General features: G+C 32.4%; 2 protein-coding genes across 3 annotated transcripts; both read right to left on the bottom strand.

The window, feature by feature from the left end:
- Positions 1-2,636: 2,636 nt before the first annotated feature.
- LOC143046425 (uncharacterized) lies at positions 2,637-8,212 on the bottom strand. The gene is made up of 5 exons (XM_076219591.1): positions 7,095-8,212; positions 5,898-5,981; positions 4,297-4,344; positions 3,785-3,837; positions 2,637-3,166 (listed from the first exon to the last, which is right to left on the bottom strand). Exons 1-5 carry the CDS (start codon positions 8,101-8,103, stop codon positions 2,672-2,674), a joined length of 1,689 nt encoding a protein of 562 aa, XP_076075706.1. The 5' UTR covers positions 8,104-8,212; the 3' UTR covers positions 2,637-2,671.
- Positions 8,213-25,066: 16,854 nt separating this feature from the next.
- On the bottom strand, positions 25,067-55,438 carry LOC143046412 (uncharacterized). Of its 2 annotated transcripts, none has more exons than XM_076219581.1 (6): positions 54,163-55,438; positions 36,754-36,846; positions 33,218-33,298; positions 31,345-31,428; positions 29,678-29,739; positions 25,067-27,123 (listed from the first exon to the last, which is right to left on the bottom strand). In XM_076219581.1, the coding sequence occupies exons 1-6, from the start codon at positions 55,250-55,252 to the stop codon at positions 26,374-26,376; spliced, it is 2,160 nt and encodes a 719-aa protein (XP_076075696.1). In that variant the 5' UTR covers positions 55,253-55,438; the 3' UTR covers positions 25,067-26,373. The 2 variants fall into 2 exon arrangements, with proteins under 2 accessions (XP_076075696.1, XP_076075687.1); XM_076219572.1 differs by having other exon boundaries at positions 36,754-36,849; positions 54,163-55,432.
- Positions 55,439-72,089: the final 16,651 nt, after the last annotated feature.

Genomic DNA, 72,089 nt, shown 5'->3' with positions numbered 1-72,089 from the left:
TTTATGATGTGAAATATCAGGATAATTTTAAACATTTTTAACATTTTACTATGTTTTTCAATTTGTATTTGTTGTAAAAATAGATATATATATTTGTATATATAGTGTCTCATATATATTTGTATATATAGTGTCTCATAAGCCTATCTTGGCTGGGTATTTGTCTTGTTTATTATTGTGCAATGTATTTTATATAATTTGTATAAAAATCTGTAGACAAGTATGTGCCACTTTAATAAAATAAATTATTATTATTATTATTATAAATCTTTCTCACTCCGCTCTCTCTGATTAATGATTATGTTTATAAATATTAGATACAACATAAAAGCCATAATATAATTTATAAATCATACAATTTCAGTTAGTGAGTAAAGAGAGATAACTCTGATTGTTGAAATAAACATTTTAATTATTATATATTAATTGATTGTCCCCCTCCTATAATTTCAAGTCTCTTACTATTCATTGTATTTTATGTTGTATTTTATTATTTCATCGTTTCAGATAAAAATCATAGTTACCATCGTATGAAATTTCAAACCCGCAAGGGCCCATAATTGAATAAAGAATTTCTATTTCTAATTCAAACAAAGTCCATCTAAAATATGGCGGATATGCAACATACGTGAAAATTTAAAGATCTATCAGAGTAATGTGCTTGTTATCTTGTTGTATGGTGCAGTATAATGGAGATTAACACTGAAAGACACACACACACATACTCTCTGTATTTCACAACAAATGTATTAGGAAAATTTGTAAGATATATTGATCGATTGACCAGCAAAGATTTCAAATACAGAACTGTCATGCAATAGACCATCATAAAACAACGGAGATTCATGGGGCTAAGAAACACCATCAGAAAAGAACAAAATGACATTATAAAAAAAAAACCCAGCTCTGAAAGGGTTAAAGTAATGCCGGAACCTTTTATAGCTAACTTACGGTATGGGTGTTCATTGCTGGAGGTCGTCCAGTAACCGATATAGTTTTTAACATCTTCGTCATGTGGTCTCCGAAAGACAGTTGTCTCTTCGGCATTTATATGACATCTTATCTTTTTTTCTGATTAGAAACCTTCAGAGAATATTTAAGACAACATTCAAAAATACTTATATTGATATCTGCCCGAGAAAGTAATATCTTTTAAATATCTGAAAAATTGCAAAAGATAGGTATTTATTTAAAACCAAGATTTTGGAATCCATGCAAGGATCACAAAAAGAAGCCTTATCTGCCTGTCGCAAATCAGGAGCCTGTTATTCAGTGGCTGTCGTTAGTTGTTGTGTAACATATTTTTTTTTCGTTCATTATTTTGAACATAAATTATGTCGCTAGTTTCTCGTTTGAATTGTTAGAGATACATTTGTCATTTCTGGGCTACTTAAAGATGACTGTTGTATGGGCTTTGTTTATTGATGAATGCCATACTGTGACACCTAGTTGTTTATTCCTGTGTCATTTGGTTCCGTGTGTGTGTTTATTTTAAATAAAAATGCCTAAAGAAAGGTTGACTGTATAGACAGTTTTGACCGTAAAGGGACGATAACTTGGAAGGCGGTTATATAAATGTACTCAGTATTGTTTGACATCCAAAATTTCACTCCCGAGTGTACCTTTCGATTCGATGTTAAAAAAAAAAAAAAACCCGACTGAAATACAGGTGCTTTTTTCGTTGATATTCGACGAACTAACAATATAAACACCATCCTTGCCATCAAAATATAAAAGCGTATTTCAAAAATGCAATGAAAAGGAACGCCATTGTTTAACAAATACACGAGGGTGCCCTCCAACGAGCATCCCTTTTCGCAAAATATCTTTGGGGAATTCGAACAGGTCGTTGTACAACCCCCAAAAATATTAAGAAGAACAAATATGTATCTTTTCTGCATGCAGTGCTTTCTGCAAATGTGTTTGATGAGGAATCGGTTCAACGATGATTAGTGTAAAATCCAACAGCAAATATAACATTCTTCAGAATAACTGCTTGTTCTTAAGAATATACCATGTTTTTTTTCGAGACAGATAGGCCGAATAATTCTAATCTGATATATTACATTGCAACAAATCGATCAGTAGCGACAATAGTCTTTGTTTTTGATTCAAGATGATGCATGCATGTTCAGTGAAAAAGCAGCAGCAATTATTTTTTTCGTTAAGACGAAATATTATTAATACGTGTACTCGCTTAATCTATGTCGAAAAAGTGTACTTTTAAATGCGGTCCTATAAGCAGATACGGTTAATGATTTTCAACAGTCTAGAGGGACTCAGTTTACATTAAAAATAATTATGTTTAATTCATTTGATGATTATTATATTTATATTTAATAACCAATCAGACAACGTTTATTTGGGGCATTCGACCTATTTTAACTCAGATTTTGGAATTTTTTAATCGAAATTATAGAAAAATGGAATGTTGTTAGTACATATAAAATAGAAAATGATGAATACTATTAGCTAAAGCAAGTTTGGATGGGGTTCTGTGTATTTACATTGTTTGTACAACTCTCCTTACTGATGCCATATTTTGGAATTTCCGTGACCTAAATGGTTCGCGAAAATTAATATTTTTATATATAGTATAGTAAATAGTAATAACAATGTATTTTTTTCTTTTGATGTTGATAAGCTATTAATTAGTAGAAACATTTTTTTCTCATTTAAATATCGGTCTCCATCCGTTTTTAACACTTTGCACTTTAATTAAATCTACAGGCCGTAAATTGAACGGTTCACTCTGCAGTTGTTCTTCAGTTAAACTTCCAAAAATATTACCATCAAAGGCTTCTTTTTCACATAAATCTGCTAATATGTCTAATTTACAAAATCGAAAACAAGCAACAAGCTCTTCAACTGACATATCTTTTAAACCTTCACCATTAAGAAGTCCTGCATTGAGCTTAGGTGAAACTGCAGACGTCGGTTTAACAACTAAAACAGGTTTGAACGTACTATCACATATTTCAGTGTATTCCCCTCCTTCAACATCGCCTATAAATTCTAAGTTTTTCTCATATTTTTGTTTAACTCCACTCCTGCAACTTGTTTGGTCCTTTCCAATATCTTTTCCGCTACTTGTATTATACGATGATTGAGCGAAGATATTTTTCAAGCTAGTTGGAAATTTCCTCCCAATTGAACCAACTAGTTTCTGGAAGATTTAAAAAGAAAACAAAGATGGAGTTTAAATTAGCTCTAGGTATTACAAGTCACACTATTGTAATGCAGAGGAATGTTTGGTGCAGTGATTTTGACAAGATTAGTGCATTGTATCAATTCCTGCTACAGATACTATAAATGACAAACAGTTGCAAATCTACTAACATGTCACTTATTCGGTGAAGTTCTGAAAATTAACGATACCGGTTAAGTCACTTTCAAGAGGCTATCATGTTTAATTATTTTTGTAAATGGAGATGATAAATTAAAAGCTAATGACATGGCACAGAGACCACATTCATAGAAATAAATATGAATATAAGAAGAATTGGATTGTCAATGTGATGACTGCAAAAGAAATTAAAAAAAAAAAAAAAATAGTGTGACGCTGAAAAATCTACGGAAAAACAATGAGAATAACCCAGTTTAACTCTTTTATATATATACAAAGATTTATATTATTTCATGCGATTGATTGCAACCGAACTTAAGTCATTTTCAGATAACATAATGCCATGTCCAGTTTCTTTACTGGGTACGCACTATTTGAAGAAGAAAAAAAAAATAACCTTATTATGAGTAATAAAAAAAAACAACATACACACACTACCTTGACTTTTGATTTTTGAATCATTTCTCTTTTGTAAAATATCTCCTTCGTACCTGGAAAATTGAAATTTGATTAATCTGAAGCTATAGTTTAGAACCAAAATTCAAGAATTTTACTTAAATAAGTTCAGCTGATCTGAGCTCAATATTGGCATTTACATTCAATTCCCTAAAATTGCATAACGAAAATTAGAGCTTTACTGCTTCGAGAAATACATACATTTTTCAGAAACAATGTATAAATAATAAATTTCATGGTCAAGATGTTTCATTCAGATTGGTCGTAAAGTGGTAATTGATTTTCCGGAATGCAAAACATCCAAAATCATACGAGCATTATTCAACGATAAAAGATTTCTTTCCTTCCTGTTTTGACCATTTGGTTTATTTAACACCAATCATATACCATAATATTTTCTAATGATTTGTCTTTGGTTTGCAATGTTAAATGAAGAAAGATAATTATAATAGAATAGCTCCTAAAGATAATTAAAAAGTTAAAATGAATTTTACCTGATTCATCCATTACTTCGTAATCATCGGTGTCATCACCCTTTTTGTCTGAAAAAATATTTTTGTCAATGAAAATTTAATCCTTATATCAGAATGTTTCTGTTTATACGACAGACAATTAAAATATCATATTATTCGTAAATTCTTTGTCTTCAATTGTTTTTTGTTTTGTTTATGCGACTGTCTGAACGTATGTGCTACAACCACACCAGCCTTTATCTATTTATTTCTGTTTTGAAGGCGATATATATAAAAAAAAAAAAAACCATAAAAATGATCATATATAAGAATATAATCTCCAATTTGAAGTCAATAGACCATTTTAGATATGTGACTTTTTTTTCAGGCTCATAAGCAACACGACGGGTGCCACATGTGGAGCAGGATCTGCTTACCCTTCCGGAGCACCTGAGATCACCCCTAGTTTTTGGTGGGGTTCGTGTTGTTTATTCTTTAGTTTTCTATGTTGTGTCATGTGTACTATTGTTTGTCTGTTTGTCCTTTTCATTTTTAGCCATGGCGTTGTCAGTTTATTTTCGATTTATGAGTTTGACTGTCCCTAAGGTTTCTTTCGTCCCTCTTTTGAGGCCAGTCAATTGAATCTTTTAAATTGTCAGTTTTATAGATTCCTTCTCGGTCGTCAATAGACTTTGGACTTTCTTGAAGTCGCCCCCACAGCATATATTTTCTTTTAACTGCAACATGATACAATACTTACATATTGCTAATACCAACAAAAAATTATTCTTTTTACGAGATTAAGTAGGAAAACTGCAATAAACACTGAACACACAGACAAAGTTCTATCACAATTCCTAAGCTTTATGCAAAATATGGTCAAGACAAATTAAAAAAAGTTTGAATATATTTTTTTGTTGGTATTAACAATATGACAATAGATGAAAGTAAAATAATGCTTGCATTTCTAAGACATATTCTGACTGTATCTATATTAACACATACAGTAACAAAATAAGCAAAGTGGAGGGGACCATGCCCTAGCAACTGAATGAAAAAGTAAAGTAGATAGGAATAATGTTGAAATTTTAAGTCAGGTTTGTTTTCCAGTAGGTAATACTAGTAGCATTTATGAAATACAGGCGTAAAAAAAGTCTATTTTTTCTTAGAACCGAGACATGTTAGAATTATTACACGACTTGTTTAAGTCCACAAAATATGGATCCCCGTTGCTTCTCCTTACTCAGTTACCCCCTTAAATCTCAATTTTGCACTCAAATAATACGTGTCAATGTGGTATGATTGCGAATGAGACAACTCTCTATCATAGACCAAATCACATAAAAGTTAACAAATGTTGGTCACCGTACGGCCTTCAGCAATTCAAACGAGAAAAATAACTTAAGGAATATGTAAAGCATATTATTTTGCGTCTGGTATAACGAAGAGTGCACGAATTATCCACTAATACTAAAAACATAGACTGCACCCACAGCCAATGAGGATTACACATATGTATAGTCCTGAGTACAATGTTATCGTCGTAACATGGCTGCGTTTAAGATTCTCGATTGGTGATTGTAACCTTTTTTTAGTCTACAAGTACAATTTGTACAACTGTGATCATATATGTACAATATTACCTGACATCTTTATGTAGTCATCATCTTTATCTCGCATTCTGGGAATTGTTATTTCTTTTTGCAAATTTGGTGGACGAGCTTCCACTGGAAAAATAAAAGTTCAGTTATTGGTAGACAGAAAATGTAGGAAATTTACTTTATATTAGGTTGATGGACTTAAAACATTTAAAACAATAATTCGTCCCCAGTACACGGATGCCCCACTAGCACTATCATTTTCTATGTTCAATGAACAGTGAAATGGGGAAAAACTCTAATTTGGCATTAAGATTAGAAAGATCATATCATAGGGAACATGTGTACTAAGTTTCAAGTTGATTGGACTTCATCTTCATAAAAAACTACCTTGACCAAAAACTTTAATCTGAAGCGAGACAGACGAGCGGACGGACGAACGAACGGACGAACGGACGCACAGACCAGAAAACATAATACCCCTCTACTATCGTAGGTGGGGCATATATACAATGCTTTAGGACTAAGAATGCGTGATTGGGTATCATTTCGAATGTGTAGGAAATTTTTGAAGGATCTAAACACTGGCTGAACTACATCTGAATACAGATTTTTTTTAAACTATAGTATACATGATGCCCTTAGAAATTCGATTTGCAAATGTATAGAATGTATGTAAAAGGCGACCAAAATAATTCGAAAACAGAGGGACAGTTACTTGAGTAAGATCAACCTTAATATGGTGAAAATGATCAATTGGTCAATATCTATTTCCCTTGAAATTGCACAAACCATTTTGGCAATATTACCTTTGAACCTTTGACAAGATTACAAACAAGTCAACACGGCACAAACATAGACAAATAATTGCCCTTCATTGGCATTTCTTTCTAAATTTAGGGTTTTGGGTAAAAAATATTGTTCAAAGGGAGAAAATAAAAGCAGCAAGAATGATTAGAAAAATAATTTCTACAAGTAAGCCAACATGATCGAAATCAGCAATTGACTCTTATGCCTTCCAAATGTCAAGTTTTGCCAATTATTGTGTTTTAAATATATTATTCAAAAATATAATTGATCCAATAGTTATAGCAAACAATCCCATCTTCGAGGAAGATGCAGGCTCCTTGAAGCATATTTTTTTATATTTCATTTAGAGTTGAGGCTTTAAACGTATGAAATGCCACAACCAATTTATATTTCTTCCCTAAAATATTCAACTTATAAAATGTTAACTTATACCTGAACTTTGTCTTCTAGGAGGAAGTTTTGGAGCTGGTACAGAATACGGCACTTCTCTGATCTTCAGATTTATCATGGGTCTTGGCTTTTTGACCATATCAACATACAGCATGCTATCAACAGCTGACATATCTTGGCTTTGTGAAACATTTGTTGATTGTAAAATTTCATAATCTTTATCACCTTGATTGATGGCAAGATACACTTCAAGTTCTCTCACTATTTCTCCGTTTGTAGGCAACATGATAACATTTCTCTGTACAAACTTTCCCTCATCCTTCTGTGATGTCTGAGGCTTACTATGGCCTACGACAACTTCTTCGGTAATGAATCCCAAAAGTGTCAAACTACCAGTAAATGTGCAGATATTGGGTAGTGCTTCATCAAGATTTGTTGTAAAAAATTTCTGTACCTCTTCATCGACAAATGTTACAGTTTGAGGTAAAGGAAATCGATCAATCACCTCTTTTATGGTATACTGATTATTGTCTGGTTTGGAAGTAAGGTTGTAATGCCCTGATGTTGAAATGACTAAAAGTTCACCAGTTTTTACATCCGTGCAAACTAAACCTATTCCATCAAGAAATCTATCAAGTTCAAGACTGTCTCCCTTTTCAACTGTTCGTGCTGAAAAACGTTCTGTAGTTCGTGATGTAAAAGCCTCGGTTACAGTTACATACCGAGGAAAAACTTTTATTAACTCTTCAACAGAATGGAAAGTTTCTTCTTTCGTTCTTTCGCCTGTAATTGTAACTTTCCCTTTGTATTCAAGCGGAATAAATATCTCTTCTATTTTTTTTTTTTTTGCAGATAAAACATCAGCTCTCACCTTTTGAATGTACTTAAGACAATCCAGTCTTATTAGATCACCTGGAGAAAATGATTCACTATCATTGTTATAAAACCCTGTTGCCACTTTAACGAGAATAGGCAGTTTCTCGTCTCTGAGTATTTCTTTGAGAGGTGCAGACTTTCCCGACCAATCAATTGTTTCTTCTGTAGATTCCATTGCAATATTTACATAAAGACCGATATTGCTTCCTGGTGCAAATAATGCGCACTTTCTAGCAATGTGTAACTTTAAGATATTTAAAATATCGACATTGACCGTTATTCAACCATAATGTTTTATAAAAAAATATTACCTTGTTGCGATTGACCGACTACCTATTTTTAGGAATTCCTTGAATAGAGGTATTATTCTACATATACAAATTAAGTATATCTACAAATAATTAAGTGCATACCTTGCACAAGAGGCTTTTTATGGCTTGGAAAAACCGAAAACGTTTAAAATAATCAGTAGGGAGACTGTGTACAATTTCACAAAAATAATATTCCTCAGCTATATTTGCTACTGAAAATGATACTTCCTTCTTCTCTCAATGGTGTGTTATTATTTTCAGTATTGTATTGAGCAATGGATTATTAAGTTTTGATTATTTCTTCCTAAGATCAAGCTTCCTATTTGGTTATATCAGCTCTTGTTGAATGTTTAATTTTTCCAAACAATTTTGTCTGGAGCATCCCTAAAGAGAAATTTAGTGTCAAAATTCTAATCTGGTCAGTTAATTGGTACCGTTCAAGTAATTCTATTGCTGCTCATTTCATTGGTTAGATTACGCAAATTTGTTAATTCATATCAGAAATTGTATTTTAAAAAATATTCATATTTTAATAAGTTATACATGTAAAGGTTATAAATTCCACACAACCTTCTAAAAGAATTGTAATAGAAAATGTTATAAGACCCTCATAAAGTGCTTGTTACATTGGACTCGGATCGACAGTTTAGGTTTTTTGTTCTACAGTATGTCACGTCGGATATCAAATGTAAATTTTAACTTAAAGCAGAAGGAACATTTAGAATAAGAAGGCCACAACAAAAAGGTATCTAAACATTGTTTGCATAAGACCAACAGTCAAAAAGCACTAATACAGGAAGGACATCACTCAGTCTCATTACTTGCAATTTAAGGCTCTTTTAGTTATCAAAGAAACAAAGCCTAATGTATCACTTCAAACTTCGTGCATTACAATTGTTCGACTGAATCAAGTGATATCGAGGTGTCTTAGTGGTCTAAGTAGTTCATCTATTGTGATCCTTACCTTGTCAACTCTGAGGTTGTGAATTGTGATGTGTGTTTTTAATCAAATATTGATTGACAAAGATTACCAGTTCTCCTGCTTGTGGAATGTTCTGTTCGGGTACTAGTCATTCACAAATGAAACCTATCCATTACCATATACCCAAGTTCGTATAAATAAACTCATCATAAATACCAGGATTGCAGTTTTGTTTACACCAGCCGCGCGTTTCGTCTACAACAGACTTATCAGTGACGCTCGAATAAAATAAGTTAAAACGGCCAAATAAAGTACGAAGTTGAAGAGCATTATGACCCCAAATTAACTAAAGTTTTGCCAAATATAGCTAAGATAATTTATTCCTGATGTAGAAAAGTCTTATTATTACATAAATTCAAAGTTTTGTAAACAGTTAATCAATGATTATGACCATATCAATGATAATTCATATCAACAGAGAAGTGCTGACTACTGCGCTGGTGATACCCTCGCAGTGGCATTGACTCAGTGGTTGTAAATAAACTCATCATAGATACCAGGATTGAAATTTTGTATTTGCGTCAGACGCGCGTTTCGTCTACAAAAAATCATTGACGCTCGAATAAAAAAAAGTAGTTAAAAAGGCAAAAAAAAAAAAGTCCGAAGTTAAAGAGCATTAGGACCCAAAATTACTTAAAGTTTTGCCAAATATAGCTAAGATAATTATATATAGGTGGAGTTAAGTGACAGTTAACATCAATTAACAAATCGTTATTAATATATGAATGCCTTCGACTTGTCGTCTTTTAATAGCACTATTCTATATCTAAAAAATGAACATGAAGGACCGTGACATCGTATTGATACGGTTATGTTAACGCCAAACGATGCGGAAGAGGGTATGTTGTTAATCAGATAACGACTGTTAGTCCTCAAGGGTATTATTAGCATAGTAGTAAGAATTTCGGTACTGACATGATTACAAAATGTTGTTCTTCCTCATTAATCTGTTGGAGCATTTTGCGCAATGAGAAGCCACCCATATTTAAAGTCAACATAGTCTGAACATGCACGATTGTAACATAATAATTGGGAAACGAGAACGCCAAACGTAGAAAAAGAAGGTATGTATGTTGTTAATAAAATATGGACTGACAGTTCTCTATGGTTTCATCAGCATAGTAGTTAGAACTTCGGCATTGACAAAAATCACGTAGCTCGTGTTTATGTATAGATATATATATTATTTTTTAAAGTACAACTTGGTTCATATACGTGAAATACAATAAATTACAATTTTGATCATATGCAGTCAATGCACATGTATATTTATACCAAACATACAGCCTTTAGAGGCTTATGATGCACTGTCAATCATGTACGAAAAATTATATGAATAAATTTCAAAATCATATTAATCCTTATTATATCTGATGCTTTATTCTTATTAGATACAACGTAGTTTCAATATATCAGTTGTGTTTAATATTAAATGAGAAAATAAAGGTAAAGTATCTAAATAATTAAGATAAGAGTTGTCTCACTTTGTACGTATCTATATTATACTAGAACACACCCGCGAAATCGCGTGCATTTAAGCTTGCAAACTGTTGTAGGATGAATTTTTGTAAAAGATATTATGACTGGAGAATTTCATATAAGGTATCAAAAGCCCACTTCCTTTTTTTCCAAAGTCCGTTATGTGTTTCCTTTCTGTTAAAATCAATTATTTTTCGTGTTTCTGGCCTAATACCACAATTATTCTTCATTTTGTTCATATTATGCATTTTTTGGTAAAAGTCAAATTAAATTAAAAATTTGCACCGCTTCAAACATGAAATAAATGAAACTGCTAATAGACCATTATTATTCTAATGAAATGTGCTTCTAGGACAATCCATCAGTGATTTTCCTTTTGAGAGCTCTATTAACATGCCAATGGTAGGATTTGAATCTCGTACAAATGACTAAGGCTCATTTGAGGGGTGGTCTGAGGGGCCCTGATCTCGAAATCCCGAGGTGCGTTTTTTAACGAAATTCATATCCCAACATCCCGATATTAAAAAAAAATATTCCCGCATCCCGTAAAGATCCAACCGACTCGAAACTTAGTAAATATGTTCCCTATGATATGATCTTTCTAATTTTAATGCCAAATTAGAGATTTTACCCAATTTCACGGTCCACTAAACATAGTAAATGATAGTGCCGATGTGGCAGCCGTATACTATAGATACATTCTTGTTTCCACATGTTTTACTTATTTCAATATATATGCAACTGGTATGACCCCTTAGATAGTTCTAATTTTAATGCCAAATTAGAGATTTTACCCCATTTCACGGTCCACTAAACATAGTAAATGATAGTGCCGATGTGGCAGCCGTATACTATAGATACATTCTTGTTTCCACATGTTTTACTTATTTCAATATATATATGCAACTGGTATGACCCCTTAGATAGTTAATATTTCAGAAAAAAGAAGACAGAATACAGAGAGTCTCTGTATATTATAGTAGTATACATTGTTGCGTATTTTATTTCATGAACATCCAGTCGGAGCCCAAGATCCGTCGAGAGATCCGTCAGGAGATCCGTCCATGGATCCGACGAGAATTGGTATATAAAGGCCGGGAATACCGTTACTTGATGCAAAAAGAGAGCGAACATTTGTAGAGAAAGGATTCTATCTAGTGCTATAAAATGTGACGATTCGCAATCATATTATTTGGATTATTTAAGTGAATATACGAGTGACATTCAATAAGTTGATGGATACACTAGTTAAGTAGAGGATATGTGCGGATAATAACATTACTGATAATCATTTGATGTATATTTTGATTTATGTGATTTTAGTTATAGAACATATCAACTATTTATTTTGTTTGACTCTATTCTGCCTTGCCCATAAAGGTTCACGTTACAAAATGGTGGCAGCGGTGGGATCGATGATTCCAGAAGATGAAAGAATACAGTACCTTTAGTGCAAGATTTATATGTTTAAATTGTGATGGGAGATTCAAACGGAGACTATACGAAATATGGCACTTATCCTATGGATTTCACTTGTGTTGATAGGGATAATAATAATCATTATACTCGATCTGGAATATTTACTCCTAAAAATCCGGGTTGGAATATTAATCAAAATCCGTATATTCCGTCCTACAGTCAGACGACACTGATGTTTGTTTCACAGGATCAGGGTCAGACGACTCCGGCTAGTAAAATACCTTCTGTGTCGAGTCAATATTCGTATCCGCTTATGACCAGTACACCAGTGACCGAGCAGTTTAATCATTTGAGCGGAAATAGCGGTAATTTAGCAGGTGAAAATGATTCAAATGGATGAAAAGGATTTTTCCTTAAATGGATTTTGGGAATTGTGTTTATTAGTGTATTGATAAGTGGTGCGGTAAATATGTATCCGTGGCACGAGTTAGTGTGCTGGTTAAAATTAAACTTTGTAGTGATTTGTACGACTGTTTTTATTCTATTTTTGTTGACAGTGATTGTAAAAATGTTTGAGGGAGATAAAAGACGTAAGAATACATTGTATGCACCATGTACAGTGCAGCCGATAGATGCAAGCAATTTTACTCCTCCAGAAAGGACTTATCAGGAAAAAGATCAGAAAGTGCGGAAGAAATTGTCATTCGAGCCAGAAGAAGTTTTGGAAGTGAAAATTCAGCTAGACAGTCGGAAATGCATGCGAAAAGAACCTTTGATGGGACTACCCAAGATGCTTGGTCTGACTTTTTGCGGTATCATGAGAACATTGCTACACTGAACGGCTGGTCAGATGAAAGAAAACGGATGGTTTTTCCTACTACATTGAGAGGTCAAGCGGAAGCTTATGTGCATGGATTACCCAATAGTGATATTATTAACTGGAACTCTCTTTTACAGAAAATGGAACTTTGCTTTGGGTACTCTAATATGAAGGAATCGTATCTTGTAGAAGCAAAGTTGAGAAAACGTAAATTTGGAGAGACTTTTAGAGACCTAGGACAATCCATTGAAGACCTGTACAGACGAGCGTATCCTGCTAGTCCTGACACAGTTCAGGAAAATAGCATATAGACTTTCCTTGACGCCTGTGGTGAATCAGAGGAGTTTAGACTATCAGTTAGACGTTCTCGACCCAAAACTTTACAAGATGCTGTGACGAGTGCCATGGAGGAAGAATGTATCAGGCTTAGTGAAAGGCACAAAAATTCGATGAAAAAGTATGTGTATTCCGTTGAAACAAATAACAAGGATCAATATTCAAGGAGAAAGAACGATAATTCACAAAGAGGACGACGCGTCCCAAATACCGCGAATTACCGTAAAGCGAAAGTGGAATATATCACTTGTTATAATTGTGGAGAAATTGGACATTACAGAAGTCAGTGTGGTCGACTTCCAAGGGGAAATATTGTTCCGCCTGTGAAAACGGACGGAGACAGGGCAGTATCGCAGTTAAACGGAGCACGGTCGGAGGAGTAGGCCATGCTCCGACCGCAGCTCATATGAGGCCTAGCACACATGTAAATAGTGATATTTCCAGTAAGGAAAGTATGTCTAGAGGGGATATATGTGAATGTGCAGGATATTCACTAGACGATTCTAAAAGGAATATTTTTAAAGCCATTCAAGAATCCCCTGACAGCCAACCTGAACAGGAAAATCTGAATAGTATATATTTAAAAACGAACGACAGGCAAGATAATGTAGCCGTGATAGCTAGTGTGAAATGAAGTTCAAGGATGGAATGATTGAAGGATCTGCTATTACATGGAAAGTTGATACCGGATCAAGGAGAACATTTATCACAGAACAGAGCTACTATAGTATAATGCCGGAGTGTAGACCTGTGCTGAGCCGAGTAGATACACAATTTGAAACTGCAGATGGAAGTACACTGAATATTTTAGGCACGGCTGTAATGAACATTAGTTTTGGTGAATTTTGTGCTGCATTTCCAATTTATGTTGAAGGTGTTAAAATTAATTTATTAGGTGAAGATTTTATTTCTAAATATCGATGTCAATGGAATTTCGACTCGGGATCATTAGAAATTTACGGATTTACAGCTCCGATTGAGCAAGATAGTGTAAATGTGCGATCTAGTCGTGTTATAGCAATGGAAACCATAGACATTCCTGCGAGACATGAAATAATTGTAAAAGCTAAGCTCACTAGAGAAGTTTATGCTGGAAATAATTCAGAGGTGTTTGGAATTTTGTGCCCTGATAGTAATTTCATGAGGAAGTATGGATTAGCTATTGGAAGAGTTTTAGTTAATGCATCACGTTCGCATATTTATTCGAGGATCCTAAACCCTTGTGATACCGATATTATTCTTTACAAAGGCACTCATATTGGATTGTTCGTTCCAGCTCAGAAAATTGGAGTGACATTGGATTGATAGAGGAAGAGACTGTTTGTAATGTTCGGGAAATGGACACGGATCCACAAGAAATTCCACAGTATATGGCGGAAATGTATAGTAATGGAAGAGAAAATCTCACAGAGAGTGAAGGTGAGAGCTTTAAGGAAATCCTGCTGAAGTACAGAGATATTTTCTATGATCCAGCAGGAGAACCAGGAAAGACAACAATTGGTATGCATAGTATCAAATTGAAAGAAGAAATTCCAATAAAGGAACCCCCAAGACGAGTACCTCTTTATAAACGTCAGGCAATTGAAGATGAAATCAAGAAATTGGAGGATAAGAAAGTTATTGAAAAGTCTAATAGCCCGTGGTCTTCAGGCCTAGTTTTAGTGCAAAAGAAAGATCTTTCATGGCGGCTGTGTGTTGATTACAGAAAATTGAACGATAATACGATAAAAGATGCCTATCCGATCCCTAGAATAGAGGATTATATAGACGCACTCAGTGGAGCAAAGTGGATGTCAGTTTTGGACCTGAGTATGGCTTATCATCAGGTGCCGATGAATCCAGCAGATAAGGAAAAGATTGCTTTTTCGACACCGAGAGGTGGGTTATACCAATATGTTACGATGCCATTTGGATTGTGCAACGCAGGAGCTACGTTTCAAAGGATTATTGAGACAGCAATGCGAGGATTGCAGTGGCATGTTCTAGTTTTGTACCTAGGTGATATTATAGTGTTTAGTGAATCATTTGATGAACATTTGGTTAATTTGCAGAAAGTCTTTCAGAGGTTATCAGATGCTGGATTAAAGCTCAAGGCTGCAAAGTGTAGTTTTTTTAAACACAAGGTAGAGTATCTCGGACATATTGTGTCAAACGAGGGGGTCCTTCTAAAGTACGGGCAATAGTCAAGATGGAGTCTCCGCAAAACGTTTCCGATTTAAGATCTTTCATTGGACTAGTTTCTTATTACATAAGATTTATCAAGGATTTTTCGAAAATTGCTAAGTGTCTTTTTGACTTATTGCAGTTAAAAGCTCACTGGGAGTGGACAAGTGATTGTGAACAGACTTTCCGGTTACTTAAAGAAAAGCTTTCAAGCTCACCTGTACTTGCATATCCAGAAATCGACGGAGAAGAGTTTATATTTGATACAGATGCGAGTCATTTTGGAATTGGAGCAGTTCTGTCTCAAGTTCAAGAAGGAAAAGAAAGAGTGATAGGATACGCAAGCAGAACATTAAACAAACCTGAACGGAATTATTGCGTAACACGAAAAGAACTTTTGGCAGTAGTTTACTTCATTAAATATTTTAGACATTACTTACTTGGTCGTCACTTCAAATTCAGAACGGACCACGGTTCACTCACTTGGCTTTACAAATTGAAAGACCCGGACGGTCAAATAATGAGATGGATACAGCAACTAAGTAGTTATGACTTTAGAATTGTTCACAGACCAGGTTTGAAACACGCAAATGCAGATGCATTATCTAGAATAATTGTACAGAATAAAGACTTCTGTAAACAATGCAATCTACCATGGGATTATGTGTATAACAATTCAAGTGACAAAAGTGATAGTCTAAATATCATAGACCAACAATGTGAAACTCAACATTCACAAATTATCAGTACTATTGACGAAAACGAAAATGAGGACTTGGATTCAGAAGATCTTCCGAAAAGAAGAGGACCGAAACGTAATGCTCCGAGTAAAGCAAAAGGGCTGAAGAAACCAGTTATTGATTTACCACCGGAATCTATACGGGAATTGCAAGTGAATGACCCTGGTATAGGTCCAGTTTTAAAACTGAAAGAGGAAAACAGAGAAAAACCAACAAGTGATTCTGTTGTGCATTTCAGTCAGACAACAAAATTTTGGATAAGTCGATGGGATTTACTGGGGATCAAGAATGGTATGTTATGCGAATACTGGAAAGATGGTCCAACCTATTCAAGATGGCGTGTTTGTGCTCCGTGTGAAATTCAAAAGTATGTTTTATGGCAGATCCACGATTCACCAACTTCAGGACATCAAGGCATCAATAGGACTTGGCAAAACCGGAAGTCCTATCTATGACTAAAAGTCAGTCTGATAACGGAAACAATATCCGGACACCTATTTTGTCGTTTTTCTCCCAAAATAACTCAATCTGAATAATCATAAGAATGGATGACAAATGCGACTATACATGTTACCTAAAGAACACAGAGTTATGATGATTAATTTATTCTGGAAGGAAGAGAAGCGACACACAAAATGAGGTCTTCTCGTTTAATAGTATATATTATGAAAAAAATAGAACTTTTAATAAAAGATACTAAAGAATTTATCACCTAGAATTGACTAATTTTTGACAGTTGATTTATGTAATAATAATTTATTCCAATCACTGAGGTAGCAAAACAGTATATAAACACTGTAGCTAATTTTTGAAAAAGTATGATTGAAAATGTTACTGCAAACAAGTAAAAATATGACACTTTTTATCACAATAAGAACTTAACAATCATGTGTAACATTGAACAGACCTGACCCTACTCAGTACAATGCAGCTATTATGAAATATATATTAAATGACTAGAGTGTGTAAACATGTGTAGTTTGACTTTTCATCTTGTTGTTAATTTGGGTTATCTCCCTTTATCACAATAGAAATATTGACATCTGCACCTTATTTGGATGTATTATGTTTGCTTTGCTTTTTCTTTTTAAAGGTAGCTTTGTCGGCATATAAAGTGGTTTTATTGTGTTAAAGTGAATTTGTATTATTGTATATATCATAATCTTATGGGTGCCTGTTCCAGTGATCATCCATGTATATTCTTTTGGTTTTATCGTTCCTATTGACGAAAAACCATAAATTGCATTTTGTCTGCAACAATGGAGTGTGTTCACTTACTCAATACTTCGAATCTAAAATGCTGTTTAAAAATATTTGCATCACGTCATAAATGTTGTTAACAAAATTAATTATAACCTGAATTTTTAGAATAATTTGGCCAAATTTATGACAGTTTTCTAAAACATTAACAGTTGTGCCACCTCTCGTCCTTTGCGGAAAAATCAAGATTTACCTTATCCTTCACTTTTTAAGCAAAATGTCAATGTACGAAGGGTAGCGCCACCCCTCGTACATAAAGAAAATCATGAAAAAGGTAACATATTTCTATAAAGTGGGCGAACATGAAATCTACCTTTTTTAAGGGTTATATATCTGTACAAATTAAGCAGATATACGACCTTTCCTTCTAACATTCAATGACAAAAAGAAATAAAGTACGATGACAAAAATACCGAACTCCAAGGAAAATTCAAAACGGAAAGTCCTTTATCAAATGACCAAAAACTAAGCAAGAGCACATCAAGCGAATGGAAAACAAAAAAATGTCATCATGATATATTATTCAGGCATGATATAGAATTATAAAGAAATATCATCATACGACTTGAGGTGATATCAATTCAAGCACTAAGAAACATTTTGGTTTGGGTAAATTTGGTTAAATTTGCTGATTTTTCATCTAATTCTCAACAGGTCAATAGTTATCTAACCATCACTAATCAGATAACGTCTGTTCTACAAATGCTTCATGTTTTTATAATGTCCAATTATATAGAAAAAAAAGTAACATTGCTGTAGTCTTAAGTTAAGTAATCATCTCTTTTTGCCTTTTAATTCCATCGTTTTAATATTTAACGTCCGGGCAAACAGATTTGACAATTGATCATACTAATGCTTTTCTAATATCACAATGTGTTTAAGCTTTTAATTTTGCGGTTGGATGAAGGACTTTCCGTTTTGAACTTCTTTGGAGTTTGGTATTTTTGGTATTTTACTTTTCAACATTTCTAAATATCAGAGCTTGAGGATAATGTGTCAGAAACATTTTGGGAAAGTTTCGCTTTCTTCTGACAGATTCACAAGGAAGAACCAAGACATAACAATTTCTCATATCAGATTATTTAAGATGTTGTTCAATTGTGTCGTGTAAATTCTTTTCAGGAATTAGCAGCTAGTTAACTGGACTTTCTCAAGAAAATCAGATCAACATCAATATCTTCAATTTTTATCATCGAATATGATAAGGTATTCAAATATTCCAATCTCAAAGTAAAAGAGGGAACAATTAGTTGGAAATATTAAACGGAAAGGTAAAACATCCACCTGGATGGAAAAAAAATAAGATAACAACACGTTACAAATTTCATCCGTCCTTTAGATAGTTTGTTATAAATCATGTGTCAGTACCGAAGTACTGACTACTGAGCTGATTATTTTCATAGTACTAAGCAACTAAGGATTGACGATTAAAGATTACAAGAATAAAATATGAACAGACTGCTAAAACAAGACAAATGGATTAGGAAGAATCAACCATACAGAATTTGAAATATAGGTACTCGTCACCAAATATTTAATCAATATATCAGCAGTGACACACTTGTAAAATGTACCTAAGTAAACTCAATTTATTTGAAATTATCTTTTTTCATAGGATATCTTATAATATGAACATTTAATTAAAAAGTACATTAGGAGATGGGATAGAATGACAACAAATAATGCTGCAATATCTTGAAAAAATGTCTTAGTTATTTTTTTTAATTTGTTGTTAGTGGCTTTGAACTAGCTGTCAGATAACTGCAAGTACTCTCAGATCTGTTCCTAGTGTCTTTTTGTTGTCGGGATGTACAAGTACCCGGCCACGTCCAATTGTATGTTTGTCCATCTGATGAGTTAAGCCTTTTTCAACTGATTTTATAGTTCGTTCTTATGTTGTACTGTTATACCACTGTCCCAGGTTAAGGGGAGGGTTGGGATCCCGCTAACATGTTTCACCTCGCCACATTATTTATGTAAGAGCCTGTCCCAAGTCAGGAGCCTGTAATGCAGTGGTTGTCGTTTGTTTATGTGTTACATATTTGTTTTTCGTTCATTTTTTGTACATTAATAAGGCCGTTAGTTTTTTCGTTTGAATTGTTTTACATTGTCATATCGGGGCCTTTTATAGCTGACTATGCGGTATGGGCTTTGCTAATGTTGAAGGCCGTAAGGTGACCTATAGTTGTTAATGTCTGTGTTATTTTGATCTCTTGTGGACAGATGTCTCATTTGCAATCATACCACATCTTTTTTATATGTAAGTTTGTTCCAAATACTAGTAGCTAGAAAAAGACTAGAATTTCTACTTTGTTATTTGGTTGTTGTTTGATATATTAAAGATAAAATGATCACTACGATTATGGCCATTATATATGAAGTTTCAATTAAATCATAATCGAAGCTATCCGTAGATAGGACATGTATAAGCCAATACAACTAGACATGCTAGGCAATGAGTCACTTTTGGTCGCGACAACAGACTATCGACGACATGGTTAATCCCAAGTGTCTGTACTATTAAGGGTAATTTTGGATTTGTTTTTGACAAACCTGAATGTATCATATAGTTTTATCTAATGAGGGAACTAGACGAAAATGATCACTTGCCTGAAGTCTTTTGACTTCAACTACAATGATAAGAGAAAAATATAGATACTTTTCAAATGAGACTTTTGATTTCTAAACATCATTTTGTTTCACTTGTCTTAATATAACGTCAAATATGACGACAGTAGTGTACCATACATATTCGACAAAAAGTGCAAAATCTCCAAAGATTGTTGTTGATAATCCATAAAAAGTAGAACTACAGAAATACAGAACTCTTAGGTAAATACAAAACGGAAATTCCCTAATCAAATTGCAAAATCAAAAGCTCAAACACATCAAACGAATGGAAAACAACTGTCATATAAACTCATATTCCCGATTTGGTACTGGCATTACTTATATGAAGAGGGTGGATTAAACCTGGTGTCATAGCTAGCTAAACCTCTCACTTGTATGACAGTCACATAAAATTCCATTATACTGACAACAATGTGTGCACAAAACAAACAGACATAATAAGTAAAAAATTTCAAAAATAGGGGAACAGCAGTCAACATTGTGTAATAATCTTAATGACTATAAAAATCAACAAACATGCCAACAAAAGAAAAAAGAACATGATTTAAAGACAAAGCACATAAGCAAACAAGAAAGACAAGAAAAATGAACACAGCAAAACAATACAATGCATAAGTATCGAACTTCGCCAGAAAGGATACTAACAAAAATGAACCAGACAGTAAAGGTTAATAATATACAAAGACATATAAAAGAACACTATTACACGTAATTAAGATGCTAAACAACGTCAGTACCTAGAATCTAAACATTTTTTTATATGTTTTTTTTTTTTTTTTTAATTTTGAGGTTTTATTTTATAGGCCACAACTTTTTGAAATTGGATACTGGGTGTCTTAATGTTCTATTGTATTGTTTATTTGTATGTTTCTCTTTCCTGAATGTTCTTCCATTTATTTGTACTGTAGTCCTGTCATGTAATGTTGTCAGTAAATGTTGTATTTTCTATTTGTATGTAAAAGTAAAGATAATTAACCATCCAGTTCATTTGTATGGTTTTAGATTAAAGCAACTATATGTGCATATGATTTGTTTTACACAGCTCAATTTGGAAGAAAAGCCGCCGACATAGTTAGTTGCACTATTACTAACACAATTCTATATAAATATTCTTGTAATAATGTGGCATAAATCCATTAGTGTTACAGACACACAGTTCGTAATTCGATTAAGCTGTTTTTGTGTAGTGTCCTAAATTAATTTTAGTTATTCGTTGTTATTATTTGGTTAACAGGTCAAAAAGTACTATTTTATTATTTATTTATGTATTTCTCTGTCTTTGGTTATCTTATAGTTAATTTTTGTGTGTGTTGCATTGTCGTTTAGTTTTTTGTTGATTTTCAATTTCTGTTGTTACTCTTATAGTTTATGTGTTTTCCTCAGTTTTAGTTTTTAACCCGGATTTGTTTTCTCTCAATCGATTGATGACTTTCGAACAGCGGTATACCACTGATGCCTTTATTAAAATTATGTGATGTGACATTTGTTTATTCGTGTATTTAGAAATTACTGCCTAAATTTGTATTACATATTGATTTTCCAACTGCTTACCTTTTACTTCGTTAAAACGGCACATCCAAACCTGTTTATAAATTTATAAACTATTTTGAGACTAGGATTATGGCATTTATTTTTCCCTTGATCCCTTGATCCCTTGATTGATAGTGTATTGCTTTGTTAGTTTTCACGGACTTACCCTTTTTGAACTTGCCTTGGAGTTCATTGTACATGTTATACTTTTTACCAACTCACTCTCATATATTTGACCTTAAATAAAGTTGGATATTTTAACATCTATTTTGGTCCTACAGCTACTAATGTTGCAGCATATTTACGCACTACTTGCTTTCAAATGTTGGGTTTGAACATTCCTGGTGAAAATTATATTCTGAAAAGCGCTTCTGACAGCGTTTATTTCATTTATAAGCACAGGGTTGATACAGCTTGAGGTGATTGATTGTAGTTCCGTGATGGTATTATCAGATCTGTTGTCAGTGCTTCTATTCCGACTTGCTTATAAACATACTTGATATTCTCCGATGAATTTGCTTTTAATCTTTTGGTAACATTTGATTGAGGGAAAACATGGTAAGATTGCCCGTCGAGCTATTGGTTTTCGTAATCATGACGTTGATTAAAAATCATTTGACAGACTATTTGTCAATATGACTTTCACAGTCTTCATTCCTATTTCATGATTGATTATTCGAGATCACCATGACTGACAAGACGACACTCTCCTCAAGCATCTGAATTTCCAAAATTGTTTAGAAGTTGTGGAGGTCCTAAAAACATCACTAGCCCAGAGAAAGGGCTTTTGTATGGAGTTGCTATTTATTCATAATTGATTCTTAAGAAATACACCTAAAGTTTATAAGCATTCAAATCCTTCAGATATACTCGTATTCTATTGCTTCTTTTGACTATCCTTAGTGTTATTTTGTGATTATTACCTAACTGAAATATTTCAATTTCATAATTTCACTATTTAGTGTAGGAGCATCGTTGACATGTGAATAATAGTTTATTTGGCTAATCAAATTGTTGCCACACAATTGTACCTAATTGCCAAATACAGACATCTTCTAAATAAAGGCAACAATAGTATACCGCTGTTCGAAATTCATAAATCGATAGAGAAAAAACAAATCGGGGTTACAAACTAAAACAGAGGGAAACGCATCAAACATAAGAGAACTACGACACAACAGAAATACAACATTAAAATGTAACACACACAGAAACGAACTATAATATAACAACGGCCATTTTACTGACTTGGTATTTTTAGGGCATTTTAAGAAAAAAATGGTGGGTTGAACCTGGTTTTGTGGCATGCCAAACCTCCCGCTTTAATGGTAATGTTAATTATAACATTAAAATTACAACATTACATGACAGGACTACAATATAAATAAATGGGAGAAAATATAAGACAGAGAAACAAACGAATAATAGCCAACAAAAGGTACCAGTTTAAACATTTTAATACGCCAGACACGCGCCACGTTCACACAAGACAAACCAATGACGCTCAGATGAAAAAAAGTTTGAAAGCCAAAACAAGTACAAGGTTGAAGATTACCGAGGACCAAAAGTTCCAAAAAGTTGTGACCAACACGACCAGGGTTATCCGCCTGAGACAAGAACATCCTTATTATTTAGAATAATTCGTACTTTTGCAAACAGCAAATTTTATAAAATTACTATAAAATAGATATACATGATTAAACTGAAGTGGTGACTAGCTACATAATAAAAACGGATACATTACAAAAATACACAGCAGTGTTAGCCAAAGCAAGTACAATGTTGAAGATTTCCGAGGACCAAAAGTTCCAAAAAGGTGTGACCAATACGGCCAGGGTTATCTGCCTGGGACAAGAACATCCTTATTATTTAGAATAATTCGTACTTTTGCAAACAGTAAATTTTATAAAATTACTATATAATAGATATACATGATTAAACTGAAGTGGTGACTAGCTACAGAATAAAAACGGATACATTACAAAATTCACAGCAGTGTTAGCCAAAGCCAGTGCAACGCACAAAGTGACGTCACATTTGAATTTCTAAAACGAGTTCCCAAAATTAAGAAAGAATTTGGATGAAATTCAAGATTAGAATTGTATGACTTATCTAACATTTATTATAACAGTGAAAATTACAATACTAATTAATATCAAATTGTAGTAGTAATTAGATAATTAAACCTGTCAAAATGTAATGCTGCCCATGTAAAGCAAGATGAATTGAAAGTGATATATATGCGATTTAATAATTTTCAAGAAAAAATATCTATTGATATGAAAATTGTTACCGTAACCATATCAAATGTAATTAAAATATTTGAAAAACTTAAAAGAGGATTTCATAGATAACGAACAGATGGAATAGTTCCTTCCGATAGTTCTCCATTGACAATGTTGATTAAGGTCCTCCATGAGAGAAGCAATTCGTACAAGTAAAAAAAAATAACGGCAAGATCTATCACAGAATTGGCAAATAGACTACTAGTATCAAATTCTTCTTTTTTGGTGCTGATAAAGCATGAATGTTTACTTCTCATCAAAGTAAATATTACTACTTCACATTTTTTAAAATATAAATCATTATCTAAATGATAAAAATGTCACATTTATGACAAGAGAGATCGTTTTATATATTTGAAGATGATTGTGATTTGACGTGTTTACATTTGGATATCTAAAACAGTTGTAAACGATGAATTTTTTGTTTTGAATACTAGTATAGAAAATGGGTCGCAATCTTTTTAAAGTATAAATCATAAAAACTAGAGCATATGGCAGAACGATAGATTGTAATCAACACAGAAAACGATAGAAAATTGCCAAAAAACAAGCCAGCGCATGCAAATTCTATATTATTGTTTACTTGAGCCGTACAATCACGACAGAAAATTTAAGCATTCTTACATTTTATTTCGTTTTTATAAGAGAACAGATTTGAAATACCCCTCGTCTTGTGGTTTATATTGGATACGTGTTGCATTGGCAATCTTACCACCTTTTATTTATTTTAAATCAATGGTGATTTTTTTAGTCAATGCATTATTCAAAGAATAACATTTATCAGAAATACGCCAATTCAAAACAGAAACCAAGCGACACACATGTCAATAGACATTATGAACGCTATTGGAACTACGTTGCTCGATGTTTGTATATGACGTAATTTATACTGGCTGACAATATAAATATGTCAATTACTTTCGGCACGGAGCATTCATCTTATGTTGGGGCATGCGGGTTTATTTTTTCTTGACAAATAATCTTTTTCGAGTTTGATCAAAAACAAAACTTCTTTCCGAAACCCATGCACATCATGCTCCAAAAGAACCCCCCCCCCCCCCAAAAAAAAAAAAAAAGATACTGGTGCATGATTGTTGATTTAAAATATATCATTGTCGTCCTCTTTAAATGAAAATATCGTAAAATCTCAGAAAAAACAAAACAAAAAAAAAAAAAACAAAACAGATTACTAATTAACTTTTCATAATACAAGGATTAAATAAAAGTTTGTTCATCAGTCGCATAATTCGTCTACAAAGGAATACCAAACAATAAATATACATATATACATGAATAAACCAATATATATATACTACATAGGATTTTTCACTGAATTCGTCATCTTCACGCAGAGGCCATAACAGAATGAGAGTCTCCATGAAGATTACTACGGATTATTCTAAGAATGATTTACTCTGGCACACGATTTTGAATACAAACCTATAGATTCCAATACGAAGCACATTGTGTATCACTAATTTTTTTGTTTGTTTCGGCCATCACTGTTGTCAGATAGCGATAAATGGATATCATTTGAGTCTAATTTTAATTTGTCTTCGTTTTGTTTCAGTTTTCAGTGTTTTTGGTGACCGTCATACAAGTTAGATATTTATCTAGCTATAGAAACCATGTTTAATTTATCATTTTCTACATAAGAAAATTGTATACAAGTCAGGAATATGACTCTGTTTTCCATTCGTTTGATGTGTTTGAGCTTTCGATTTGGCCATTTGATGAGGGAATTTCCGTTTTTAATTTTCCTAGGCGTTCAATATTTTTGTTATTTTACTTTTTGATACCTCATTTGTTATAAAGCATTTGTGATTTTGCACCTCTTCTGGCTTTGACAGTAATGCATTTAATAGGGCACTAACAAAAAACGTGATTAATGCATTATTATGCCATATATTTATAGATTATCGTTGGTTATCTCAACGAGATTGATTTTCTCGCTTGAGCCGGTCACGGCGAAAGCGAGAAAAGCAATCGAGTTGAGACGACCAATGATAATCTGTTTATCGCTATTTTACCTATGACGACGTTGTCAATTTCATGTCAATTTCATTAGCAACGCCACGTGGCTCCTTAGTTTCTAGCGATAAATTTCCATCTCAAGCGAGTAGCATGATATAAAAAATTATCACAAAAAAAGATCAAAGGAAAAATGCACAAAATAGAGATAAATATATATATCATTCACTGAAATGATGATGAAAGGATTTTCTTTAAAGGTACTGACTATTATATCTGTGAAATAAAGTGAAAATTTAAAGATTCGATCAAAAGGTTAGAGTACTAAAGTCTACAACACAATACACAGATGTTCGCATGAATACTGATAAGTGTCTCAAATTGCAATGGGAAATGCTTATTACAGTTTCCCATAAATCAAATAACTGAATGTAAAAATAATGTAACTTAAAATAATATTGCAAAATATTGAGTCTTTAATACTAGTTCTTATGGTAAGCTGAGGCTTGTCAAATCGCTCAATCTATTTTTGGCCGCCATCCTTCTTTCATCTTTTTCAGCTTTGCAACCTCTATATTGTTTAATGAAAATGGTTTATCACGCAGTTCCTCATCTTTTAGATCAGATAAGAATTTTCCGTCAATTGCATTTTCATCACATAAATTGGCGAGTTTAGCTAAAGCACATTGATGCAAACATCGCACCACGTCTTGTACGGACATTTGTGACATGCGTTCGGAAGACGTCGTCACTGAAGTAATATTACGTGTACTTGGTTGAACTCTGACTACTGGTCTGTTTTGTGACTGTTGAGGTGGTGCCATAGGAAGCATTTTAGAAATGTCTGGATAATCATAGTCTTGCATTTCTTCATCACTTATTTCATCATCTAGTTTGGGGTTTGAATCTGTGGTTATGGGTGCCGGTTTAGAGTGTGACTCTTTGATTGGTGGAACTGGCACAACTTTCTTTCCCCTGGGTCTAGGTGGTAAATTGATTGTATCTGCGGTTTTTACACGCAACGGGCTCGGCTTTTCTTGATGTACTTGTGTTGTTGGAGACTGTGGTGGCTTATGTCTTGCTTTTGTTCTCGGAGACGATTGTGACGAAAAAGGCGTCTCGAGTTTTTTGTCGTAAGTTGGCGATGGAAGAGGTTGTGTAACCGCTATAGTTGGTGAAATCGGTGAAAGTTTCGCTGCATGATGACTCTTGGGTAATAATCTAGCTTTTAGCTCAGACTGAACACGCATTAACCTCTTATAAAATGGCTGAAATAGAAGTTAAGGCATTTCTGAAAGACTTTATTGTAGAAAAAAAACCCAAATTCTTTAAATCATATATAAACTGTTTTGCATGTCAGTAGCTTACTGAATGAGTTTAATAATAAATTAAACACAACCACTTTCATTGCCTTGAGTATCACAAAGTTTTTATCATATGGTGTAGAATAATTATGGTCTCTCTTCTCCCCGAATATGTTCACTCTCTCTTATATCGACAAATATGTAAAACGTGTGGGTAAAAGGACACCATCAGCGGATTTGCGGTGACAAATTATTATTCTACGTTTACTATTTTCCTTATTATTATGACACCCTGTTTGTATTTATTGTGTTAAATAGTATTTTTGAAGACATGCAGATTGTAACAGCTTTTTCTACTAAAATATATGGATGCAATTGTCACGTTGAAATGTGTGTCAACGTTTTAAGTTAGTTATTACTCTGTCCTTTCGTGGTATCAAGAAAATTATGACATGTATTAGACACTTAATGCATGACTTTTAGTGAGCGTGAGTAATATATACTAAAAAGCTACTTAAGTCTCAGGTTTGTTCCTTTAATGAAAAAAATATGGTAAAATTTTCATAATTAAATTTTTTTTTTAATAAAATCGAACACTGAAATAACGGTTACTCTTTTGGTTCCTATAAGCACATCACACAGTTTTTATATATTATAAAAAAAATAATGGTTAATTTTACTATTGATGAAATTTATGACTGCATGTACACTAAGTAAATTGTTGGGTAAGAGGTGTTTCAGATGCATGTGTAGAAAAGGAAAAGTCTATGTTCTGCAATGTCCGCCCCATTATCGAGAGGGGGGATTTTAATTTCACTGACAAGGAATTTCGTTACACCATAAATTGTTCAAAATATCTAAATTGATAATTACAATACAAGTGGAAAGGAAATGTTTTGTCATTTTCTCATATAAAAATAAATGAAACTTTTTTTGTTTCATTTTCATAAGATCATTAGGGAAGATATAAACTATGCTAAACTGGTCTCCTACCTTTCCAACCCACAAACGTTGGAAACTTTACAAATTGCCATAATAGAATTAAAATATGAAAAATGTAATAGGTGAATTATAGATGTCTATTTCGATAGAAATATGTTGATTGATGTTGCTTTATTGAAGTTTACACCACATCTTATTTGTACTATGTATATAAAGTTAAATATAGTTTTCAAGCTAGTGAAAATAAGAAATAGGTGTTCAACTACGAATTAAATTGCGTAAAGTAACAATGTCAGTCAGTTTTCTTTAATACCTGTGCAATCTAAAGAACATTTTGGATCTGTTTCCCTGACAAACGGACGCATGAAAGAAAACAAAAGAATGTCTACCAAATGCACTGGATGGTTTGAAACATATATCGAATACGACTTTTATTTGTCATAAGCAATATGAAGAATGCAGTTTTATATACAGGAATTTGAATTGTAAGTCACCCTTTTCTGAGTTCATCCCTGACTTCATGTTTTCAGTTTTTCGTTCGGCCTTGTCCTTGGTCTGTTTTTTTTTCATTGGTATGTAATTTTACACCCCACTGAAGTTGTCATATCTTACTTTTTCTAACTTGGAAAACCAGAAACATTTTAAACTTTAATGATACCCTGATATAGTTTCAACAACGAATGAAAAACTTAAGAGATATTTAATCTCGAGATCGATCACAAGACAGAATATGTCAGATAGATATATTATGTAATTCAATTATCAGTGAAAAAGACTTCCTGGTTAAGTATGAGAAAAACATTTTTTAAAAATGCATCCTTCATTTAAGTTTATTTCTTGACTACTATGCAAACTAGTGGCCCTAAGTATACACGACTAACTCCTTTACAGTTTTTATCACAAATATGAATGGCATTGTAAAATAGACTAGTTAGTTTAAATTGATTATTGTTGGCAGTGAATCACGCTAGATTAGATGGATAAAAAAACTCGACTGGTATTTATTTCCATCCTGTCTCCTAAACGAACATTAAAACCTCAAGGACAATGCAGTCTTAATTAAAATCTGCCCTTGCTATTTACCTATAGGTTTACATTACATTAAATGGGTAATATTACTGATTTAAACCAGATTTTTCATACAGAATTTGCATGCTGAATTGCAAAATGAAAACAACAAAAATGTATTTTCCTTTTTTTTGCTTGAAATATTTTTGTCGAATGATAGTTTTTTTCAATTGATGCATATTGTAATAAAATGTATGTTAAATTGTCAAAAATATTCTTTAAACTGATTTATCAGAAATCAATCCATAGATTTTTTTTATCAACACTTTTGTCATTGGTAACCTTACCATTTCTTCTTATAATTTATCAGCGCTGAATGTAGTGACTCTACCATTTTTGTTTCGGTGTATTTTTACACCCAGAACTCTACTTTGAAAGAAAAAAGCCAACGTGGTATTTTGTACTGATACTTACCATTCATAGAAGTCAGAATTGACAGCAGTGTATATGCGGGTATCGTTATGAAGAGTGCTCGTTTCATTTGATAACAATCTAATATATAATTTACCTTTGGTACAGAGATTTTATGTTTTTGTTGTGGTAAAGCAATATATTCGCCAGAAGAGTCATCTGAAAAATAGTATAAAGACAGTTATAATCTTTTTTGTTTCGTTTGATTTTTACCTAGGAAATTGTTTTTACCTAGGAACTGATTTTAACCTAGGAACTGATTTTTACCTACGATCTGATTTTGACATACTATAATCTCCTGCTGTATATCTTGTTATCTAAATAGTGGGTATTGAATGTTTATCAATATAAATGATAGCTTTTCTTCTCATGTTTTAGTTTAAACATATTTAATTATAGTGGATTGGGAAACAAGAAATTGCAACTTATATTAATCCCTTTCCACCATGCGGGTGCGAGTGCCTCCTTGTAGCGGCATTATCCTGCTCTTTTTCGAAATCTACAAGGGTGTCTTTTACGTGCATGGGTCAGCCATTCACCGTTTGACAAGACCATATTCGCAAATCGTGTCAAGTGAGAGCCAAAAACGTATTGACATTGCGATAAATAAATAGTGTCAAGTGTGGACTATAATGAAATGTGGTGTGAAAGCTGATGAGACAACTATCCATCAGAAACCAACGAGAGTGGATGTATGCAATACAATATCACCGTAATGTCTTCAACATAAGCAACACCTATGCTATGCAATATAGTAACTTGCATGACAAAACAAGAAATAATCAAACCAAAACCCGACCGTTTTTAAACTTAATGTAGATTTTTAGATGTCGTTTGCTATTTTGATCGTTAAGTTTCTGTTCAAATGGCGTATACTTAACTCTGTTTCCCGGAATTAAAAAGGTTCTACTATTTAGTTCCAATATTGATCTGATCGGTTATAATCATAGAGGAAAATAATCCCATGAAATACCGGTTAACATTTACAACTTTTATGTTTGACAACTAATAATTATTTTTGGTGTCTTAGTCTCTATTGTGTGTGCTTATGCTTGTTTGGGTTTCAAAAATTATTTTATAACAGTAGTTAGATAATGTTTTTTTTCTTTTTTCAGGCAGTACATTTAGAGGCAAAATTTCTTATTGAAAGTTCAAGATCAGGTATTTTTATTGATTCATTCTTGTGCATGTATTTGTTTTTGTTGTGTTCCCCGTCACGTCCTATGACCATAATGATCTCAAGTGTACGCGGATTTATAAAGCAAAAGAGGCGGTACTAGTGAGTTTAACTTCATGAAATAAATAACTTCTTTTCTGCATCCTAATTTGACTCGTAAAATAGAAAATTATCTTCTTTTGGTAAAACGCGATTGACAGCTCTGCATAAGGAATCAATGTTTCCCAGGCCTTTTCCCATTTAGTTGCTATGTTAACATTCTAGTTATAATAAATATGGTGTGTACCTCTCATGAACTTGTAAGCTCTTCATTGTAGTTAATCAGTACATGACCTTGTACAAGAGCAAACATATATCAAACCATAATTTCAGCATGTCTTTTTCAAAAGCTATATATAACGCATATAAATGTTGCATGGTTTATGTGTTATTTTGTGCGTTGAAATATAGAGGATAAGGGTAATCATAAAAGGTAACAATAGCATTTCTGATTGGTGCCTTGTTTTGTTGATAAAAAGTGTAAAAGGATATAACGAGAATTTACATGCCTTCATTCGTTATGCTTAATGTTTAAAAAAAATGCTTACCTGGGACTTCATAAATTAATAACGGTCCGTCGACTTCTTCTTCGTCAAACGTCTGTTTATTTTTCTGCAAAGCCTGGATATTTCCTAAATAACAAGTCAAAAGGGATTAATTGACATCAACTTTTAATTAAAATGAACATATATATCTTTTTATGCCATATTCACTAGTGGTCGTTTGTGAAATTTTAGAACAAAGTGAGGACAAAAATGAAAATATATTCATTCATATATACATTATCATTTACTTATATTTTTATTATTTGTAAATTTCTTGATTTCAGGACCTAGACTAAAACCCAGACCTACGACAAATCATCTAGTTATGCTCGTCTGAAAGAATACAAGATTATCCGGACAATTCTTTTCATTTTTTTCCTTCCGCGATAAGAATCGTAGAGTGAAAACACCAAGCACAAGATATAAAAATAGAAATACGGTCCTCCTTATTTGGAAAAATTTGATTACATTATCGTATCTAAACCAAAGACATATCAAAACAGGTTAACCCAAACTCGATAGGGGATAACAAATGTTAAATGACATTACTTAAACTGCAACTCTCAGTCATTTAGGAACATATCAATGACAACTGGAACGTTAATTAAAATTTTACCTGATAACTTTTGTGCAATTGTATTGCACGTTTCTAAGCATCGGGAATGTTTAATGGTTGGGTGGGTTTTGGGGTTAGTGGCTTGATTTTTTGGGAACGGGTATATATATCTTGATAATCAAAATTGGTAAAAATTCACAAAATATTGTTTTTTTAATTCAATCTCCCCTTCCCCAACCACAAGCAAATAAAAGGATAAAAAAGACTTGTTTACATTTTGCATATATATTTTGTTGATCAAGAAAGCAAATGTTTTATTAAGATAAATACTGTCAAAACCACTTCTGTTGCATGCTCTTAAAACTAATGTATCCGACGAGCTTGGTTATTTGGCATAAAATGATACAATGCAATACCAATATTCAGATAGTTTCAGGAAGCAGATCTTGTCATGTTGATTAGCTTTGTTATTTACACTTTCTCTTTATCTACTTAGGCTCCAAATATAAAAAAAAAAAAAACAAACATTGGTAGAAATAGTCATCTTTCCTTTTAGCATTTACTCTTTCTATAATATTTTTTGCCGAAAAAAACAAACCTAAATAGATGGATAATAATCTTAAGTCATGAATCAGAACACATATAAGGAGTCGTCTGGCGATTTTGGCTGAGTTAATTGTTATGTAGATCTTGTCCTATTCATAATTTTTGTCATGGAGAGTTTTTCTGTAGGCTACAATGATTTCAAGATAATATCCTTAGGGCTTGTTGACCTTAAAAATGTATTGCGTTACACACAGGAAGGAAATAACTTTTCGACAAGTGTGTAAACTCCCTTTGATATTACATATATTTATATATATAAACCACTTTTCTATTTCAATGACATTACCTTAGATATTCAAGTGTGGTAAATATACTGAATGAAGCATGTATAACGTTATGTCACTTTGTTAATAATATCAAGCCCTATCTTCTGTTTGTGATGTATTTTATTTCTAGTTTGATGCAGACAGGACAAATAGTATAGATTTGTGCTAAGTGATTATAGTGTGCCTTTGTGTCATGTAAATAAATTATGTATGCATATTATCATATCCTCTCAAACAGAAGTTTAATACATTGAATGATATCAGTTCTTTTAAGTTTCGTAAAAAGAAAAAAAAAAAAACAAACTAAAACACTTTCATCTCTTTAGAATATTTTTTGCAAAATATTGAAATAAATTAAACGGTCATTTTGCATATATATATATATTTTTTTTTTACAAAAACATAATATATCTCAGCGCTAGGTTGAACCCCTTACGATCGTACTTACCTCCTGGTGTTTTGTGGTCTTGTTTTGATTGATTCTGATGAATGTCATGCTGTTTGGTGATTCGTGGAGCAACTACTGGCGCTGAAATAAAAACGACATCTCCCATACTTTGTTACACTTCGGTGTTCCTGTTGTTCATTTATTTTCCTTATATAGTTGATGTGTTTCCCTCTGTTTTAGTTTGTTACCCTGATGTTGTTTCTCTCAGTCAATGTATGACTTTTAAACACCGGTATACTACTTGTGTATTTCTTGTGTATAATTCGGAGTTTAGTATGACGTCCATAATAACTGTACTAGTAAACATATTTTTTAAGGAGCCAGCTGAAGGACGCCTCCGGGTGCGGGAGTTTCTCGCTACTTTGATAACCTATTGGTGGCCTTCGACTGTTGTCTACTCTATGGTCGGGTTGTTGTTGCTTTGACACATTCTCCATTTCCTTTCTCAATTTTACTGTTGCCTTTATTCATATCGTTTAATTTGGCAAAGTACGTTTAATTATGCATAACTGTACAATTTTAAACATGTTTGAATTGACGAGCGCATGCTTCGACAGCTTTGAAAAGGCTAGCTAAACAGTTTTCCTATATAAAGGTATCTATGATGAGTTTATTTACAACAACTGGGTAGATGCCACTGCTGGAGGAGATTTATTTCCCCGAGGGTATCACCAGCCCAGTAGTCAGCACTTTATGTGCTGACATGAATTATCATTGATAGGGTTATATTTATAAATTAACTGTTTACAAAATCTAGAATTTTTGAAATACTAAGCCTTTTCTACCTCAGGCATAGATAACCTTAGTTGGATTTGGCAAAACTTTTAGGAATTTTGGTTCTCAATGCTCTTCAACTTCGTACTTTATTTGGCCTTTTTAACTTTTTTGGATTCGAACGTCACTGAGTCTTTTGTAGACGAAACGCGCGTCTGGCGTATATGCAAAATTTAGTCCTGGTATCTATGATGAGTTTATATACACAAACGTACCGCTGGTATTGGTCACTTTGTTTTAGATTATCAAATATTTCAATCAGATGTAATTTCACGATGGTATTAAAACAATGGGTAGACATTTATATGTCAATGTGTCATAAATGTTCATGTTCTGTTCAGATGCCTGTACAAACTGTGTACTGATATTTTTTTATCCGAATGATAATATGAATGATCCCGCTTGTAGTTAATGTCTAAATAAGATGAATGTCACGATTGTTGGGAAGTCCGAAATATATATATAGGACTCTAAAGTGCGATTGGGACACTAAAGTACGATGGTCACGCTAAAGTGCGATGGTCTACGCTAAAGTACGATGCCTACACACGCTAAAGTGCAATGGTCCGCGAAAGTATAGACGTAATAAACGTACTATGGATTATGACGTGAACAGTATCTTATACAAACAAAAAATGAACATGCCGAAAGATTAATGTAGAATATTTGATTAACAACTTTAAAACAAATGTCTATGACTTACTCAGTTTAAACATGATAACTGTGTTTTGTCGGCTGAAGCAAATGTGGGTTTTTTTGGTGCTAGACGAAGGACTTTTTTAAATCAATATATATAAATCAGGATGATTTTTAAAAATCGACAGGACGTCTATTCAAAATTTTAATGTTTAGATTGCCTCTGCAAAATTATCATGAAAATGATTTTACTCCTGAATTTTTATGAAATTATACATTTCTTTTTATTCTTAACATCGTTAATTTCTGTATTTAGTTTTACTTTACCCTTTTATTTTATTTTTTACTGTTATTCTTGATACTTTTGCACCCCGCTATTCTCTGTTCTTTATATGTTTTGCTCAAAAAAAAAATTGAGACATAATAATCTACTCATAAAACCCCATCTCGACCCTCTTTATACTATTCAGTAATCTGAATTGAAAATATAGACAATCGGTGGTTGTCGACGAGCCTGATTTGAAGCAGGAAGAGTATAAAGGAACAAAGTAATCCCGTAGTTACCTGTATTATTAGTTATATAATAATACATTTCGTGTCTATAATGCTTCTTTGTACTGGTTATTGTATCAAAGTATAATGGTTTAATTACGATTGCTTAATTTGCTCTGTAGATTTTTTGTGATATTCATTTGGTGAAAATTTACCAAGTTTTCTGAACGTTTAAAGAGTCCTTCACAGGAACTCTGTAAGGCACACACGTAGACCTGATTTAAAACAGCATTTTAGTATCTATTCCCCATCAAGTCATAATACATCTGTTATCCTCATTTTCTATGAAAGTCAAGTTTTAGCCCTTCATATCGATCGGTCTGCTTTTATGATAATTGTTTTCGGCCTTATATTCTGTATGTTTATGGAATTGTGCAGATGGGAAAAGTAAAAAACAGCTAAGCACCGAAGTAACCAATACTTGCAGCTTTGTATAAATAAAGGCAACAGTAGAATACGGCTGTTCAAAAGTCATAAATCAATTAAGCGAAAACAATTCCGGTTCACAAACCAAAACCGAGGTAACACATCAACTATAACAACAGAAACACCAAACTGCAATAAATAAAGGCACAAGAAGTATACCTATGTTCAATAGTCAAAAATCGAATTAACTGAAAAAATTTCGGGTCACAAACCATAACTGAGGGAAACACGTCAACTGCAAGAAGACACAAACGGATAACAAAAACAAACGCCAACATACATAAATATATGAGCCAGTCCATGCGAAAAGGTACAAAAACGAAAAATTTACGAAATTCTAAAAAGTGTGCATAATTATTGGTAGTAGACTTGTGATTTATAAAACACATTTACTTTCCCTCATATCATCAAGCTGTGAGCTACACGCACCTGCGAGTGTTGAGACCCCCCCCCCTAGTTTTATCAAGATTTTTAGTGAATTATTTCATATATTTCAATCATTTTCAAAGTACAGTTTAAATGGCTCGATTTGCCAATCGATAACGTTAAACCTGGTAGCAGTGGGGATAAGGCTCTCGCTTACGATGCGGATATCAATGCAATCAAACCGGGCAACGGTTCGAATCCCGTGCAACTAAGGTTGATTTATATAATATTAAATAACTTAACTTAACTTAAATTTCAACTTCAATTTCAACTTCAATTTTAATTCGTCAACTTTTAACTTCAATTTCTAAAACACAAGATGTCATAGTTTTTGCATTTTCCCTCATGTTTTAATGTTGTCTTTCTTTCTTTAAACCTGTAGATCTGACGGAAATTATTGACTTTTGTCACTGTAGTGTCATAATTTTTTGTAGTTTCTGGTCGGTATAGCATTAGTCCGGGGAACAAATGATTTTACACTTGCTCAAATACCAAAAATTCAGATATTTCTACGTCTTTTTCGGTTTTAGTTGACAAATTCGGGATAGAATTGACAATCTTATGAATGTTTACATTAATGTAATTTTTTTTCGGATAAAATCGTTTTTCAAAAATACTATAACAAACTTTGATAACGTGTCCTGTAAAGTTTACCAAAAGGACTTTTTGTACCTTTTCGCATGGACTGGCTCATATATAACTGAGATGTTAAAGATACTTACGTTTCATTGGTTGTCCAACTACTTCATAATCTTCACGATCATCATCAGCATCAGATACACTTGACCTTGGTGGAGGTATCGGAGCTTTCCTTTCTACTGAAATAAACAGTAAGATATGATTTAGTGACCAGCATCTCCTTCGTATCATCGTATCGAATAAAGTTGTATATTTTATACAATGATTGTTACATTTTATCCCGATCTGTAGATAAGATGAAAGTTTTTGTGTATAAATTATTTTAGATTTGGAATTTGCTTGAATTCATACTGAAGCAACATAAGTCGTGTATGAAAAGTATGCCTAGTTAAGAGGACGTCCCTTTGAATTTCATTTTAGGGGAGGAGGAATAAAAAAAAGATCCCAAACCGCTACATTATAAAACTAAAGGTATGCTACGATAAAAAATTAAAGTAAAAATCTTGGTATCGCATTGAATAATAATTTTCGAAACTCAACAGCAAAATGATGCTGACAGCTAGAGTCCATTTTTTATGGATTACAGTTTTACTCAAAAAAAAAAAAAAAAAAGAAAGTATGACCTTCTGTTTGTAAAGGTTCTAAAAAAGAAACGAGAAACGAAAATGGCAAACAACATGGAACGACAAAAACTGAATCACAGACTCCTAGCTCGGGAAAGTCACATTTAAAATATTTGAAAAAGTAGATAAGCATGGCCCTAAAAGGCATCCCTAAGTAAAACATGCTTTTCAGCACTCAATCCTCTTCAATATGACACAGTGGTGTAACCGAAAAACAAAAACATGAATTATTAAAATATCAATTGAAACAGACTTGACTTGACAGATTGGAAGTAGGTACTCATATTCCTTAGAAAAAGAAAAAAAAACCAAACACAAGATACTGATCTAAGAGAACTCGCAGATACTGAAAGCTAGTTGAAAACCAATTCCAACTAATAAATAAACCATGTTTTCCAAACTATAATTTCAAACAGAACATATTAAATGGATTGAGTGTAAAGATGTTATTATCTGACTGCGAAAAGCATGGTCTTGTACAATGCCAAAGTATTCATATCGATATGATGCATGACCGTAAGTGTTCTTAACTGAATAGCCATACAATTACATATTTAGTTATGTTTTGATCGATTAAAAACAAAATCAATGTTAGTAGCGAGGAAGACAATATTCAAGGAATTGACTACAGTCATACATTATTAAATTTTCAAAATAATATAAAACATAATTATAATCCTGGTACTTTGATAACTTTTATAAGAAGTGGTATGATTGCCAATGAGACAACTAGCCCAAGGCGCCATCCGTGGGCTCATATTGATTGAGGGGTGATACCAAGGCTCAAATAGGAAAATACATGCTATAATCTATTTATCACAAACTAAACAAATGATTTAATCAGTAGATAGAACTTTATTACTCCGTCCGGCAAGATCATACATTTTTGTCCTCAACTGAAATAACTCCGAACAGGAAAATGAATAGGGCAAATCTACGGTCATTGCATATGCAAAACACAATGTTTTCGTGGTTATCTACAGCCCGTAACAGAGAAGTGATCGAATTCGCGTTTCTTTACCGTCAGCATAAGTTACGTTATCGACAAACTTATTTCAGAAGTGACATAATTTAATTTTCTTCATCGACAAAATATTTAATGTGCAACGTGTAAGTTTTCATTGTTTAAGTCGGTTTTTTTTAACACAGTAAAACATTTTTTATAATCAACCTCTGTCATTGGCATTTTCATTTTAACGGTAAAACGTTTCTACATTAAACATGACCTCATCGATTTGCTCAATGTAGATATTATATACTGCTTGCACTGTGAATATTTATGGGATTCAACACTGTAATAGTTTTTCTTTCGTCTGATACAGGATACCCCATATCTTTTCTTTTTCATAGCTATCTGTTTATTATGTCCCCGGGATTATGTCAATCATACATTGTTGCAATACCAACATGCCTATACTTTGTCACAGAAAAAACTGAAATAAATTTCCTTCAAATCGAAGTAAAAAATACAAATGTACCCTTTAACATTTGAAATGTTGAAGACAAAATTGCTCTATATCTTAAGTTATTGACGAATATTTGAAATTTAAACCTCTACACGATGTGATGTACGGCATTTCATTTTATCATTGGTAATGATCCATATCTGACAGAGAAGAAATATTCATAATTCTCAGAAAGTTTTCCTAAATATTGTTAGATACCACTAATCGTTCCAAAAATCAAGACAACAGAGACAAATATGGAAAAAAATATGAAAATGAAAAGATATGACTTAAGTGTTAGCATGTTCACGGAGACGGCACTGAGGTCTCCACATGTTTTCAACACGGGTAGAATTCAAAACCTTGAATATGAAAACCTCGAAATCTACGATACTTTTTCTGTGCGGTAGTTATATCTACAAATTCCAATCATGTACACGACATATAATACATGTATATTCATACATGTATATTTATATATTGGGAATTTGTTTTTGTTTCCAAACAGAATTATAAGGTTATGTATAAGTGCCTCCGTTCACTGCACAATTGTAAATTGTCTTCCTAAAGACCAACAAAAATTAATGGCACAAGTTCAAGTAGTCATAAAAAAAGTCGTATAATTTACGTTATCGAACAAAAAATCAGAAATACGGAATATTATATGTGAATCGTTAGGAAATCCGTTTCCCCTACATGTTTTAAAAGTCAAAGAAAAATGTTTTCCCTGATACAAACGTTTTAAGAACCAGCTTTGTGTAACCTATAGACAAATTCGACTGGATATAAGGAAGTTAATATGTTTACTCTGATTTGAAATTATCTTTTAGAACTTTTTTTAGTAATTGAGAACCTATGTTGTTTATGGGTAATAGGTGAAATGTTGCATGATCCCTCAAAATGACAGCAAGCGCAGTTTTCCTGACGATTTTCATTTGTACACTGCTAAAAACTGTCAGGTCCTGGCCATGGTATATTTTGGAGAAAATTTTGTTTACTGATTTTTACTAAAAAAAATATTCTCTGTGTGTGCCATTGCAAGAAATAGTTTTGCTCGTTATTTTGTCATATTTAAAAAAAATTCTCAACTAAATTTTCCCGTTTAAACTGTACTAGAAAAAAGTTTGGCATGTTAAACGGACGAAGACATATTCTAACAGAAGTACAAATACAAGTCCTCCCCTTTGTGTATACATATGAGAAAACATTTCAAAGTTATTGATTGAATTCAAATCCATAACACATACGGTACACATTGTAGTCCGAAAAAATAAAGGACTTCATTCCTATCAAACACCTTTTTAATTGTTTACCAGTATATTTCTTTTAGTTCTGGGTAGAATTGTAAAGGAAATAATACTATCAAGACGTCCTTCCATAAATCTTTTTTTTTCTGTTCTGACTTTGAAGAAATGACTACTTTTCGCCCAATCGAAATGGTGCATGGACATATTTTGTTTCATATTATTAGAATTATTTTCAATATTATCAATATTAAACTTAATTATCGACACATGAAAGTTTGTCAGCATTGTCAATCTTTTTTAACGTTAAAGTACCAATAGTTCGGTCACTACTCAAATAAGTTTGTCGGTAACGTAGCTAATTTTGACGGTAAAGAAACATCAATTCGATCACTTCTCTGTTACGGGCTGTATAATAAAGGGCTCTTCAAACAATGTCATCGTTTAATATGAGGATGCGATATCACATTAAGAATAATATGTCTACAGTTATTGCCTAACTTCAAAACCAAATATTTGTATTAATGAAAAAAAATAGCAAGGTGTTATGTAAATTTTGATAACGAAATCCCAGGCTTGAAATAACTTACCATTTATAGAAGATTACGTTTATTGAAATATAAGACGTCACAACGAAATGGATATAGCAAACGAGTCAAAGGAACATCATCGTACAAAAACAAGGAAAATTAACCATAGGAAACAATGAATCGTCCATCTGGTCAGCATTTTTAGTATAGATCCTCTCATGTGAAACTGATAATTTCAGATTTCAAAAAGGACAATTAATATTATTCCTTTTTGATTTATTCAAAAGCAGCCCCTTTGGTAAATGTTCTCACTGTGATTAGAGATGTTTTATTATTGAAAGCCAAAATATCATCCAGGTTACGATAAGTGTTATTATTTTTTCTAGTAAAAAATCTAAATTAGACGGATTTACATTTTACAATACAAAAGAAGGCTTTATATGAGTTGCAGCAAATACATTTTCAATCCAAAGATTGTATTTTAATAAAAGAAGCAGATGTCGCTAAGTACAAACCCTCACATTTAAGTACTGAAGCACCAAATAATGTGAAACTTTAATTAAGTGACTAAAAACATATTAGTATGAATTATTTTCATTTTTTTTCTTGGAAAGATATTTTCAACCAACATATTGGAAATTTTGAATAAAAACTAAAATTAAAAAAAATACGGCGGAAATGAATCATAACGATCCATTGTTTTTTTTGTTTTTTTTTTATAATACCATGCCAAACAATTCGGAGAATCGAGCTTTGATTGTTATATCCCATGATATATGAGGAAACACCTATGCACAATGTGTTGAAGTGGAATAGGAAAATATAGACTGGCACCAAATGAAGAGAATACCACAACCGGAAGTCACTGACAGGATATTTCAAAGGAAACAATACAACATCGGAAAAACAACTCAATCATTAAATCCGCTTCAAATTAATGAACATAATACATACATGATGTACATAAGAATAAAAAAATATGGAAGACATCCATCAACACTATATTCAATTGAATATTGAATACCTTCTTACACTTCTGCAGAGGGATAAGTCCACATTATCACTTCATATTGTTTGGGGGTCCTATTATTAATAGTCCTAAATATATCTGTTACTCTCTTGGGTCTGGGTTACATATTTGGATATGCTTGAATTTCGGTAACCAACTTAAAAAAAACCCACAACTTATACTCTTTTCCGCATTATTATAGTATAAGGCGTGTCCGCAACAACAAGCAAAGAGCGAAGACATGTTTGAATTAAAAGAAAATTAATTAAGTCATATCAAGCATTCAATGCAAATCTTCCTGTATGATCATTGAAAATGAGACCCAGGTAGTTCATAAAAACTTGTGTCATCAAGTCAGAAAAATTACATTAAACTAGAGGCTCTCAAGAGCCTGTGTCGCTCACCCTGGTCTATGTGCATATTATCAATGGACACAGATAAATTCATGAATAAATGGTGTTTTTGTGATGGTGATGTGTTTGTAGATCTTTCTTTACTGAACATTCTTGTTGCTACAAATATTTCTCTCTATAATGAACTTGGCCCAGTAATTACAGTGGAAAATATTTCCTAAAAACATGACGAAAAAGTTGTTAACAATTGACTATAAAGGGCAGTAACTCCTTAAGGGGTCAATTGAAAATTTTGGTCATGTTGACTTATTTGTAGATCTTATTTTGCTGAACATTATTGCTGTTTACAGTTTATCTCTATCTATAATAATATTCAAGATAATAACCAAAATCTGCAAAATTTCCTTAAAATTACTAATTCGGGGGCAGCAACCCAACAACAGGTTGTCTGATTTGTCTGAAAATTTCAGGGCAGATAGATCTTGACCTGATAAACAATTTTACCCAGTCAGATTTGCTCTAAATCCTTTGGTGTCAGAGATATAAGCCAAACTCTATGTTCTATTTTTAGCCATGGCAGCCATCTTGGTTTGTTGGACGGGTCACGCCACACAATTTTTAAACTAAATTCCCCAATAATGATTGTGGCAAAGTTTGGTTAAATTTGGCCCAGGAGTTTCAGAGGAGAAGATTTTTGTAAAAGATTACAAAAATTTACGAAAAATTGGTCAAAATTGACTATAAAGGGCAATAACTCCTTAAGGGGTCAACTGATATTTTGGTCATGTTGACTTCTTTGTAGATCTTACTTTGCTGAACATTATTGCTGTTTACAGTTTATCTCTTTCTATAATAATATTCAAGATAATAACCAAAATCTGCAAAATTTCCTTCAAATTACTTATTTCGGGGCAGCAACCCAACAACAGGTTGTCTGATTCATCTGAAAATTTCAGGGCTGATACATTTTCACTTGATGAACAATTTTACCCCCATGTCAGATTTGCTCTAAATGCTTTGGTTTCAGAGTTATAAGCCAAAATCTACATTTCACCTCTATGTTCTATTTTTAGCCATGGCGGCCATCTTAGTTGGTTGGCCGGGTCACCCAACACATTTTGAAAACTAGATACCCCAAAGATGATTGTGGCCAAGTTTGGATTAATTTGGCCATGCAGTTTCAGAGGAGAAGATTTTTGTAATAGATTACTAAGATTTACGAAAAATGGTTAAAAATTGACTATAAAGGGCAATAACTCCTAAAGGGGTCAATTGAACATTTCGGTCATGTTGACTTATTTGTAAATCTTACTTTGCTGAACATTATTGCTGTTTACAGTTTATCTTTATCTATAACAATATTCAAGATAATAACCAAAAACAGCAAAATTTCCTTAAAATTACATATTCAGGGGCAGCAACCCAACAACGGGTTGTCTGATTCATCTGAAAATTTCAGGGCAGATAGATCTTGACCTGATAAACAATTTTACCTCCATGTCAGATTTGCTGTAAATGCTTTGGTTTTTGAGTTATAAGCCAAAAACTGCATTTTACCCCTATGTTCTATTTTTAGCCATGGCGGCCATCTTGGTTAGTTGACGGGGTCACGCCACACATTTTTTAAACTAGATACCCCAATGATGATTGTGGCCAAGTTTGGTTTAATTTGGCCCAGTAGTTTCAGAGGAGAAGATTTTTGTAAAAGTTAACGACGACGGACGACGACGGACGACGGACGACGACGACGACGGATGCCGGACGCAAAATGATGGGAAAAGCTCACTTGGCCCTTCGTGCCAGGTGAGCTAAAAATATACTGGTTTCATTTTTTATTAAACATCATGTCATGATTTTATATGTTCTAGCCTTAAGTATGATATTTTCAAACGAATATCTAAACAATAGTACTACCTAATTATATAAGAAAATCATATTTGTTGTAAGGCCTATTTTCTCCTTATGTCAAAGCATACAACAAATGCTATTATATATTTTTATTATGCTTATTGCGTTACCACGGTTTAATATTGAGACAAATAAAAAAGTTCATACAAAACATGCAGCTATCAATCATATTTTTGATTTGCTGCAACAAAATGTTACCCAAATACTCATTTATAATGAGATAATATAAGAATCAATAACTGTCCTTTCCTAGTTTAAATATTTCAGTTTTCCACAAAAGTTTACGAAAAAAAGAACGATTTTTCTTTTCCTATTGTTAATTTTCCATTTTTGAACGGTGACGTATCTGGAGTTACGTTTCGTTTTCAATGAGCGTAATCTATGTATTACTGATAAATTATAAGCTGATAAGTCAGCATGCATTACAACATTCTTCCATTGATACAAATATAAGGTTTGTAAGTTTCATTGTCCCTTTTAAAAGAAAACGTATTTTGAACGAAATAACATATCCTGATTATTACGGGTAAACTCAACACTTTAAATAAATATATTCTAAAAACTTACCAATTCGACAATATAATTATGTCTTTGAATATGGTTTTTATTGGTATTAGTATTGATATTGATTTTGTTTTATAGTAATTAAAACCATTATTTTGAAAAGTGTATGTATTAATGCCAAGACAAAAAACGAAAAACGACATACAGATCAAAAGACAAAAACAGTACACAAAACACAACATAGAAATCCATAGACTGATCAACACAAATACCATCAGGGGTGATCTATGGTGCTCTGGTTGGGTCAGCAAATATTGCTCCACGTACGGCAAATGTACAAAAGATATTTACTTAATTTGTTTTCTTTTCATTAACTTTTTTGGTTTCGAGCGTCACTGATGAGTTTTTTTATAGACGAAACGCGCGTCAGGCGTAAATATAAAATTTAATCCTGATATCTATGATAAGTTTATTTACACTACCCAACCATCTCATATTTACAATATATACCCGCAGGATCAGATTTTTTTATCAGTTAAAAAAGTAACCATTGCAAATGCGAGCAGAATGAAGAACTGTACACATAAAATATGAATACAGCCTAGTCATTCATTACATTTTCTTAATTTTAGTTTGAATACAGAAAGGTAAAAATAACAAAAATACCGAACTCCTACGAAAATTATAAACTGAAAGTCTATCAGCAAATGGCAAATTCAAAAGATCAAACACATAACACGAACGGAAAATAACTGTCAGATTCCTTACTTAAACCTCTCACTTGTAAGCAATCCCAAAAATTCTATATATTGACAACGATCTGTGAAAAAACCAAAACAGACATGATAGGTAAAAATGTTAAAATAGGGGTTCAGACAGCAATCAACATTGTGTTATAATTCACAAAGTCATACATACAAACACATATGCCAACAAATGGCAGGATGTACAAGTACCGAGCCATGTCAACGACACTACGAAAACTAGACTAAACAGCAAAAGTAATATTTTAAAAGACAAATAAAAAAATACGATAACACGTTATTAAGATGATATGATAAAGAACGCCAGTATCTAAAATCTAAACTTTAAGACCATCGTATATTATTTGTGAAGCCGACACGAAACATTCATTAAAAGGCTCTGATATCCGCCGATGAACTCTCTCAGAAAAAAGACAAGACGTATATTAGTTTTAGCAGTATATATTATATTCTCATGATATACTTAATCATCATTAGAAGGAATCAAAGATAATGATAGATTATATCATGGCAATTAAATGTTTTAACTAGTCCCCAATAGTTGTAAAACATGGTTTATGTAAAGGGAGGCAATGCTTATAACAGTATATATTGTAAAAATAAAACCAATCTGATATGTTGATTGTTAGTATTTATTGACAAAAAGATTTGAATGCCAGAGTGAATGTTGGGGTTCGTGTTGCTTATTCTTTAGTTTTCTATATTGGGTCATGTGTATTATTGTTTGTTTGTCTTTTTCATTTTTAGCCATTGCGTTGTCAGTTTATTTTCGATTGATGAGTTTGACTGTCCCTCTAGTATCTTTTGTCCCTCTTGAAGACTAAACAATGGTAAACACAGGTGTAGCAAGTGCATAATACGCATATGTGTGACGTTTAGTCTAGATTATGTTCTATGCTTGGGAGAATTCAATTTTCACAACTGCATAAATGTGCAATTAGATAGCAAACGTAAAAAACGTTTTTCTAAAGTTTATGTCCTGAAAATCCAACAAATTAGTTCCAGAAGCACGAGAGATTTACAAATATGCAGGTTTAATTGTTAACTGAATTTGAAGGAATGTTGGTCGTATTAAATTCTTTATTTTAAACTTACATCTGAAAAATCAATAATCTTTTTAAATCAAGTATATACAGGGACATTATTATGCAATAGTAAATAAAGGCACTCAACTGTTTAACAAAAGTGTCAAAACAAAATTTGTGATGACACGCATATAGCATGTATATATAATTTTCCATATTTTTTTTTAGAAAACCGAGTTTTTCAATTAAATTTTAATTAGTGAAGACTGGCGATTGTCGTCCAGTGCATGACATATAATGAAATAAGAATTAATAGCCTCGATTGAATAGTTATCAAAGGTACCAGGATTATAATTTAGTACGCCAGACGCGCGTTTCGTCTACATAATACTCATCACTGACGCTCATATCAAAATATTTATAAAGCCAAACAAGTACAAAGTTGAACCTCATATTAATTTCGAAATTGATCGTAAGAATTTTCGGTTGTCTTAAATGCATCATAATACAGAAATTGTCTTCTAACAACTATTTTCATTTAGGTCTAAGAAAGGAATCAAATGTTCGGATGGTTAATGCTAAGTTTTACCATATTTTTTTGACGGTAATTAGCTAATCAAAATGAAGTTTAAGAATGATGCAATTTGAGGTTACACTATAAAAGCACTAAGCGGAAAAATTGGGATTCGTTTCAGCAAAAAAAAAAAAAAAAAAAAAATACTAGAAATGAACTGAAAATGAATTTATTGAATTTATTTCAATTAGTGATTCAACTTTATCAGTGAGATGATTAATACACCATTTTCTTCATAAGGAAATTCTGTACCAAATAAATCATATGACATTTTTTTGCAATTCCTTTGATGTGTTTAACCTTTTGATTTTGTCATTTGATAATGTACTTTCCATTTTGAATTTTACTTTATTTCGGTATTTATGTTACCTTACTTTTTAGTTAAAAGCAGAATGAATGTTCATTGTAAAATATTTCCTGAATTCGATGCGATTCTCACTTTGAAATTTTTAATGAAGAGTGTTGGAGATCATGTTCTGTCTTCTTCTTAACAACGAGTTTTTTTTATCACTCTTGCATGATTTTTAACTAGCCTACTATAAATGATAAAACAGGGAACACACAAGTGAAAGTACAAAGCAGTAATGCCGGCTGTCAGCATGCTGTCAGAAGTATTATAGAGCCTTTTTTTGTCTTTGTAAATCTTAGGAATTGACAACAGATGACTTTGATCATGTTGTTCTTTGTTCAAAGTTATCTTTGGCCAAGTCTTTAATGGAGAACTTAGACAATGACAACAGGGGTTATGACTAACATTGCGTTTTCTAATACAACAACTAAAGTAAGTTTTGGGTGCATAAATTTAGTTTTTTATTTTTCGTTTCAACTCGATAATATTTTAGGAAGTCCGTATATCAAGCACACGCGAGCAACCTTGTTACTATCCATATTGATTCAAACTTAACTATCTCATAACTCGCATGCATATTCCGTAATTGGTTGAATCATGAATAAACGAACAATATATCTTTTTTATGCAACACCTATTTCATATTTTTAAGAACAATTAATGTTATTAAAAAGTATATTTTCTCTGTGTGTTTTGAATTTACCATTATCAAAAGGGTTTATAACAGGAGACAAATTATAATTTTTACAGGAGAATATCTTATCCTTTGTCTTTCTAGAATTACAATTAATAAAATATGTTTTAAATCGTTGTTTGAGACAACCTCTTTTGTGAATGGGCTATTGCTGGAATAAGAAAAGAATGTTTTATAGGCAAACAATCGAGTTAAGACTTTGTGAAATTATGATACGAATCTATGTCAGTTTTGACTGATGTTTATTTGGAACATCGGTACGCTATGTATGTTTAAAGATAACAATTTTTTACATGTTTAATGCTACCACTTTTTTAGCCTTACAAAGTTGTGGCAGTTTAATTCACAAATTCTGAAAACAAATGAAATACTAAGGATGCTCATATCTAACATCTATAATGTTTAACGTGTTGTACTATACGTGTTATCTTAATTCTCAAAATAATCATAAGCTATGAATTTTCAAATGAATTCATTCTTTAAATAATCCTAAGATATTATTTTCAGTAATTCATCGCTTTTATTCATCTTTTGTTTCCTTTTAAAAAATGTGATATCTTGATAATAATAGATTTTATTAATAAGCCTATCTAAACATCAATGTTTCCTTTTCATAATATGCATTGCTTTTACTCTGAATTAAATAAATGCTTCCTTTAAATCAACACCGTTTCTTACAACATTTCAGCAAATTAAGTCCGTGATTTTTTTTAAGGGGGCATATTTCTTTAATATGTTTTTTCTATATCATTTTCAATAAACCTAACAAATCATTCTGCTATTAATTTTACATAGGCGCAAGGAGTTATCTTTACGATGCTTTCTTAGTTGCTATTATAGTTCAGCTAAACTTCTTCACAAATGATACTACATTACACTCTTTTGTCTATTTGCACAAAGACGTATTAATTCGTTCTAACTTTTTCTTAATCATAATCGCTAATAAATAAAAAATTTCGTATTCCGTAAAATTTACGAATATTCACGCTCTATTGGTACTCGTACATTTTACACAACATGAAAACCTTCAACTCTAAAATGAAAACAGTTCTTGCGGCCGATATTAGGTAGATTTTCAAACGAAACGCCTTAAAATGTGCAAGCAGTCTATACTTTTAACATCTATGGACTAAGCCTCTGCGTCAAATTTTCTAAATATATTTAGTGGTAAAAGATTATGTATAACTCCTACAATTATAGATTCAAACAAACCTTGGCCATACAGTTTATACTCATAAAGGGTGTGTAAGCAAAACGCAGTGCTCAGAAATACTTTGAAAGAATTACAGCGCCCATCTTTTTGAAATTCACAGAAATTTTAACAATTTTTTTTAGAGAATTGTCATTAAATGGTACGTACGTATGGTACGTGTGTTCTTATTATCCATAAAATTGAGAATGGAAATGGGGAATGTGCCAAAGAGACAACAACCCGACCATAGAAAAAAACAACAGCAGAAGGTCACCAACAAGTCTTCAATGTAGCGAGAAATTCCCGCACCCGGAGGCGTCCTTCAGCTGGCCCCTAAACAAATATATACTAGTTCAGTGATAATGAACGCTATACTAATTTCCAAATTGTACACAAGAAACTAAAATTAAAATAATACAAGACTAGCAAAGGCCAGAGGCTCCTGACTTGGGACAGGCGCAAAAATGCGGCGGGGTTAAACATGTTTGTGAGATCTCAACCCTCCCCCTATACCTCTAGCCAATGTAGAAAAGTAAACGCATAACAATACGCACATTAAAATTCAGTTCAAGAGAAGTTCGAGTCTGATGTCAGAAGATGTAACCAAAGAAAATAAACAAAATGACAATAATACATAAATAACAACAGACTACTAGCAGTTAACTGACATGCCAGCTCCAGACTTCAATTAAACTGACTGAAAGATTATGATTTCATCATATGAACATCAGGCACAATCCTTCCTGTTAGGGGTTTAGTATCATACCATCATAACATATATGAGAAGAACATAACCGTGTCATGCCAACAACTGGTTTTTTAATAAATGTGTTTAGTTCCGATGCAAAGACCCTATAAGTGAATCAATGTTAACGCCAAAATATGCAATCTTTAATATCCTGACAACAGTATCGTAACTATATCCCTTCTTAATAAGTCTATACAAAGGTTTTGTTAGTTTTTGAGGTGAATACTGACACCTTTGTGCTTTATAAAGAATATTTCCATAAAAAATTGGATGTGAAATACCTGAACGTATAAGAAGTCTGCATGTTGAGCTTTATTTACGAATGATGTCCTTATACCGAATATAAAATTTAGTAAATGTTTTGACTAGTTTGTGATATCGAAAACCCTGGTGTAATAATTTTTCAGTAATACATAAATTTCTCTCGTTAAAATCTAAAACATTGTTACATACACGAGCGAATCGTACAAGTTGATATATATAAACACCGTAAGATGATGACAAGGGAACGTCACCATCAAAAAATGGATAATTAACGATAGGAAATGAAAAATCATCTCTTTTATCATAAATTTTAGTATTCAGCTTTCCGTTAGTGATATAGATATCAAGATCGAGGAAAGGGCAGTGGTCATTGTTAGTATTAGCTTTATTTAAAGTAAGTTCAACAAGTTAAATTTCTTTAATATACATACTGAAGTCGTCATTATTGAGAGCCAAAATATCATCCAAATATCTAAAAGTATTATTAAATTTGTTTATCAGATGTTGTTTCGATGGGTCTTTGCTTATTTTTGTCATAAGTTGTAACTCATAGCAATACAAAAACAGGTCCGCAATAAGTGGTGCACAGTTAGTCTCCATTGGAATTTCGATAATCTGACGATATACGGAATCCCCAAAGCGAACAAAAATGTTATCTAGTAAAAATTCATGGGCATATATAGTATCAAAGCATGTCCAATTGACATAGTTTTTTTGTTTATTGCTACTAAGAAATGACCTAAAAGAGTTTGAACATATATATTCACATTCTGACTTTTTAAATGCCCATTTAATTAGGTGTGTGAATTTTTTCTTAATGAGAATGTGAGGCAATGTGGTATACAGGGTAGAAAAATCAAAACTTTGAACAGATTCAAAATCACCAATATAAGCATGCAATTTATCAAGTACTTCCAACGAGTTCTTGACACTCCAAAAGTAATTAATTCCACTATTTTCGAAGGCCTTATTTGAACAATTTATTATCAGGTTTTTAATTTTTTTTTTAAATACCAAGTGTGCTGGTAAGAAGAATAGACAATTTAGTAGTGGAACAATGGCTTGAAGACGAAATATATCTATATTTGTAAGGTGTTTTGTGTAGCTTCGGAAGCCAGTACATAGTTGAACTTTCATTGTATTTGGCTCTGCTTGTAAAGCGGTAGCTAAAAGTTTATGTTTGTTACAGATGTCGTTTTCTGAAAATGGAGTCAGTTGGAATGTTGGTGAATTGGTGATTTCTTTTTTCAGAACCTAAATGTAAGATTTACGTCAAACAATAATAATATTATTAGCAGCTTTATCGGCCGGGACAAAAACAAATTTCTTCGATAGTTCTTTTAGTTTATGTTTGATACTAGAAATAGGTTTTTTTGTGGTATAGTTAATAGTAAAATGTTCTTTAAAATGTTGAATACGTATATCAACTATCTTCATTACTGAATTAAAAAAAGAGTCTAAAGATTTTTTGTCAGCTTTTCCCCGTTTTATCCATTTCATACAGTAAGTATGGAGTAAGTCGTTGATGATATTACGACACTCATTCCAATTAATAATTGACGGGGGACGATATTTAGGTCCTTTACTGAGGAATGATTTTAACTCTCGGTCTTGAACGATGTTAAGATCTCCTGTTATAACATGGGAAATGGGTCCATAGATTTATAGGTACTACAATTACATGAAGTAGGTGTATTTTCACTGATATTAACATCTTTACACAGTTGACTATAATTAAACACAAATTTCCGAGTAGATTTCTTGTGAATATAACAAATAAGAGGTAACTCAGTATTGTCAAAATATCCAGAAATTTGTTCTTTAACAGAATGGTCGTTAAATATACCGGCAATATTTACAAAATCAAAACCTTTATTGGCATACTTTATTTTAATAAAATGTTTTTTATGATCTTCAGGGCGATCAATTTTGGGAAATAGTTTAGAATAACAATATGCCATAATAATTTGAACAATTTCATACTAAGAACTGCTATATGAAATTGTGTTGCAATCCTCCAAAATTTTATTTAACTTATTAACCGGTAATGAACAGAGTTTTGTTAACAGATAATGTCTGCCGTTGTTTTTTGAAATAGAAATTAGGTTCGAAATATTGGTATGATTGGTCCGAAGTTTTCTTTTATTGCGATTTGTTCTACGACCGTGAGAACGGTTTTTACGAACAGTTTTAGAAACTATATCCAAAATGTTAACGGAATCGGTTCTAGATATATTACCAATTCCCATGATATTATCATTAAGACCGAGAGGGTAGACTGTCTGTAATTTTTTAATCCAATTTAATTCAATTATTTTCCGTGATCGTACAAACTTTGAATGAGATTCACCAGGCTGCTTATTTACTACTTCTAAAGGTTGAACTGCTAAATATTTAAAAGGATGGTTGTGCTTCTTAAGGTGTTGGTAAATGATACTTTTGAATTTATTGGGTCTTTTAAAACGATACAGATGTTCTTGAGTGCGTTAAGATAAATATCGTCCAGTTTCTCCTACGTACTGAATACCACATCCCGGTTTGTTTCATGTGAGTAAATAAATAATACTGTTTGTTTTTCAAGTTATATCAGTTTCAAAATTCAAAGAAAATGTGCGACCATTAAATGTGGACCTTACCGTATTGTTGGTGGAAAGACGGGGACATGTAAGTCATTTTTTGGCATGACACTTATCGATAGAAGGGTAACCACGATTTGTATGGTTAAAAATGTTAGCGATGGTAGTATTTTTAGATAACCGATCTTGAAGATTAAGACGTGTAGATACCCTTTGAACAAGTTTAGTATTTAATAATTTTCCATTTCTAAGCTTCATAATTGTTTTTTGTTAGTGAATTATATTATAAAGGAGCAAGACTGGCGTCCATAATATGAACCAGCATACAATAATTTAAGTTATGTAAAATTGATAAACCTGTTCGGCTAAAAATGTCAAACGCTATCAGTATTAATTACCCGAAAAAAAATAGGGTATATCAGGGTAGGACTGATGGCTGACTAAATAGTAGAATGGGGCTGAATATTGAAATACTACTGTTTGATAAATATTCCTAAAGTAATGAACTAGAGCAGTTCTCGCTCGGACACAAACTCCATAATCTAGTAAATTATAAGAGCATAAACCTGAAGCACGGGGAGACACTCTACTGCCTCCACACTGCACTAAAGACAAACTCTGTAAAAAATAAAATTGAGAAAGGAAATGGGGAATGTGCCAAAGAGACAACAACCCGACCATAGAAAAAAACAACAACAGAAGGTCACCAACAAGTCTTCAATGTAGCGAGAAATTCCCGCACCCGGAGGCGTCCTTCAGCTGGCCCCTAAACAAATATATATTAGTTCAGTGATAATAAACGCCATACTAATTTCCAAATTGTACACAAGAAACTAAAATTAAAATAATACAAGACTAACAAAGGCCAGAGGCTCCCGACTTGGGACAGGCGCAAAAATGCGGCGGGGTTAAACATGTTTGTGAGATCTCAACCCTCCCCCTATACCTCTAGCCAAGGTAGAAAAGTAAACGCATAACAATACGCACATTAAAATTCAGTTCAAGAGAAGTCCGAGTCTGATGTCAGAAGATGTAACCAAAAAAAATAAACAAAATGACAATAATACATAAATAACAACAGACTACTAGCAGTTAACTGACATGCCAGCTCCAGACTTCAATTAAACTGACTGAAAGATTATGATTTCATCATATGAACATCAGGCACAATCCTTCCCGTTAGGGGTTAAGTATCATACCATCATAACATATATGAAAAGAACATAACCCGTGTCATGCCAACAACTGGTTTTTGAATAAATGTGTTTAGTTCCGATGCAAAGACCCTATAAGTGAATCAATATTAACGCCAAAATATGCAATCTTTAATGACCTGACAACATGTATGCATTACACCGGCGGAGAAAGCATGTTCACATATATGTATAAAATTGGTGTAAAATTTTACTCTCAGAGCCTTTGAAGCAAACATCCGTTTAAAGAAAAGTGAACAATTAATTATAATAACACAACAATTCGACTTCATTTAAAAACTGTTGTTGGTTCTTAACTATTGTCTCATTAGAAATCAAATAAATGAAATAACAAGTGAGTATTTACACCTAACCTATAGAGTTGTGCACGCGTATATTTATTACAAATGAAAGTCGGCTCTAATTTTCAAATAAGTATAAATAAAACTACCATAGTGTAGATTGGAATGTAAACATTAAATTCTAGAAATATATACCTTCTATATGATGACCAGGACGAGGCGGCACAGGGGGTGGTGCTTCAGGTATGAACGAAGATCTCTTTGTCTCTCCTCCTTCTGTGTCATCAATCACGTAAAAACTCCTTGGATTCTTTGCAAATTCCAGATACAGACTTCCATCAATAACATCCATATTTGGTGACGTTTGTGAAAAATTACGAATTGCCAGAAGTTCGTATTCATCTGGCTCCGAATAAATTGGTACATTCACTTCAATTTCATTGACAGCATCCCTGCTTAACGGCAATAGAACTATACTTCTATGAACATACTTTTCATTTTCAATCCTTAAACTTTCAGGCATGTATGGTAGTTGAGGTTTATGATGTCCAACGACTACTTCTTCTCTAAACACTCGTTTTAATTTTACACAGCCAGTAAATGCTTGGACGTTTTCAACTGCGCTTTGCAAATCTATAGTAAGAACCTTTTCAAACTCATCTTCTACAAATCTTACGAATTGTGGAAGTGGCAGTTTATCTATCACATCTGTCAGTGTGTATTCTGTTTCGTCTGGTAGTGGAACAAACCGACCTTTCACACTATTGTTAAGGACTACAACGTCATCGTCATATTTTGCAATTAGTCCCTGGTTAGGTAAAAACCGATCCAATTCTAATCTTTTGCCAGATTCTATACGTATAGCTTGATCTTGATTTGACTGTGCAAAGAATGGAGTATCAACCCTAACATAACGTGGAAAGTCTCTCATTAGTTCTGTGACAGAAGTATACACTTTAAATTCGGTTGGTGGTCTTGTAATAACAACCTTTCCTTTGTACCCGAGTGGAATGATAATTTCTCGGTCTGGTTGAATATAACCAGTTCGGTCTTCCAGAATGGCTTCGCTCCATGATGAAACAACCGTTGCATATACTTTCTGAATACTTTTCACAAAGTCCAGTTTTAACAAATCTCCTCTTGAAAATGATTCTGCATCATTATCTCCATAAAATCCTTCAGCCACCCGCACAATGGCTGGCATACTAGAGTATACCACATCTCTGATGCTCTGTGTTTCATCAGACCACACTATGTCTTCATCGGTACCTTCTTTGGATGTCATGTCATTTTCATATTCAATACAAAACTCAAACAAGGAAGTACTGCGCTGAAATATATAATCAGTTTAAAAATAGTCCTTCCTGAGTTAAACCAGGTGCGCATTAAATCAAGTCCAATCATACCTTTTATGTATTTTATGATACCACATTGAACAAATATTTCGATTTATACAACAAGTAAAAGTGTACGGTAATATTTTATTTTGTTTGACGAAATATTAAAATGTAATTGACCCTTTATAAATAAAGATCTTAATTCAATACATCACTTTCAAGGCTATGTTCACCATAACATCTAAATATCCGTTTAAAAAAATCTTGTGTTTTCTATTTATATATTGTCAGGGTTGGAAAACATGAAGTCTTCCGTGCTTTTTAAAAACAAAGAATGATGAATAAAAAGATAATGTTTTCTTCTAAATAGTTTATGTATTAAATATAACCTCATTTAAACGACATTTCATTTCCTTGTTTGTCCAATTCGTATATGAATTCGTGTATCGATAACCCCTTCATATTTCACTTGCTGAACACGCATTTAAATCATTCAAAGAGCAAAGGGGCACCATATTTTTTATCGTCATGGCTGTATTATTTAAGTGCATCGACGGTTTAGAATATTATGTAAAAAAAACCAACGTTTTTCTCATAGAACACTTTGAAAGATCAAAATTCAACTAAGCTAAAAATAGACTCTCAAAAATATGAGCGTCACTGATGAGTCTTATGTAGACGAAACGCGCGTCTGGCGTACTAAATTATAATCCTGGTACCTTTGATAACTTTTTATAGCACGTGTAAAATGCTAATTTACATTAGAGAAATAAAAGAGAAAATAGCCATATGTGTTTAAATGTTTAAATCAAAATAATAGTACCAATGAGATTATATGTATGACTAATCAGCCATTTTTTAATGCCTTTTTAATAATATTGTATTTTTAATAAAGGGATATTTTTAACGAAAATGTGATATTTTACACGAAAATAATTTTATAGTGTTTTTCTTTTCTATTGTAATGAATTGACGTTCGATAGTAAAAAAATAAGTAATAAAAAGCATACATGATAGAAATGTCTTGATGCATTTTAAGCATGCAATTTTTGGTCAATCTAGATCATAACTGATATTTACTCATATCTTTGCATTCGTTTCTTTCTTTAATTTATGCACATTTATACCCCTAGGGGTTGATGCTAAGTTGGCATGAAATAAAATAAAAAAAAAGGTTCAATGCTTTCAAATTTAATTACAGACGGTATGGTCCGAGTTTACGTTTTAGCTCATCTGTTCAGAACTTTGTTTATTCAACTGTTTGGCTAAAAAAAAATTAATGTATAAATAGACCTGTATCTTGAAAACCTTTATCTATAGAATAAATCTGGCATAGCAAAAATGTTACGAATCTCAAAATCTTCATACTATCAATTTGATTAAAAATAGCAGATCGAAGACTCATTTAAGGAGTTATTGACTTAAAGGTTGCATTTCTGTAAATATTGACAATGCAATTTTCCATAGGAACTCCTTTTATGGCTGAAACTGTACCACTTTTACTATGAAGTTTTGAAAAAAATCTTATCCTAGAATTGAAAGTTCAAATGCACTACATTTTTTTCAAAGGTCAAAATATAGGGCTGTGCGGCATATTTTCAACGTTTATATGCCCTGAACTTTTCAGAGTTTAAACTAACACTAATTTTCTTAACCTCGAATGAAGGGTTACAACAGATTTCATTGTAAACAATATGCACATGTATATTTACTGGTAACATTCCCAAGTTATGTCTCTATGAGATGGAACACAGATAGCATATTTGGGAACCAGTATGTAAACAAAATTAATTTTCTATGTATATTCTAAATCTCCCCAAAAGAGGCGTGGTTTGAGAAACAGCTGTATTTACAAAAGAGGGACAAAAGATACCAAAGGGACAGTCAAACTCATAAATCTAAAATAAACTGACAACGCCATGGCTAAAAATGAAAAAGACAATCAGACAAACAATAGTACACATGACACAACATAGAAAACTAAAGAATAAACAACACGAACCCCACCAAAAACTAGGGGTGATCTCAGGTGCTCCGGAAGGGTAAGCAGATCCTGCTCCACATGTGGCACCCGTCGTGTTGCTTATGTGATAACAAATCCGATAAATAGTCTAATTCGGTAGGTCTCATTCATGAAAGGGAAGGGGATTGTAGATTTTACAAAGTGCAACCGAAATGCCTGTTTTACCGATTTAATCAAAGATATGTTGGTGTTGATTTATATTCTAGCTTAAGGGAGTCTAAACCTTAATATCTTTTTATTTCAAAATTCATAAACGGACTTTACGAAAGTTCTATTATAAATCATGTAATGTCAGTACTGAGGTCCTGACTAATGAGCTGATGATACCTTCCGGTACCGATAGTCCACCAACAGAGATATCGAGTACTGAAGTCCTGACTAATGAGCTGATGATACCTTCCGGGACCGATAGTCCACCAACAGAGATATCGAGCGAGTGCTAAAATATGAAAACAACACGTTATGAATTGCATACGTCCGACGTGCTTTCCATGATGTACATTCATCTAAAACGCGCAAAGCCAAATATTAAGAAGCCAGAGATGAATCAGAACCGAAAAAGTTGAAGAGATACATTGTATAAGACAAACAGGGACATATAAAATAGCAAAATCTATGATTGAAGGCCGTAAATTGACCTATAATGGTTTACCTTTTTTTAAATTGTTATTTGGATGGAGAGTTGTCTCATTGGCACTCACACCACAGTTTCCTATATCTATGATAAACTTTGCATAATGGAGTTGAAACCTTAGTTTCTTTATAATGTCAAAATTTATAAACGGACAATTTTAGAGAGGTTTGTTACAAATCATGTCACTACCAAAATACTGACCACTTATCTAATTATACCCTCGTGGAGTGAAAGTTCATCAGCAGAGATACTGACCCACTGCTAAAAAAATGAATACAACACGTTACAAATTGCATGCGTAATAATAGTATTCTGGATTTACTTTCACATGAACGTTCAAAGTCGAATATTTGAGAGCCAAGGATGTATAAGAACCAAAACAGAAACCTGGTTCCATTTGTGAGAATGATAATAAATATCGCCAAGTTCTAAGTAATGATTAGAATAAAAAAGCAACCCTCAAAATGTAAAATGATTAATCCAATAGTAACTGAACACGCTTTTCTATTTTATTTTAAACAAAAAAATCTAATCCTTCTTTAGTCATATAGTCAGGCTCCTTTATCAAATACTACCATGCCTCAAAGTAGATAAAATTATGGTAGGTACCTTTATAACCTTAAAGCTGATGATTTCCTCTTTTGATGAAGAATTAAACGGTCGCTTATAAGTAAACTGAAATAGAAAGAAGATCACAGTATAATAAATTGATCTCCAAACAAATGGGCTAAAGAGGCAGCCATTTTGATTTCTGAGAAGATTTTTATCTTGATGAAGTGGAAGTTTACTTCTCATCATCACGATTCATATCTTGTAAACCAATAGAAATAATAAACGATAAAAAAAAATGTTTTTAAGTATTTCACTCCATATGTTGTATGTGAGAAAGATGTTATCATTATTTAGTGGGAGTTTACTTTACGTGTCGATGAACCCGATTGATTAATTTTTAAACAATGAAAATAAACGAAATACCTTATACATAAAAGACCAAAAGCAAAATGATTCTTAAGTTTTAATCGGGTCCAACACCAAGTGTAAACCTTTTTTTTTGTTATATATGGTACTCCACATGTAATATTTAAGACCCATGCAATATAATTACACCGAAAGTTCAAATTGAATAGAATATAAAGGTGAAGATGTTTGCTGGTATTGTTTTATTTAAAATCCCCTGTTTTATCCATGTAGTACTACTATAACTATTTTGCTCGCCAATTACGTTTTTTAATAAATAACATGATGTCTAAAAATCATTAAACACAAAATTTTTTAAATCCTTGTCACTTTTCATAGCTTTTGAAAAAATGCCAATGTTAAAAATATATAAAAAAATATAGAATCAATTTCCGCCAAATTTTCAATGGCTAAAATCAATAAAACAAGGACACGGGCATTTCATTTCCTTATATTCTTTTTAGTTTCGTTGTTTTCATACTTTCAATGCATAACAGTCTTTTAAAAAGTTTGATATTTTGAAACAGGGAAACTAACATACTGTATATAGACACTTAGAAACGTGAAATATCTGTCACTTGTATGAATGTGACAGTAGTTTCATCACATATCATAAGTATCACAGTATCTTTTCTGTCAGAAAACATAAATTTTATAAAAAAATGTTCGAAAAATCTCAAAAGTTTATTATCCTTGGCACGCACCACAGTACAATCCCCCAATTAAACAGTGTAGTTGGAGATTTTTTTTTCTTCTTATCATTATCTGGTTTCGTATTAGAAATCGTGATGAGAGAATAAAAAAGACACCAAAAAATTGTTTCATGTGCAGCTTGTATATAAAAGCTCTTCATGCAGGTTCTGTAGCTTCTATTTTTTCCAAGCTATGAAAAGGTGTAGCTTAGTTTTAGGTTTATTGGTTAATACTCATATTGTAAAAAAATAAGGAAATGTGATATGATTGCCAATGAAACAACAATCTACTCAAGTTTATATGAAATGCATGTAGCATGTAGCATGCAGTTATAGGCAATTGTACGACCTTCATCAATGAGATCCCGATACGGTATAGTCGGCATGAGCATATCACTTTCTGTTTTATTGTTAACGTTCTGGCATCTAGTGGAACGGTGTTCATTTATTTTCAGTAGTTGTCTTCCTTCGGTTTCCCGTGAAGGGCAGATGCACAAAAGAAAATGTGATAGAACTATATTTGTTAACATTGCACAGTTCACATATCGATGATACTTGCATTTTATTAAATTTCGCCCGTTCTTTTCAAGGAATTGTATATTTAAATATTAGACTGTAGTAGATGTGTGCCTCAAGGTATTTTTGCACGATAAGGTACTATGATGTCTCTATTGTGCTGACATGAATTGTTATTGATATTATGGTTATATTTACTGTTTACAAATTTTTGAATTTTTTGAAATACTAAGGCTTTTCTACCTCAGGCATAGATTACCTTAGCTGTATTTGTCAAAACTTTTAGGAATTTTGGTTCTCAATGCTCTTCAACTTCGTACTTTATTTGGCCTTTTCTAACTTTTTTGGATTCGAGCGTCACTGATGAGTCTTTTGTAGACGAAACGCGCATCTGGTGTATATACTAAATTTAGTCCTGGTATCTATGATGAGTTTATCGATCACAACTAGTTATAGTGACTAAACGCGGATTAACAAATGACACAATGTTGTAACTTACTACGATATACCAGTGTAGTGTAGTACTTAAATAAAGGCAGCAGTAGTATACCGCTGTTCGAAATTCATAAATCGATTGAGAGAAAACAAATCCGAGTTACAAACTAAAACCGAGGGAATACATCACCTTTTAAGAGGGAAACCAGGAAACAACAGAAACACTGAAGTGCAACAAAAAACATAATCATCAAAAGAGATTGCACTGATTCATTTTGCACAACAAAAATATGTATGAACTTTTTTCTTTATTATTTTGCAAACAATGTCTGGCTATTTCATTTGCTGACTTTCGGCCAGTTTCCATCCAACTAAGGATCTATTAAATCTTGTTTATTATCTATTGGTAAGACCTGAAGATGTATTTATGCTTTATTAATCTGGTATCTATGAGTATGAATTGAGTACACATACTATTCGGTCACTAGTGATACACAAGTAGTATCCATAGGAATACCAACTATCTACAAATGAGATCAATATTTGCAGGCATAATAGGGAAAGACTACTGTTTGATTCCAAAATAACAGAGTGGCAGACATGGATAGCGCAATATCCCATGGTCAATAATGGAAATGAACTGGAAATAGTTTTTTCCAATTTTGTTTTATTTTTTGAAGTATCTTCTGTGTTTCCACCGATAAATAGGGACATACGTTGGTAGTGTAAACTCTAATTACAAGTTTATGCAAAGTATCATATCAATAAATGTAACTTTAGTTTGTCTATAGAGATTTAGGTGCTAGTTTCCATATTTGGTTGTTTCCTTAATTTACAACTCCTCATGCGATTAACAGCTTGTTATACACAGTGTGTGCTTGTTAAAACATTCTCGACATTTCAGTTATATGTTAACCCTGTAAGTGACTTCTGTTATCAATTATGTATATAATAAACCATTTACGAAGGGATATCGATGCACAATATGATCATTGGTGATTCTTTCATTTGCAAATAATTGAAACAATTTGTAGGTAAATATAGTCCTCCCACTCGGACTCCTAGCTGTTTTTCATTTATCTTGCATAGGTTTCTAGCAATTTGATTTCTTACCTATACCGCCTTTTCTAATTTAAAACATTTCATAGTGTCATTGGAACCTAGTGACCTTGTTTTAATGTGATACTCATTGCCATACATATAGAAGAGGGACGAAAGATACCATAGGGACATTCAAAATCAATGACAACCCCATGGCTATAGAGAAAGACAAACAGACAAACAATAGTACACAAGACACAACATAGAAAACTGACGCCTAAGCAACACGAATTTAGGAATTGAATTGAATTGATTTTTTTAATGTTTCAAAATTATGTTTGCATACATTAACTGAGCCTTTTCTAATAATTTAAATTCAAAATTTGCACATGAAAAATATTCGACAAAGATTACAATCTTTATTCATGATTTAAATGACAGTGACCAACGTTTCATAAGTTCAATATCTGAAGAAAAAAATTGAATGTTAGCTCTGAACTATTCAAACGTTTGACTAAATTACTAAACAAGTTCAAAGGGAAATAATTCTGGTAAAACTTTAACAACCTTGTGTACTAAACTTTCCATTTTTTTTTTAAATTGAATAGGACAACGAAGTTTATATGACAGACAACTTATTTCTGTAATTTCTATATTTCATGCATTGTTCAGAGAAGAAAGGGTTATGATTAATAGTACAAAACTATGTTAAATTCATAAGTACAGATAGTTGAAAATCCAAAGTTGAAATCCACTTTTCACGGCATTTTTGAGTTTAGATTTTTAAGATAAAAAAAAGTTTGTGAATCCAAAAAGTTATATAAAATTATTATTGTCATAAATCATGATGCAAAATATCGTCATATCATATTGTAATGTAACGTGATGCTGATAACTTTTAAAAATGTTTTAAACTTCCAATTTCAGTTACAAAAAAAAATCTTAAAGGTTCCGCGGAACCCAGTGTCTCGTCTACTTTTGCTGTTAGTCGCAGGCTCAACAAAAAAGATGAGAAAAATTAATAAAAATGTTCCTCTAGATACTATCTTTTGATTGTAAGTAGCCTCTGTCAAAGTGTGTAAAAATCCAGGATAATTTATAAAATCTAATAAATGTTTAAAAGACTTTAACTGCAGACTGTGTGTAATGTTAACTGGTAGAAAACTAAGACTATTTAGAAGAAAAATGTAGAAAAACAGGAACGAAATTTTAACAAAATTTCTTCTAGATACTAGATTTTGATCACAAACAAGCTTCTGGCCAAGTTTGGGTACAAATCCAGGATAGTTTAAGAAAGTTATTAAAATTTTAAAAACTTTAACCACACAGTGAATGTAATATTTCCTCGCAGAAACTAAGTCCATCTACAAGTAAATACGGAAAAACAGGCTTATTTTTTACAAAATTAATTTCTGGATACGCACTTCTATCTAATGACCATAAAAAAGCTTAAGGATAGTTTAAGAAAGTTATTTTAAAAACTTTAACCCTAGAGTGAATGTAATATTTACTTGCAGAAAAACTAAATCCATTTATAAGTAAAATATGGAAAAACAGGAATGATTTTTTTTCAAAATTTACTGCTGGATACCATTTTATGATCATAAACAAGCGTCTGTCAAAGTTTAATAGAAATCCAGGATAGTCTAAGAAAGTAATTAAAAATTTAAAAACTTTAACCACAGAGTGAATGTAATGTTTCCTAGCAGAAAAATAAAGTCCATTTATCAGTAAAATTCGGAAAAAAACGTGATTTGTTTTCACAAAATTACTTCCGGATACTATCTAATGATTAAAAACAAGTTTGGCAGAAATACAGGATAGTTTAAGAAGGTTAATATAATTTCAAAAACTTTAACCACAGAGTGAATATTTGTGGATGCCGACTACGGAATGTAGGATCGCTATGACTCGGTTTTTCGATAAAAGTCAAAGGCTCGACAAAAAGGTTTTGGACAAACAATGAAGTTGTATACATGTTTTACTGCCCAAACGACAGCAAATGCCATAAAAAATCTGAACAGCTGACAATTCTCTTTCTTTGAAAATGTTTGATATAAGTTATGAACTTTACATTGACATATCATGACTGATCAACTGTCTTATTGATATTCACTCTCTTCAGCGCTGCTATATTGTTTCGACAAAACATTTTTAGGCATTTTGAGCTAGTCATGTTCATGTTGTTGCTTCTTTTTTTATTAAATGTTCATTTTCTTCAAAGCTTTGTTTTGTGCTCTTAAAGTATTCAGATTTCGAGATGTACATTGCAGGAGCAATTATATACTTTCTTTTTTGTTGTCCTTTTTCACAAATTTAGTTAAAGGTTTTGATAATTCATTTTGATGAATAGGGAAAACTTAATCTGGAACTAGTTTAAACGTTGTACTTGTTTGGCTTTCTTTACTATTTGGATCTGAGCGTCACTGGTGAGTCTTATATAGACGAAGCGCACGTTTGGTGCATTAAATTATAAGCCTGGTGCCTTTGATAACTATTAGCATGTCGAAATGTTCTTTTGTAATGTTTATTTGTGTATTTCTTTGTCCTGAATGTTCTTGCATTTATTTGTACTGTATTCTTGTCATGTAAATAAGTGTTGTCATTTTAATGTTATATTTAACATTGCCATGAAAGCGCAAGGTTTGGCTAGCCGCAAAACCAGGTTCAACTCAACATTTTTTTCTTTTCTTAAAATGTCCTGAGTGTACCAAGTCGGGAAAAGGGCCATTGTTATATTATAGTGTGTTTCTGTTGTGTCGTAATTCTCGTCTTATATTTGATGTGTTTCCCTCAGTTTTAGTTTGTAACCCGGATTTGTTTTTCTCTCAATCGATTTATGAATGTGGTATACTACTGTTTTCTTAATAAAAAAAAATCGACAAAAATAGCAAAAAATCTTCAAGCTAGCCATATTTTACTTTAAATAAAGCTAATACCAACAATGATCACTGCCCTTTCCTCGATCTTGATATATATATATCATTAACGGAAAGCTTAATACAAAAATTTATGATAAAAGAGATGATTTCTGATTTCCTATCGTTAATTATCCATTTTTAGATGGTGACGTTCCCTTGTCACCATCTTACGGTGTTTATATATCTCAACTTGTACGATTCGCTCGTGTATGTAACAATGTTTTAGATTTTAAAGAGAGAAATTTATGTATTACTGAAAAATTATTACACCAGGGTTTTCGATATCACAAACTAGTCAAAACATTTACTAAATTTTATCATCGGTATAAGGACATCATTCGTAAATATAGCTCAACATGCAGACTTCTTATACGTTCAGGTATTTCACATCCAATATTTTATGGAAATATTCTTTATAAAGCACAAAAATGTCAGTATTAACCTCAGAAGCTAACAAAACCTTTAAATAGACTTATTAAGAAGGGACATAGTTACGATACTGTTGTCAGGTCATTAAAGATTGCATATTTTGGCGTTAATATTGATTCACTTATAGGGTCTTTGCATCGGAACTAAACACATTTATTATTAATAAACCAGTTGTTGGCATGACACGGGTTATGTTCTTCTCATATATGTTATGATGGTATGATACTAAACCCCTCACGGGGAGGATTGTGCCTGATATTCATATGATAGAGACATAATTTTCAATCAGTTTAACTGATGTCCGGAGCTGGCATGTCAGTTAACTGCTAGTAGTCTGATGTTATTTATGTATTATTGTCATTTTGTTTATTTTCTTTGGTTACATCTTCTGACATTATTCTCGGACTTCTCTTGAACTGAATTTTAATGTGCGTATTGTTATGCGTTTACTTTTCTGCATTGCTTATGTTATTACAAATCCGGTAAATAGTCTAATTCGGTAGGTCATATTCGTGAAAAGGGAATAATGAGGGTGTTTTTTAAAATCCTAAAAAGCGTTAGTTATCATCTAACAATATACTTGGGTACACAATAACACGTCTCCTTTTCCTCAATATCAACTAAATCAGAAACACATTGTAAAACATTGGTGAATTCTCTTCAAATCTCAGCTGGCTTCCTTCGTCTTCATTCTCGTCATCATTTTTCTTAAATCTCGAGGAAAACAATTGACCACCCAAAAAAATCCCCTTTTTGAACCCTAATTCCTTAACGATTAGGGCCATCACCCCCAAAACACAATCCCTATATTCCTTTTGTGGTATTGAACCTTTGATTAAAAGTTATAGAGATCCAAACACTTAAGCTAAAGTTATTGTGCGGAAACCAAATGTCTTCGGACAACAACACTGACGACATGATGACGTGATCGCAATATACGACCCCAAACTTTTTCTACGGTCGTAAATGTATATAATAATAAGAGGAGGAATAAGACCTACAAGTAGCTTTGTCATATAAGTTTTCTTACTTTTTTTAAAAATTTAAATTTGGCTTACACTGTATAAATTTTCATACCCTTTACAGTAAATTACTTCAATTTTTTCACTCAGTTTTTATTCATGTGCCCTTCGTTCTAAAGGAACTTCACTTTTCCATTCAGATTTATTTTTGTTTCTGTATGTTCTAAATGAACTTTTTAATCAGTTTTACTTTTCATGCAATCTCTACTGGAAGAACTGCACTTTTACAATATCTAAGAAGACAAGATGTCTGTCAAAAAACATCAAGATTACATAATGCTCTCAAAGAATCAAGGGAACCTAAATACATATTGTAAACAGAGACTTTTGATTTCAAGTATAAACTTTCAATTTGTTTTAAAATCAAAGATTGCTAATGCTTTTGACATTCAACACATGTCTTTTGCTTCTTCAAGCAAATGACTCTTAACTTCAAAAATTCAATCTGAAAGAAAAAAACTTTCAAATGCACTAGTTACAGTTATGTCAGGTTTAAATAAAGTTCATACTGAAGTTAACTGAAAGAAATTGTGCATGCACAAACTTTCGATCTGTTCAATATGAAGTGCATGTTATTCTTTAGGAAACCCCAACCCTCCTTTTCCATAAGAAATTTAAAGTAATCAAATTATATATCGATAGATTATTCAGCGGCTGCAATAGAAATATTGATAGCAAATACAATTTTAGATGAACATTGTCCTTGTTGTGCAATAAACACTATGGCACCCCTGTTGTGCTACTCAAGTTTAGTCTTAAAGTAAGAGGAATTACAGTAGGTCTGACTAATTTTATCTGGTTAAAAACGGTATATCGTCAAAATTGAAGCCATTGCAAGAGAATTTTTGTCACAAATAAGGTCTCTGTCTATAGTTTCATCTTTCTTTAAAAAAGGCCAAATCATACGCAGATTTATCAGAGGTGTTTGGTCTATATGCCAAGTATGTGGTCAAACACGCCACATGATAAACTGCAAATTCTCTTCCTCTAATTGATAAATCATTTCAACGTTGCATGCTCTAACAGCAGCATCTATGCAATGGTATGTCACAAGTGGTATAAACTTTATATGAGATAGTTTCTTGCAAATAATACACTTTGATGTATTGAGAGGGTGAACATTATTTATTTTTTTCAGACGGCAAAGAATAATATATACATAAAGGTCTGCACTAATGAAAAAAATAGTTAAACCGTCCTGCATAATAAAAGACTATCAATTAAACTATAGACAAGTATTTTTTCGTGCCACTTTCAAAAGTTGCCCCGTATTTTCAAAAATACAACTATCGTATAGGCAATGTATTTTGTTTCTTTTGTAAAATAACATATTTACTCTCTTTGGGCTGGTATGGCACTGATTACTGTATCATTATTACTTAAAATAATATCTTTATCAAAATTACTGATCTGTATTAGAAATGAAAGGCTCTTTATTTGTTATAAAGGGTTTGGTGATATTTTCTATAATCTTATTAATAATCCTTTGGGGACGTATTTTGAAAGGCAGACTATTGCTAAGTCTATATGCTTTGCTTCACCAACACCCATATCTAAAATAAATATCTCAGACCCATTGGTGGCCTTCGGCTGTTGTCTGCTCTATGGTGGGGTTGTTGTCACTTTGACACATTCCCCATTTCCTTTCAAAATTAATTTATTTGAAAAAGGAAATGGGGAATGTGTCAAAGAGACAACAACCCGACCATAGAGCAGACAACAGCCGAAGGCCATCAATGGGTCTTCAATGTAGCGAGAAACTCCCGCGTCCGTAGGCGTCCTTCAGCTGGACCCTTAAAAATATGTATACTAGTACAGTGATAATGGACGTCATACTAAACTCCGAATTATACACATGAAACTAAAACTAAAAATCATACAAGACTAACAAAGGCCAGAGGCTCTTGACTTGGGACAGGCGCAACATTGCGGCGGGGTTAAACATATTTATGAGATCTCAACCCTCCCCTATACCTCTAGCCAATGTAAAAAAGTAAACACATAACAATACGCACATTAAAATTCAGTTCAAAAGAACTCCGAGTCCGATGTAAGAAGATGTAACAAAAGAAAATAAATAAAATGACAATAATACATAAATAACAACAGACTACTAGCAGTTAACTGACATGCCAGCTCCAGACCTCAATTAAACTGATTGAAAGATTATGTCTTCATCATATGAATATCAGGCACAATCCCTCCCGTTCGGGGTTTAGTATCATACTTTCATAAAATATATGAGAAGAACATAACCCGTGTCATGCCTATATGACTGTTTTTTAAATAAATGTGTTTAGTTCCGATGCAAAGACCCTATAAGTGAATCTCTATTTGTTCTATATTTTCCCTAGTTTTTGTATGACCTAAATTTGTTGTACTTGTAATATTATAGACATTTTTTTTTTACTTTAGATAGCTTATCTACGACGTTGATTAAGGATTATGTACCCTTGTGTTGATTCAATGCTAAACATATGGAAATTTTATAAAAAATCCACAGCCTTCATCCTTGTTCTGTCATATTTGGCAATTTGATGACCGATAGATATAGGATTATTGCATGCAGTGCTAGCACTGATTTCCTTAAAACAAGTTTATTAATGTAGTTATTGGTTAGAACATATAAAAATATGGACCAAATCAAGTACACCTTTTAGGGTGCGCTCGACTTTAGTTACTCTGCACGAGGTATTTTGGAATTTACAGGTTGGTTAGAACTTTTTGTAAAAAATAAACACTAGCACATCATAGAAAACAAGTGAGTAATCTATGTTTCAAATTTTATAACAAAAATCTCTTTATTAAAGGCTGTGGATTTTCTATAAAAATCTTGGTTTATTTGCCACAAAGTACTCTTTTTCTATTAAATGCAATGCAACAGTAAATAATAATGCTTTGCATCAAGTTTCCCCCTAGTATATGTTCAAAATGGCCTGTCTCTATTATTCATTATATCTGTAGTTTTGATACAATTGATGTTTTAAAAAATCGTACAAAAATGGCTACAGAAGGGTACATAAACCTTAACAAATGATATACATTCTTTTTCTTTTCTTTTATCAATGGAATGTGTTTAAAAAATGGTGATGGGATGGATGGATATTAGGAAATCATTTGTTTTTTTTCCAAATTACATTCCAGATCAAACAAAATTATGAAAAATGTTGTCAAACTAAACCTGCACTGATATCTGTAAGCTATGCTAAGTATTCTATTAGAGAGCGGAACCCCAAGTTTCAAATTAGTCAGCTTTATACATTACATTCTTTAAAAAAACTAGATTACTTGAGTTATCTCTCCTTATATATTATAAAGCAAAGTTTTGTTTTCAGTGTATATGAATGCATTGCTTAATTATATTTAATTTACAAATGTATACATGAAAATAAAACAACAATATAGTGCGTAATAACAATATTATTACAGTTACAGTAGATATTATCCCAAGAATTATTAGTAATTACAGGGAGATTAGCTACGAGATATGAAAATATATGTGAGTACGATGTTCTTTGTTCTATCATTATCAAATTAAAATAATGAAATAATATTCACTTTTAGCAGCCAATTTAAGGTTCAATTTTGTCAAAATAAGCGAAAAAACATTGCTGATGAATTATTCACTTGCAAGTGAATAATTCGACCTCATTGTGTGAATCCGTTTTCATGTGACCTTCAATTTAAACCATAATATAGAGATTGGTTACGCATGTACTATAAGCCATGTTCAGTCATAAAAGGAAACGAATGCCAACATTAAAAGTGAAAAATAGTTGAACAATTGAATTGAATTGAATAATTCGATCCGCAATAAATCATTCTTATACAGGTTTAACGACAATTAACGTATATTTTAAACTTTTACCATGAAATTAAACAGACATAGAAAAATCAATGTGAACGAGGTCGCTATCTATTTATATGCATGTTTGGGTTAACATTGGGTTATGTGAACTTTGGCAGTCTTCGGAGGAGGTCATCTCGATAGTTAATTAGATGGCGTCTAGACTGAAATACACACGAAATTCTGATAAATATATGTTGTCGAGTACATGTATTGTTAACTTTTTATTTTAGACTAAATGTAATTTGGATATTATGAAGTCAAATTGGTGATCATGAATTTAACAGATAATGCTCCTTTAAAACTAAAAGTATTTTGATGAAGTCTAAAATATTTTTTTTTAGATTGCACATAATTTTAGACACGGTCGCATACGGTACATTTGAACGTCTTTTTAAAACTAATTTCTGCTAGAAAAAATGTTATATATAGAATAATGTTTACATTCTTACTTTCTTACCAAGTTATTATGGTTCTTACTTTAAAATTTAAAAAAAGTTATATTTGATCAGGTGTTGTTCATTCAGACTGTGTGGTAGACTTTAAAGTATCTGGAACACACTTGGTGACTTGAACGTAACACATGGGTTCTTTCATCAGATACTTTTGTCTGTGGATAGTTCAAATAAACCATATTGTAAAATAAACGAAAGAATTCCACGTCGTATTTATTTTCAATATAATCTGCATTTAATTCTTGTTTGTCAGCAGTTTGATGCTAACGTAAACTTCTCACTGCCAATAAAAATAAACTTTGCCATTACTAAAACAAATGTTTCAAGCGGTATAGCAATTAGTTGATCTCTGTTATGATAGCAGATGTTTTAATTACGTTGCTAATAACCAAGGAAGTTCATGTTATAATTTTCATCTTTCCACTCATTGACGGGATTAATGTGAATATTATCACAGGCAATTTATTTTATAGTTAGTATGAATAGTGCATTTACATAATATGTTAGAAACTGTAAGCTTTGTAATATTTGTACTGTTTGTTCTTTGTGAGGGCCTTGATGTAGATTAGCGAAAACTAATTGAGTCACCCTCTTTAAATAAAATCATTACTTACTTACTTACTTAATCATACCACATCATATTTTTTGTATTGTATAGTGACGTGTAGCTGTATGGATAAACAAGGGCCAGTTATATATAAACGGAGTCAACTGATGATTATCGCTATTGAATTATTTAAAGAGCTGGTCTCGTTGATCGCTTTTGCATTTAAAGTTTGAATCTTTTTATTGTAGTTTCAATAGGCAAAAAACGCCAAAAAAAAAACCCAAAAATAATAGTAAAAACCGTCATGTAAGGTCAAATAGCACTCCAATACGGAACCGACTGACAATAATAGCTATGCAAACTAACTTCTATATCTTATCTTGCTGGCAATGGTTGCTGCTACATACATTTTGTTTATCGTTCATAATTTTCAAGATGCAATGGTTGCTGCTACATACATTTTGTTTATCGTTCATAATTTTCAAGATGCAATGGTTGCTGCTACATACATTTTGTTTATCGTTCATAATTTTCAAGATGCAATGGTTGCTGCTACATACATTTTGTTTATCGTTCATAATTTTCAAGATGATAGGCGAAAATAAAAAAAAAATATGGGCAATAACTCTTACAAGTTTTGATGCTTACTGAGAGAAAATAGACCGAGCATCATTCTTAAAATTTTGCCTCTGTCAGATTTTTTATATCTACAGTGGTTTTAAAAGATATATCATTATAATAGTTCATTCTTCTATTTTACACCTTTGTTCTTTTTTTAATCATGTCGGCCATGTTGGTTTAGTGGGGGCATCTGACACATTTAAAAAAAAACCTATATAACCCAATATTAATTGTGGCCAAGTTTAGTTTAAATTAAACCAAAAGTGTATAGGTACGGAAGCCTTTTAGGGCCATGCTAATTTATTTTATACAAATTATCTATTTGCTATAGTAGATTATCAATTTGATATAACAATTTATTAATTTGATATAACCAAAAAGGAAATTTGATATGTCAAATAACTTATAACTTGTTATATCAAATTACTTATAACTTGTTATATCAAATTAATAATCTTTTATATCAGTTGATAAATATAGATTCTTATATTGATACCAGTGGATTATCTGTTATATCAAATTATTAATTTGTTCTATCAAATTGGAAAAGTAAATTACATGTAGAAGATGGTCTTTGTAAAAGTTTTGAAAAAAAGGAGACGAGGATAGCCGACGACGACAGACGACGGGAGCCAAGTGATAGCA

This window comes from Mytilus galloprovincialis, chromosome 1, assembly GCF_965363235.1.
Source record: "Mytilus galloprovincialis chromosome 1, xbMytGall1.hap1.1, whole genome shotgun sequence".
NCBI classification, from domain to species: domain Eukaryota; kingdom Metazoa; phylum Mollusca; class Bivalvia; order Mytilida; family Mytilidae; genus Mytilus; species Mytilus galloprovincialis.
Note: the sequence above shows the minus strand (reverse complement) of the source record. Positions and strands in the feature narration are given on the sequence as shown.

What these genes read in the sequence shown, in the direction of transcription:
- LOC143046412 (XM_076219572.1), bottom strand. Translation starts at nt 55,252, where the DNA reads ATGACATCCAAAGAAGGTACCGATGAAGACATAGTGTGGTCTGATGAA. An exon ending in AGACCACAAAACACCAGGAG is followed by an intron (nt 31,429 to 33,217) that starts GTAAGTACGATC and finishes CTTGTTATTTAG; the next exon opens with GAAATATCCAGGCTTTGCAG. An exon ending in ATAAAATCTCTGTACCAAAG is followed by an intron (nt 27,124 to 29,677) that starts GTAAATTATATA and finishes CTTCTATTTCAG; the next exon opens with CCATTTTATAAGAGGTTAAT.
- LOC143046425 (XM_076219591.1), bottom strand. Translation starts at nt 8,103, where the DNA reads ATGGAATCTACAGAAGAAACAATTGATTGGTCGGGAAAGTCTGCACCT. An exon ending in TGACTACATAAAGATGTCAG is followed by an intron (nt 4,345 to 5,897) that starts GTAATATTGTAC and finishes ATATTTTTTCAG; the next exon opens with ACAAAAAGGGTGATGACACC. An exon ending in TTCAAAAATCAAAAGTCAAG is followed by an intron (nt 3,167 to 3,784) that starts GTAGTGTGTGTA and finishes TAAATCTTCCAG; the next exon opens with AAACTAGTTGGTTCAATTGG.